At 42.1% G+C, this 72,089-nt stretch overlaps 2 protein-coding genes across 2 annotated transcripts; one reads left to right on the top strand and one right to left on the bottom strand.

The window, feature by feature from the left end:
- Positions 1-14,319: 14,319 nt before the first annotated feature.
- Positions 14,320-34,352, top strand: LOC124016522 (apoptosis-stimulating of p53 protein 2-like). The gene is given in 5 exon segments (XM_046332098.1): positions 14,320-14,435; positions 26,130-26,296; positions 31,812-31,947; positions 31,949-32,009; positions 33,253-34,352. Coding segments are annotated over 5 exon segments (408 nt in total). The 5' UTR covers positions 14,320-14,433; the 3' UTR covers positions 33,295-34,352.
- A 5,141-nt stretch (positions 34,353-39,493) lies between these two features.
- On the bottom strand, positions 39,494-50,809 carry LOC124015888 (GTP-binding protein 2-like). Its single transcript, XM_046331370.1, has 12 exons — positions 50,190-50,809; positions 49,684-49,710; positions 49,327-49,511; positions 49,030-49,141; positions 48,531-48,728; positions 46,500-46,674; positions 45,887-46,106; positions 44,755-44,890; positions 44,330-44,388; positions 43,697-43,868; positions 41,446-41,610; positions 39,494-40,412 (listed from the first exon to the last, which is right to left on the bottom strand). Exons 1-12 carry the CDS (start codon positions 50,403-50,405, stop codon positions 40,212-40,214), a joined length of 1,866 nt encoding a protein of 621 aa, XP_046187326.1. The 5' UTR covers positions 50,406-50,809; the 3' UTR covers positions 39,494-40,211.
- Between the last annotated feature and the right edge of the window lie 21,280 nt (positions 50,810-72,089).

Below are 72,089 nucleotides of genomic sequence, written 5' to 3'. Positions count from 1 at the left end.
TAAAATCAATTTAGCCTCAAATAAATAATGAAACGTGTTCAAATTGGTTTAAATAATGCAAAAACAAAGGTGTTGGAGAAGAATATATGTGCCATGTATGAAAGCTAACGTTTAAGTTCCTTGCTCAGAACATGGGAACAGATGAAAGCTGGTGGTTCCTTTTAACATGATTCTTCAATATTCCCAGGTAAGAAGTTTTAGGTTGTAGTTATTATTGGAATTATAGGACTATTTCTCTCTATACGATTTGTATTTCATATACCTTTGACTATTGGATGTTTTTATAGGCACTATAGTATTGCCAGTTTAACAGTATAGCTTCCATCCCTCTCCTCGCCGCTACCTGGGCTCGAACCAGGAACACATCGACAACAGCCACACTCGAAGCATCATTACCCATCACTCCACAAAAGCCGCGGCCCTTGCAGAGCAAGGGGAACAAATACTCCAAGTCTCAGAGCGAGTGACGTTTGAAACACTATTAGCGTGCACCCCGCTAACTAGCCAGCCATTTCACATCAGTTACACCAGCCTAATCTCGGGAGTTGATACACTTGAAGTCATAAACAGCTCAATGCTTTAAGCACAGCAAAGAGCTGCTGGCAAAACGCATAAAAGTGCTGTTTGAATGAATGCTTACGAGCCTGCTGGTGCCTACCGTCGCTCAGTCAGACTGCTCTATCAAATCATAGACCTAGTTATAACATAATAACACAGAAATACGAGCCTTAGGTCATTAATATGGTTGAATCCGGAAACTATAATTTCGAAAACAAAACGTTTATTCTTTCTGTGAAATACGGAAACGTTCCGTATTTTATCGAATGGTGGCATCCCTAAGTCTAAATATTGCTGTTACATTGTACAACCTTCAATATTATGTCATAATTACGTAAAATTCTGCCAAATTAGTTCGCAACGAGCCAGGCGGCCCAAACTTGCATATACCCTGACTCTGCGTGCAATGAACGCAAGTGAAGTGACACAATTTCACCTGGTTAATATTGCCTACTAACCTGTCTTTTAGCTAAATATGCAGGTTTAAAAATATATACTTCTGTGGATTGATTTTAAGAAAGGCATTGAGGTTTGTGGTTAAGTACACGTTGGAGCAACGACAGTCCTTTTTCGCGAATGCGCACCGCATCGATTATATGCAACGCAGGACACGCTAGATAAACTAGTAATATCTTTAACCATGTGTAGTTATAACTAGTGATTATGATTGATTGATTGTGTTTTATAAGATAAGTTTAATGCTAGCTAGCAACTTACCTTGGCTTCTTATTGCATTCGCGTAACAGGCAGGCTCCTCGTAAGGCAGGTGGTTAGAGTGTTGGACTAGTTAACCATAAGGTTGCAAGATTGAATCCCTGAGCTGACAAGGTAAAAAATGTGTCGTTCTGCCCCTGAACAAGGCAGCTAGGCCGTCATTGAAAATAATAATGTGTTCTTAACTGACTTGCCTCGTTAAATAAAGTTGTGGGGGGGGGGAATCGGCATCCAAAAATACAGATTTCTGATTGTTATGAAAACTTGAAATCGGCCCTAATTAATCGGCCATTCCGATTAATCGGTCGACCTCTAATTTCTATAGTCAATTTTAGATTAATATTATGCTTTTTCAGCCCTTCCTGAACCTGAGACCAGAAACTGGCTACTTGAGGGCAATATCAAAACAAGTGGTCTATTGATTCTGTATCCTCACAACAAAATCTGCAGAGCTGCCCCAAATATTCAATTTTGTTGGTGGCAAGAATTCTGTACCAACATCGTAGCTGAAAAGCACGAAGTCTTGAATATTGCGTTGTTTTATGTATCAACTCATATACCCTGTACCATGGAATCAGTACATCAAAAATCTCTTCCCAGCTATTTTGCTATCTGTATGGCACAGCTGTCAACGTCCTGGTACTCAAATGAAACTGGTATACTTTCCTATTTATGCTATTTTTATTCCTCTGTCAGTTTGATGATTTAAATTGGGCAGACAGATAAGTTCACTGCCTCCTTAATTTTTGGGGTGTAATCAATTGGTGTGATTCAGCAGACCTTCTCATACAATTATGATAACTCCATGAAAGACCATTCCAATTTACAATATAATTTAAAAACAAAATACCACTTTCAGACATGTTTTCCATAAATGTAGGTATTTTATCAACCAGCACAATTGAGTTCAACCATAATATTTGTTGTGATATTTGTTCTGTCTTTTCAGGGGGGTGAAATTGTAACCAGCTGCAGTGCTTGTTTGACAAATATACAGTGGGGCAAAAAAGTATTTAGTCAGCCACCAATTGTGCAAGTTCACCCACTTAAAAATATGAGAGAGGCCTGTAATTTTCATCATAGGTACACTTCAACTATGACAGACAGAATTAGAAAAAAAAATCAGAAAATCACATTGTAGGATTTTTTTATAAATTTATTTGCAAATTATGGTGGAAAATAAGTATTTGGTCACCTACGAACAAGCTAGATTTCTGGCTCTCACAGACCTGTAACTTCTTATTTAAGAGGCTCCTCTGTCCTCCACTCGTTACCTGTGTTAATGGCACCTGTTTGAACTTGTTATCAGTATAAAAGACACCTGTCCACAACCTCAAACAGTCACACTCCAAACCCCACTATGGCCAAGACCAAAGAGCTGTCAAAGGACACCAGAAACAAAATTGTAGACCTGCACCAGGCTGGGAAGACTGAATCTGCAATAGGTAAGCAGCTTGGTTTGAAGAAATCGACTTTGGGAGCAATTATTAGGAAATGGAAGACATACAAGACCACTGATAATCTCCCTCGATCTGGGGCTCCACGCAAGATCTCACCCCGTGGGGTCAAAATGATCACAAGAACGGTGAGCAAAAATCCCAGAACCACACGGGGGGACCTAGTGAATGACCTGCAGAGAGCTGGGACCAAAGTAACAAAGCCTACCGTCAGCAAGGGCATTGAAGAAACGTGGCTGGGTCTTTCAGCATGACAATGATCCCAAACACACCGCCCGGGCAACGAAGGAGTGGCTTCGTAAGAAGCGTTTCAAGGTCCTGGAGTGGCCTAGCCAGTCTCCAGATCTCAACCCCATAGAAAATCTTTGGAGGGAGTTGAAAGTCTGTGTTGCCCAGCAACAGCCCCAAAACATCACTGCTCTAGAGGAGATCTGCATGGAGTAATTGGCCAAAATACAAGCAACAGTGTGTGAAAACCTTGTGAGGACTTACAGAAAACATTTGACCTCTGTTATTGCCAACAAAGTGTATATAACAAAGTATTGAGATAAACTTTTGTTATTGACCAATACTTATTTTCCACCATAATTTGCAAATAAATTAATTTAAGAATCCTACGATGTGATTTTCTGGATTTTTTTCCCCTAATTTTGTCTGTCATAATCGAAGTGTACCTATGATGAAAATTACAGGCCTCTCTCATCTTTTTAAGTGGGAGATCTTGCACAATTGGTGGCTGACTAAATACTTTTTTGCCCCACTGTATATACTCTGAAAAAGTTCATTATCAATTCATCGAAAATGAGACATGGCAATCTGCAAAAAGGCCTTTTTTAAACAATGGTTGACCTTTTCATAGTAATCTACTTGAGAACAATATAGGGTTCAAGTAAAACTTTTGTGTAAGTGAAGCTTTTCGAGAGCAGTTTAGTGCTTTTATATTTAATAATCTCAACCCACCCAGTTCATATTCATTACATAGATATGCACGCTTTATCCTGTCTGGTCGAGATGGGGATGGCAGGGAAACACGTTGACAGAACTCCCTCCAAAACTGTGACGTGAAGCTTGGTGACTCTGTTTAGCATCTCAGATAAAGTGAAAAATTCTTTGCTCATATGATTTGAAAACTAATCATCAGGAGCTTGCAGCGCCAAAAGTGAGTAAATTGAGATATAACTAATGAGTTAATCAGTGTAATTTTTCCATAAATAGACAGCTATTTACTTGTCCATGGTTGCAGGACCTTGTCTATTTTTACTAAGTTTTCTATTGAAATTCACTGTGGAGAGCTCATTTATATATTTTGTGATATGAATACCAAGTAAATCTACTTCACAGTCTGCCCATTCTATACAGTTGAAGTCGGAAGTTTACATAAACTTAGGTTGGAGTCATTAAAACTCGTTTTTCAACCACTCCACAAATTTATTGTTAAACTATAGTTTTGGAAAGTTGGTTAGGACATCTACGTTGTGCATGACACATGTCATTTTTACATACACTAAGTTAACTGTCCCTTTAAACAGCTTGGAAAATTCCTGAAAATGTCATGGCTTTTAAGCTTCTGATAGGCTAATTGACATCAATTGGGTCAAAAAAGTAGTGATCCTAACTGACCTAAAACAGGGAATTTTTACTAGGATTAAATGTCAGGAATTGTGAAAAACTGAGTTTATATGTATTTGGCTAAGGTGTATGTAAACTTCTGACTTCAACTGTAGGTAAACTGCAGGGTAATGTAAAAGTAGTCTTTTTTTAACATCCGATACATAGGATTGTACACTTATCATAATTAGGTTTTAGCCCAGAAAAGTTATCTAAGTCTTCAATGAGACATTGCAGGTTTCTAGCTTGCGGACTTAATATAAAACATGAGTCATCTGCATACATGGACACCTTCGTTTTTAAGCCTTGAATTTCTAATCCTCTAAATATTTTACACCTAGGGTTGCTATACACTACGTTTACCCATTTCATAAGAGACTCGCCTAAATTGAAAAAATCCAGGCATTTATAAATACAATCCAGTCTTACTTTATCAAAGGCCTTTTCAAAAATCCACTATAGATACCAAGCCTGGCTTCTTCGATGTTTCATGTTCTATTATTTCTAGTAGTTGTCGTATATTATCTCCAATGTTTCATCCTTTTAAAAGCCTGTCTGATCAGGATAAACAATACCTGGTAAAAACCTTTTTAATTCTGAGTGCTATGCATTTCGCATCACAACATTAAAGTGTGAGAGGCCTCCAGTTTTTTTAGATGGACTGGGTCTTTGTATTTTATTATTATTATTATCTGGGTCTTGTTTTAATAATAGTGAAATCAAACCTGTCTCCTATCAATACTATTTTAACCTTTGATATTAGAGAGAAAGAGACAAGAACGTAGTCAAGACGACTATCTTGATTTAAGTCTCCAAATATCCAATATTTCTAATGTGTCCATCATATTTGTGATTTCCTTAAGGGCACTGTGATGATAGTTTGTAGAGTGATTTCCTTTACGGTCCATTAATGTACTTTACACTGTGTTATAGTCTCCCATCATAATGATTTGATCGTTTGTTGTCTGTAAGTTCAAGTGTGGATCATCCTGATTTGGACCATATAGATTAATGAGCCAAATCTGTTTTTCATCCACTTTCATATTCAAAAGGAGCCACCTTCCATTCCTGATTATTTACAAATTCAGATCGACATTTTTGTTAATTAATATCATCACACATTTTGAGTTCCTTTGTCCTTGACAAATTATTTCGCCCCCCGTTCCTTTTTCCATGCAACTTCATCTAAGGATGTAGAGTGAGTTTCCTGTAAACAATATATGTTATATTGCTTTTCTTTTATCCACGTAAAGACTGATCTTCTTTCTTTATAATCTGCTAAGCAGTTACAATTCAAACTGGCTATACTTATTTCACCCCTTACCATAACTAGATACTATTCTCAGTCTAAATGTTCCATAATTAGTGCTTGTAAAGTTACTGCCATTTGAGGTATTATGAGATTTAAAATGTCTGATGTTTAGAATTGAAGAAACAGGTTCTAGCTATATATATATTTTATTCCCTTGCCTTTGAGCCAATGCCACAGATGTTAGAAAATGAAGTCAAGATATTATGTGTGTAGTAGATCTGAGTAGGTTGATGTGTGATATTGGATGTGATTTAGTGAGAATGTATATGATGTCTGGATAAGAGTAAGCCTATAATGTGTGATGTCTAAATAAATAATAACCCAGCCAATTTGCATGGTTGAATGTCTGTGTGTAACATGGAATGAGTATAGCCTTGTAATCCAAATCATATCACCATCATTGTTGAATCTTTACATTAAACATCATTTACATAGAACAACACATCCCAGCATTTCCATAGCAATGGATGATTATGAGAGACCTTGCATTACTATAGAGATAGCTTCACTACAGTACAAATGTATCCCGAACAATATGTTATTATTCCCCAATGTCCCTGTTCTGATATCTTCCCATTGCTTGTTGTTGTGCAAACAGGCCAAGTTAGTCTAAATATATATGATAGTGATTAAGATTCCCTAATGTCAAGAAACCCATTAGCCTATTAAGTGTGCCCCGAGAAATGCCTCGGAGACTACGTAAACGTGCATTTACAAGAAGTGGCAGCATGATTGAGTGAATCAAAATGCCAGGGACATGCTAAGCAGTAATGAGAAACAAAAGTCTGCCACAGCAGGTGCGTAGGTACGGGTGGGCTAAGGCCCACCCAATCAGATTGAGCTCGACTAGTTGTTCCCACCGGAACATTATTTGTCTTTTTACCTAAGCACAGTACTTGACTTGGGCAGGAGCTCACCATAACTGAGTTCTTGCTCCTCCTGTAGAATATTAGCTCCAAAGTAATTAGGAGTTCCTGCACCTAAATATAACTGGTACCGGCACCCAAAATGAGTACTGGCACCTATTTCAGTCCAAGTCAAGCCCTGGCCTAAATATGCATACACAATCAGATTTCATAGCAAGCATTACACCCCAACCCGAGCCCTCTGTTCTACCACATCTGGTCTCTTCGCCCTCCCACTCCCAACAGGAGGGCAATTCCTGCTCAGCCCAGTCCAAACTCTTCTCTGTCCTGGAACCCCAATGGCAATGGTGAAAAGAGTACCCAATTATCATACTTGAGTAAAAGTTAAGATACCTTAATAGAAAATGACTAAAGTAAAAGTGAATGTCACCCAGTAAAATACTACTTGAGTAAAAGTCTAAAATGATTTGGTAAGTAAGTATCAAAAGTAAAAGTATAAATCATTTCAAATTCCTTATATTAAGCAAATCAGACAGCACCATTTAAAACAAATGGATAGCCAGGGGCACGCTCCAACACTTTTACAAATGAAGCATGTGTTTAGTGAATCTGTCAGATCAGGGGCAGTAGGGATGATCAGGGATGTTCTCAAAATAAGTGTGTGAATTGGACCATTTTCCTGGCCTGCTAAGCATTCAAAATGTAACAAGTACTTTTGGGTGTCAGGGAAAACAGAGTAAAATTAGTATTTTCTTTAGGAATGTAGTGAAGAAAAAGTAGTCAATAGTATAAATAGTTAAGTAAAGTTTAGATACCCAAAAATAATTACTTAAGTAGTACTTTCAAGTACTTTACACCCCTGTCCAATGGTGGAACCACCTTCCCCCTGAAGCCATCTTCCGAAATCACCTGAAACCCAACATCTTGCACTTAACCCCCCTTCTAGTCTCAGTCTATTAATTATAGGCCTATGGTTTATTATGTGTAGGTTTATGTGAGCCGTATGTTAAAGCTAGAATATGTTACTTTTTGGGCGACCCGACCTATTATACTTTTAGCAACCAGGAAATGAGGGAGTGATTTCTGCATAGTGCATCTTTAAATGCAAGAGTCATGGATTTACGTACCCCTAAAAGACTATTTGATCTGTAATGTGAAATAACATGTTAGCTGGTTGGTTGTGTGCAATTGATTACAGTAGGGTAGGCTTTTATCATTTACAGTGCATTTGGAAAGTATACAGACCCCTTGACTTTTTCCAAACTTTATTACATTAGCCTTATTCTGAAATTGATTAAATGTTTTTTTTTCCCCTCAATCTACACACAATACCCCATAATGACAAAGCAAAAACATGTTTAGAAATGTTGCACTTTTATTACAAATAAAAAACTGAAATATCACATTTACATAGTAAGTATTCAGATCCTTTACTCTGTACTTTGTTGAAACACCTTTGGTAGCGATTACAGCCTCGAGTCTTCTTGGGTATAATGCTACAATCTTGGCACACCTGTATTTGGGGAGTTTCTCCCATTCTTCTTTGCAGATCCTCTCAAGCTCTGTCAGGTTGGATGGGGAGCATCGCTGCACATATATTTTCAGGTCTCTCCAGAGATGTTCGGGATTAAGTCTGTGCTCTGGCTGGGCCGCTGAACGACATTCAGAGACTTGTCCTGAAGCCATTCATGCGTTGTCTTGGCTGTGTGCTTAGGCTCGTTGTCATGTTGGAAGTTGAACCGGCGACCCCAGTCTGAGCGCTCTGGAGCAGGTGTTCATCAAGTATCTCACTGTACTTTGCTCCGTTCATCTTTCCCTTGATTCTGACTAGTCTCCCAGTCCCTGTCACTGGAAAACATCTCCACAGCATAATGCTGCCACCAACATGCTTCACCGTAGGGATGGTGCCAGGTTTCCTCCAAATGTGATGCTTGGCATTCAGGCCAAATAGTTCAATCTTGGTTTCATCAGACCAGAGAATCTTGTTTCTCGTGGTCTGAGAGTCCCACATCTGACATTTGGTTGTCATGTGCCATTTATTGAAGAGTGGCTTCCGTCTGGCCACTCTACCATAAAGACCTGCTTGGTGTTGTGCTGCAGAGATGGTTGTCCTTCTGCAAGGTTCTCCCATCTCTACATCTCAAAGTGACCATCAGGTTCTTGGTAACCCCCCTGACCAAGGTCCTTCTCCCCGATTGCTCAGTTTGGCTGGGCAGCCAGCTCTAGGAAGATTCTTGGTGGTTCCAAAGCTCTTCCATTTGAGAATGATGCAGAATTTCTTTGGTACCCTTCCCCAGATCTGTGCCTCGTCACAATCCTGTCTCGGAGCTCTACGGACAATTCCTTCGACCACATGGCTTGGTTTTTGCTCTGACATGCACTGTAAACTGTGGGATCTTATATAGACAGGTGTGTGCCTTTCCAAATCATGTCCAATCAATTTAATTTACCACAGGTTTACTCCAATCAAGTTGTACAAACATTCCAAGGATGATCAATGGAAACAGTATGCACTTGAGCTCAATTTCGAATCTCATAGCAAAGGATCTGAATACATCTGTAAATGAAGTATATACGGTTTCTTATTTTTAATACATTTGCAAAAATTGTTTTTAACCTTTTATTTAACTAGGCAAGTCAGTTAAGACTTTGGCCTACCCTGGCCAAACCCTCCCCTAACCCGGACGATGCTGGGCCAATTGTGCGCCGTCCTATGGGACTCCCAATCACAGCCGGTTGTCGTACAGCCCAGGATTGAACGAGGGTCTGTAGTGACGCCTCTAGCACTGAGATGCAGTGCCCTAGACCACTGTGCCACTCAGGAGCCATTATGGGTTATTGTGTGTTGATTGAGGGAAAAAAATAATTTGCTACATTTTAGAATAAGGCTGCAACGTTTAAAAAAATCTGGAAAAAGTGAAGGAGTCTAAATACTTTTCCGAAAGCACTGTAAAGTGCCCAAATTATGGCCGACCTACATTTTTCCTTGACCTAAAATCAACCGATTTCAGCCTATCCCACTGTGCTACAGTAATACTTAAATGTCAAATGTCAGTTGGGCAAGTAGCCTGTAGCCTTGTGCTTGATGGACCTGGGAGTTGTGAGCTATTCCTGGCAAATTGAAATATGGCGGACAACGAGGTTCTGTTCCAGTATCCGAGGTCCACCACTTGCATTCATTTTGCGCAAATAGCCTACAGTTATCAGCTCGGAAACCATACATTCTAAAATACACCGTGGATAGTTAAATGAGGCTGATCGAAATTAGCAGCGTGTATGGCATTGTGAGGTAATCTACACAATTTCCACGATAGGCAAAGGCATTATAATGTATATTGAAAAAATATATAAACACATCATGTAAAGCGTTGGTCCCATGTTTCATGAGCTGAATTTTTATTTCTGGAATTTACCAAACGCACAAAAAGCTTATCTCTCCAATTTTGTACACAAATGTGTTTACATCCCTATTTGTGAGCATTTCTCCTTTGCCAAGAAAATCCATCCACCTGACAGGTGTGGAATATGAAGAAGCTGATTAAACAGCATAATCATTACACAGGTGCACCTTGTGCTGGGGACAATAAAAGGCCGCTCTAAGCTGTGCAGTTTTGTGACACAACACATTGCCACCGATGTCTCAAGTTTTGAGGGAGCATGCAATTGGTAAGACTGCAGGAATGTGTGAGAGAAAAATTAAGTATTTACCTTTTTTGTTTAATATTAATATTTAACTATTAATATGCTTAACATCGGTAAATACATTTATTTAATGCCAATGCTGTGCTTCTGAGAAAGGATGGTTAATCTCTTCCACATTCACTCCCCGCAGCTGGTCTAGGCGTGTAGTCAAGTACATGGGATAGAAATACACTTGAAGAACAGATAGACCTGTACTGTTTTCAATCATCTTTGCTTCTGAGAAACCTGGTCACACGACTTAAGACAAAGAGCCTCTGAGAGTGACCACAGTTCTTCAGTCCATCCTGTTATTTTACTATCGTCCAAGGGCACAGCTGTGGGGAGATAGAAGAGATAGAAGTCTAGCTTGGTAGAGGAAGGAGTAAACGGAACTGCCGTTATCACTTGTTTGTCCGCTATTACCTCACACACCCGATACACCTGGCCACAAGAAGAAAACAAGGTCGTTTATGATGCCCTGATCTGCCGGGGAGGAGTGGAACCAACCATGACCAAGAAATGTTGGGGTTTCTATATAAACCCCTTGCGTTTCTGTATTATTTGAGCACTCAATCTATTCACCATATATGTGTGTGTTGCATGGACCTGCTCCCTTGTTAACAAGAATCTCCTGATTCTTTAGAACTTCCACGACAAATGTCGACTGGAGCTGTTGCTAGAGAATTCAATGTTGATTTCTCTACCATAAGTCACCTCCAACGTTGTTTTAGAGAATTTGTCAGTACGTCCAACCGGCCTCACAACCACAGACTACATGTAACCACGCCAGCCCAGGACCTCCACATCCGGCTTCTTCTTCTTCTTTTTTGGGGGCGGCAGGTAGCCTAGTGGTTAGAGTGTTGGACCAGTAACTGAAAGGTAAAAATCTGCCGTTCTGCCCCTGAATAAAGGCAGTTAACCCACTGTTCCTAGGCCGTCATTGTAAATAAGAATTTGTTCTTAACTGACTTGCCTCGTAAAATACAGGATAAATAAATAAATAAAAAAGAATATTCCCCTGCGGGATCGTCTGAGAACAGCCACCCAGACAGCTGATGAAACTGTGGGTTTGCACAACAGAAGAATTTCTGCACAAACTGTCAGAAACTGTCTCAGGGAAGCTCATCTGTGTGCTCGTCGTCCTCACCATTGTCTTGACCTGACTGCAGTACAGCGTCGTAACTGACTTCAGAGGGTACATTCTCACCTTCGATGGCCACTGACACACTGGAGAAGTGTGCTCTTCAGGGATGAATCTCAGTTTCAACTGTACCGGGCAGATGGCAGATAGTTTGGCGTTGTGTGGGCGAGCGTTTTGCTGATGTCAATGTTGTGAACAGAGTGCCTCATGGTGGCGGTAGGGTTATGGTATGGGTAGGCATAAGCTACGGACAACAGACACAATTGCATTTTATTGATGGCAATTTGAATGCACAGAGATACTGTGAGGAGATCCTGAGGCCCATTGTCGTGCCATTCATCCGCTGCCATTACCTCGTGTTTTAACATGATCATGCACGGCCTCATGTTGCAAGGATCTGTACACAATTCCTGGAAGCTGAAAATGTCCCGGTTCTTCGGCAATAGTTTGGCGAAGGACATTTCCTGTTTCCGCATGACAATGTCTCTGTGCACAAAGTGAGGTCCATACAGAAATGGTTTAGTGCAGTCAGAATCTAGGAAACTCAGAAATGTTCAACTTGCTAAATTTGTAGCTATATAAGTGCTGTGTTCATCCAGTTAGCAAGTCAAACATTTCAGAATTTCCTTGTTCCGACTAGCACTTGAAAGCCGCATGACATTAAGCGGGAGGAGAGATACGACCCTATAAAGTAGCACAGTGTGAGTCATAATATCCATAAAAGTCACCTTGTCGGAGAGAGATTTCCATGGTTATCAAAACGTCACGCCAGGGTAAGCCTACACGAAACACAGCACTTATTTTAAGTGTTACTAAAATCCCCTATGGGAAAAATGGATGGTGGAAAAACGATTGGAACCATTTCCGTTGGACTGCTAGCTTTTATGGGTGTTATAACACCTCCACTGTGGGGCTCTATGCTGATGATAATGTTTGTAACCTCTAACATATACATTCCCACTATGCATATAGAATAGAAAACAACGTGAATTATATTATGCTTACTGTATTAAAGCAACCATTCAGACCAGATTTACAGGTTGAACTTCCCTAAACTACATTACATTGTACCTGGATTTCGATGCTACTGTGGACATCCCGCTTTTCAACACATTGTCAGGGGGGCGGTAGAAGACACATCCCAAAACGGTGAAACAAGGAGGAGTTTATTGATGCCAGGGGGGATTAAGCTGCGTTCACAACCAAGTGGCAAGGTGGTATTTAACATATGATTGGAAAAATCCATTTGAACCGGCCCTCCAACTGGTAATTACTGGGAAACTCGTCTATCATCTCTAATGGGTGGGTGGATGCTTATGACGCTTTCACATGCTAGTCGGAACTAGGAAACTCTGAAATTCCCGACTTCCTAGCTGGTTGTAGTTATACACCTGCTGCTTTCAATGAATCAGCATGTCGGAAATGACATTGTTTCCTAGTTCCGACTAGCATCTGAACGCGACATAAGCACTCACTTCTCTCAACTCAACTCTGATGTCATTGACAAAGGAAAAGGACCTCTATAACCAACCTGGACTCAGGGGTAGACTTAACATAGTAAATGTAAATCCGGGACACTCCCAATTAGTATGTGTTACATTTAGTATGTTAAGTATTAATTTGTGGATGTCCATCATTCAGTTCGTATGATCTCTTACAAATTACAATTCGTATATGTTACAAATGTGCAAAATGTATGATATGTTACGAATTCCAATTTGTTGTTGCTAACATTAGCTAGGTGGCTGGGTGGCTAATGCTAACATCAGCTAGGTGGCTAACATTAGCTAGGCTAGAGGTTAAGGTTATGAGTTAGGTTGAAGAGTTAGGGGAAGGGTTAGCTAACATGCTAAGTAGCTTAAAAAGTTGTAAGTAGTTGCAAAGTTGCTAATTAGTTAAAATGCTAAAGTTATCCGTGATGAGATTTGAACAAGCAACCATTGGGTTGCGAGACTTTCAGGGTATACGCCCAGACAAAACAAGCAATGTAGAGAATCATTTTAACATCTAAACCACTGTGAAATATATTTTCAATAACCCAAAATATTGTATTTTCAGCTTTTTGAAGCTGGTGTACAAAACTGAAAGTAAGAGAGCAAAGACTAAACTCAAGAACGGGAAGCATCAAAATAGCGTACATAGAACAGATCTACCTCTTCTTAGACTTGCTTTCAATGAGAATGAAAAATCTGTAACTCACATTAGCAGGACATGTACTCAGAGCATGTGCTGACCAACTGGCAAGTGTCTTCACTGGCATTTTCAACCTGTCCCTGAACCAGTCTGTAATACCTACATGTTTCAAGCAAACCACCATAGTTCACCATAGTCTCTGTGCCCAAGAACACCAAGGTAACCTGGCCAAATGACTACTGACCCGTAGCACACGTCTGTAGCCATGAAGTGCTTTGAAAGGATGGTCATGGCTCACATCAACACCATCATCACAGAGCCCTAGACCCACTCCAATTTGCATACCGCCCCAACAGATCCACAGACGACGCAATCTCTATTCCACTCCACACTGCCCTTTCCCACTTGGACAAAAGGAACACCTACGTGAGAAGGCTGTTAATTAACTACAGCTCAGTGTTCAACACCATAGTGCCCTCAGAGCTCATCACTAAGCTAAGGACCCTGAGACTAAACACCTCCCTTTGCAACTGAATCCTGGACTTCCTGACGGGCCGCCCCCAGGTGGTAAGGGTAGGCAACAACACATCTGCCATGATGATCCTCAACACTGGGGCCCCTCAGGGGTGCGTTCTTAATCCCCTCCTGTACTCCCTGTTCACCCACGACTGCGTACCACAACAGTGGGCCTGATCACTGACAACGATGAGACGAAATGCAGTTAACCCACTGTTCCTAGGCCGTCATTGAAAATAAGAATTTGTTCTTAACTGACTTGCCTAGTTAAATAAAGGTAAAATTTAAAAAATGACCTGATTACCACCTTCCCACTTGGTTAGGAACGCAGCATTATTATATTCGCAGAACGCCTCACTGCTTCAGGGTTGGGTTGCCGACGTTTGTTAATTCAACCGATACCTTTCCTAGTGGGCAAGTACACTTCTAGATACACATCGTCTAAAAATGTAAGTAGATAGAGATAAAGATGGATTGAAAATTGGATTTAACAAAGGACGTACAATTGGCTATTTCTGCCGTTCTATTAGTCATGGTTGCACATTTGCACATTGTTGGGCCAAATAACCATGTCGATCAGGTGGTCACCGGACTAATCATAAGAAATAATTTCAAGATTATAGATCGTTGTCATTGAGAAGGGCCTTGTTACAGTTCCATTGCAACAGGTCTCCAGTAAAGACAACATCAATAATTGTGGAACGGGAGAATGTCAAATTAGAGAGGCGCTCGTGCGTATAATAGACGGGCGAAAGAAAAGGGAATAAACTAGATCTGATGTCACTGCTCTGTTGGATTATCGAATACGTGAGGGATTTAATATCCTCGAATCGAAGATAGCAGTAGCCAACGTTGCATGTGATACGTTGCCAATATGATGCCGGTGAGTTATTGTAACAGACTACATGTTCCTTTTATGTTCGTGTTATGATTGAGATTTCGATTAGACAAGACAGAATTGTTTAGCATGTGATCTTACTCCTTGGGCTATGTTGAATCTCGTCCCTCAGCCATACCAACCATCCATATTTCTGTTATATTGAGACAAAGGAAGGATTACCACACAAAATCTGAACATGTTTTTAGGACACTGACAGTCAACGTAACGAATAGCAGGTTCTGTAAATACTATTTTTGTCATTTAGCAGATTTATAGGAGCAATTACGGTTAAGTACTGGTAACCTTGACAAATTTTTGACCTAGTCAAATCGGGATTTAAATCAGCGACGTTTCGGTTACTGGCCCGAGTGTTGTATACAACATTAGGGTGATTAACAATAGTGGAATCGGCGGTTTGCATTCAAAATAAAAGTCCCCAATTGAAACTGATGCAAACAGATAAACATTGTGGAATCATGACACCATTGTACTAGATACTGCTAAACAAGGTTGGAGTGTTGTTTTCATTCAACAAAAGACAATAACTAATTAATCTGACACAAAGTAAAAATCAGTTGAAATTGCACTGTGGATGTATAGACTTCAGAATTGCAATGGAGCCATACATATATTGCAATGTACAGCCTTACCTATGGATCTTGGGTTCATTAAAATTGGGGTATCAGCCTAGTAGTCAGTGACACCCACAGAACTGTAAAGAGTTTTCACAAATATTAGCTGTCGTAGTTTATTGCGGGACTCTGAAACCACTGAAATTAGCAACATATTAAAGGAAAGGTTACCCCCTTTTTGAATGTTATATTGTTTTTGTGCATCTCTGGGTGATGTTCTGTTCATTCAATGGGTTATTTCATGTTTTCATGTGCATCTGAGTTATTGGCAATCAAGCATGCAGAAATCCTTCTGGTATCATTTAGCACAGTGATAATCGCTCTCACTACACTGGAAGTTTAATAGGAATAAGAGTTTTAGATCAAAATGTCTATCATACATGCTAGATTTCAATACTGGCCGATGTCATAACTCGAGAGTATGTCTCCTCTCGACTGTGTCATTGATAATCTTTTTGTGATATTCGTACCTCGAGAAATGTGTAATTTAATGGAGGGTCTAGCTCATTTTTCCTGTTGTCTGCCTCTAAAGTCCAGGGTGTATTGCATGGTGCAGTTGACCAAAATATGGATTCCAATGACTGAAGGAACGTATAACGCCCCACGCAGCAGACTGTCGACCAATCGCGTTCACGTTGTCATGATGCTTCACGCGGTTTCTAAGCTAATCGTCACGCAATCCAGATAGTACGTAAAGTTATGAATCCAAAACTATACGATACTACAGATAGATACACAGATTATCTAACATCTCGTAAAAGATGTGTAATGTTGTACTTCTTGTTGACGAAGTTCGTGCTAATGTTGGGTTTTTTGAGCTACCGGCCAATAGACTCATTCACTCCTTGACTGAGAGCACTCCTTGTCCCAGAATCGCCCAGTATTCACCCCACGGCCCATTGACGTAGCATGGGCAACGTTTCCCATCACATAGTATATCTGCCGTTGCGAATGTCAGACTCCGCTCCCTGAGGCACATCGATCTGCAGGTTGAGATTGTAGACTTCTAAATTGATAGCTGTAAAATTTCCTAAACAAAATGCACGTACTATCTACGTTACATGCTGATATTTCTTTGGTATTATTGAGTGTAGCTATGTTTGCTAGTTAGTTAGCCAGCCAGCCCATGGAGAGTATTGCATTGTGGATTGTGTAATTGACTTGAGATGCAACATATCTCCACAACGATTTTCATTATTGCTACCAACCTTTGTTATAATGCCAAAAGGAAACATTTGTTCACCAAAAAATATTATTCTCACATATTTGTTTTTTTTAACACTGTAAATTCAAGAAATGAGTGGTTTTGGGTGGAATTTTCCTTTTAAACTCACCAGTCAACCTACTGTATGTGTATTGAGCATGTACAGCCTTACCTATGGATCATGGGTCCATAAAATGGGGATTCAGCCTACTCCGTGACACCCACAGATTACAATTCTAAAGAGTTTGCACAAATATTAGTGCCGTAGTTCTTATTGTGGGACTTTATTTTCACGAGTTTCATCTGTTTGCATTAGTTTCAATGGCAGACTTTTTTTTATTTTTAAGGTGACCTGCCGATTCCGCTATTGTTGCTCAAATCAAATCAAATTGTATTTGTCACATACACATGGTTAGCAGATGTTAATGCGAGTGTAGCGAAATGCTTGTGCTTCTAGTTCCGACAATGCAGTAATAACCAACAAGTAATCTAACTAACAATTCCAAAACTACTGTCTTATACACAGTGTAAGGGGATAAAGAATATGTACATAAGGATATATGAATGAGTGATGGTACAGGGCAGCATACAGTAGATGGTATCGAGTACAGTATATACATATGAGATGAGTATGTAGACAAAGTAAACAAAGTGGCATAGTTAAAGTGGCTAGTGATACATGTATTACATAAGGATGCAGTCGATGATATAGAGTACAGTATATATGTATGCATATGAGATGAATAATGTAGGGTAAGTAACATTATATAAGGTAGCATTGTTTAAAGTGGCTAGTGATATATTTACATCATTTCCCATCAATTCCCATTATTAAAGTGGCTGGAGTTGGGTCAGTGTCAATGTCAGTGTGTTGGCAGCAGCCACTCAATGTTAGTGGTGGCTGTTTAACAGTCTGATGGCCTTGAGATAGAAGCTGTTTTTCAGTCTCTCGGTCCCAGCTTTGATGCACCTGTACTGACCTCGCCTTCTGGATGATAGCGGGGTGAACAGGCAGTGGCTCGGGTGGTTGATGTCCTTGATGATCTTTATGGCCTTCCTGTAACATTGGGTGGTGTAGGTGTCCTGGAGGGCAGGTAGTTTGCCCCCGGTGATGCGTTGTGCAGACCTCACTACCCTCTGGATGGCCTTACGGTTGAGGGCGGAGCAGTTGCTGTACCAGGCGGTGATACAGCCCGCCAGGATGCTCTCGATTGTGCATCTGTAGAAGTTTGTGAGTGCTTTTGGTGACAAGCCGAATTTCTTCAGCCTCCTGAGGTTCAAGAGGCGCTGCTGCGCCTTCTTCACGACGCTGTCTGTGTGAGTGGACCAATTCAGTTTGTCTGTGATGTGTATGCCGAGGAACTTAAAACTTGCTACCGTCTCCACCACTGTTCCATCGATGTGGGTATGGGGGTGTTCCCTCTGCTGTTTCCTGAAGTCCACAATCATCTCCTTAGTTTTGTTGATGTTGAGTGTGAGGTTATTTTCCTGACACGACACTCCGAGGGCCCTCACCTCCTCCCTGTAGGCCGTCTCGTCGTTGTTGGTAATCAAGCCTACCACTGTTGTCGACCGCAAACTTGATGATTGAGTTGGAGGCGTGCGTGGCCACGCAGTCGTGGGTGAACAGGGAGTACAGGAGAGGGCTCAGAACGCACCCTTTTGGGGCCCCCGTGTTGAGGATCAGCGGGTAGGAGATGTTGTTGCCTACCCTCACCACCTGGGGGCGGCCCGTCAGGAAGTCCAGTACCCAGTTGCACAGGGCGGGGTCGAGACCCAGGGTCTCGAGCTTGATGACGAGCTTGGAGGGTACTATGGTGTTGAATGCCGAGCTGTAGTCGATGAACAGCATTTTCACATAGGTATTCCTCTTGTCCAGATGGGTTAGGGCAGTGTGCAGTGTGGTTGAGATTGCATCGTCTGTGGACCTATTTGGGCGGTAAGCAAATTGGAGTGGGTCTAGGGTGTCAGGTAGGGTGGAGGTGATATGGTCCTTGACTAGTCTCTCAAAGCACTTCATGATGACGGAGGTGAGTGCTACGGGGCGGTAGTCGTTTAGCTCAGTTACCTTAGCTTTCTTGGGAACAGGAACAATGGTGGCCCTCTTGAAGCATGTGGGAACAGCAGACTGGTATAGGGATTGATTGAATATGTCCGTAAACACACCGGCCAGCTGGTCTGCGCATGCTCTGAGGGCGCGGCTGGGGATGTCGTCTGGGCCTGCAGCCTTGCGAGGGTTAACACGTTTAAATGTCTTACTCACCTCGGCTGCAGTGAAGGAGAGACCGCATGTTTTTGTTGCAGGCCGTGTCAGTGGCACTGTATTGTCCTCAAAGTGGGCAAAGAAGTTATTTAGTCTGCCTGGGAGCAAGACATCCTGGTCCGTGACTGGGCTGGGTTTCTTCTTGTAGTCCGTGATTGACTGTAGACCCTGCCACATGCCTCTTGTGTCTGAGCCGTTGAATTGAGATTCTACTTTGTCTCTGTACTGACGCTTAGCTTGTTTGATAGCCTTGCGGAGGGAATAGCTGCACTGTTTGTATTCAGTCATGTTACCAGACACCTTGCCCTGATTAAAAGCAGTGGTTCGCGCTTTCAGTTTCACGCGAATGCTGCCATCAATCCACGGTTTCTGGTTAGGGAATGTTTTTATCGTTGCTATGGGAACGACATACTAATGCTAATGTGCTTCAGAAAGTCCATGTTTCTCTGAATGTCTAGCTAGCAGGTTTTGCTTTCCTTAAATCATATCTCATGACTACCGTAATTTCCGGACTATAAGCCGCTACTTTATTCCCACACTTTGAACCTCGTGGTTTATGCAATGACACGGCTAATTTATGGATTTTTCCCACTTTCACAAGATTCATGCCGCCAAAAAACTGAGCACCGTCACATAATGTGATGTAAATCGAGCGCGCTCAAACTTCCCATCATTCTGATTACGGTAGTAATTTTGTCACCCTCATCATGGCAAAGACACGGAGAAATGCATATGATGCAGCTTGAAGGCGATACATCTGGCTGTTGGAAAAGGAAATAGAGCTGCTGCATGGGAGCTTGGCCTTAGTGAGTCGATGATAAGACGTTGGAAACCGCAGCGTGAGGAACTGACTCAGTGCAGAAAGACAACAAAAGCTTTCAGAGGGAAGAAAAGCAGATGGCCCAAAGTATTTGCAGCCACTCGACATCAGTGTAAATCGTGCATTTAAGGTGGCGCTCCTTGTTCAGTGGGAGGCTTGGATGACAAGTGGGGAGAAATCCTTCACCAAAACGGGTCGCAGGCGAAGAGCATCTTTTGGTCTAGTCTGCCAGTGGGTCCTGACAGCGTGGAGGATTGTCAAAAAATCCACTATCATCAACGGATTTCGAAAGGCTGGACTGCTGCGTGTTGAAGGGGCAGCATGAGCTCAGCGGGGTATTTGCCTCCGGATGAAAGTGACTAGAGCGACAATAAAAACGATCCAACATCGGATGAAGCAATTCTGAGGCTATTCAACACCGACACAGAAGGAGATGACTTCAGTGGTTTCAGTGCACAGGAGGAGGAAGATGGTGACCAATGGCTTTCTTGGTAGGCTACTGTTTTAATTTTTGTTACAAGCTGTGTTCCGTTAAAGCCTATTTATTTTGTTACAAGCCGTGTTTCGTTTAAAGGCTGTGTAAAGTTAATTTGTTTCAATGTACCGGTAGGCACCTGCGGCTTATAGACATGTGCGGCTTATTTATGTTCAAAATACATATTTTTTTATAATTCAGTGGGTGCGGTTTATATTCAGGTGCGCTTAATAGTCCAGCAATTACGGGAATGACATTTCAGAAATTAAAGAATGGTTTAAAATCATGCTGCATGCATATGAGGTTAACTGCCAATTAGGCTACTACACCATATTTTGCAAGAAAAGCTTCAATGGACCACACACAAGTAAAATCTCAATTTAAAGGTTTGTGGTTGTCTAACACAATCCAAGTGTACGCTATTCTGTCCATACACAACATTGTTGGATGACATGGTGATAATGTTTTTGACAATTGCCTTTTTGTGTGTAAATCAAATGAGTGTCAAATTGATTGATTATGATCTCATAAAAAAACATCAGCCTTCCGAGTGGTGCAGCGGTCTAAGGCACAGCATCGCAGTGCTTGAGGCGTTACTACAGCCCCGGGTTCGATCTCAGGCTGTGTCACAGCCGGCTGTGACCGGGAGACCCATGAGCCGGCGCACAGTTGGCCCAGCATTGTCCGAGTTAGGGGAGGGTTTGGCCGGCCAGGATTTCCTTGTCCCATCGCGCTCTAGCGACTCCTTGTGGCAGGCCAGGTGCCTGCAAGCTGACGACGGTCGCCAGTTGGACGATGTTTCCTCCAACAAATTGGTGCGGCCGAGCCACAGTGCTTCTTGACACACAGCTCGCTTAACATGGAAGTGTTAAGTGAGCTGTGTGTCAAGAAGCACTGTGGCTCGGCAGGGTTGTGTTTTGGAGGACGCATGGCTCTTGACCTTTGCATCTCCCGAGTCCGTAGGGGAGTTGCATCGATGGGACAAGAATGCGATTACCAATTGGGGAGAAAAAATGTACAACATTTTTTATAAAAAAATAAAAAACAGTTTGTGCCTAGTGGGAATAGCCTATTTCACTTATGGAAAGTCATATTTCATCATTGGCTGTGATTGGGAGTCCCAAAGGGGGGCGCACAATCGTCCGGGTTTGGCCAGTGTAGGCCTTCATTGTAAATAAGAATTTGTTCTTAACTGACTTACCTAGTTAAATAAAGGTTAGATAATAAATAAATAAATAAATATTATATATATATATATATATATATATATATATATATATATATATATATGTATATATGCTTTGGTGATTACGTTTGCAATGGCAAAATCGGGAACAACCTCCAGAATCTTAATCGGTCAGATTTCCTTGTGTTTCCAAGTGAGGATGACTGTCCTTATAGACCTTGGACATGGTAGAGTACATGGTTACTGTGTTCACCCTAGTATACCGTAGTATACCCTAGTGGTGTGAATTGGAGCCAACATGTCATCCACAACAACATCTAAACATTTCCCTTTTCTTCTTTAAACCAGTTCTTTAAAACAAATCTTGACTAATGAGTGGATGACATATCTTGACAACAACAGTTGAACCCAGTGAAGAAGAAGATAGTTGCCTTATCAGTTGTGTCATTTTGCTAGTTGAACACGGGTTGGAAAGTAGACACAAAACAAGAATTCTAACTATTATTTGAAGAACAATGATCCTGCATTGTTAAACTGTAATGATGGTGAGAGAGATATAACTCTGCATGCCTGCCTGTTCCTCTTGGGAGCCCTATGGTGTTGGCCCAACATCTTGTATTTCTTTATATATGTCGATCCTGGGAGATTATTGTTAGCCCTGGTAGAATTCATAAACGAGGTGCTAAGGCGAAATCTATTTCAGGCTGTTCCGTCACTTGGTTATGTGAACTGAGACTTGATTTTTACTCAACTTGCAAGGACATCTCATCTATAAGTGCGGTATCAGCCAAGGTTGGCACCAAAAAGTGACACCAGTTATTTGGGGGACACATTTTGTGGAAACAACACAATTATTTAGCAGGGTCAGGGGTGATACAGGTAGTAAATAACAGATTAGTTGATAGGCTCCACCGAACTCTGTTATCTGGTTCCAAATGTCATTGATTACCGTTGTTAAACTCATCCCACCTCTGAGGTTACGGAGGGCCTTTACAACTGTTCCCAGTAACAGTAAGGACCAGTAAGCAAGCACACAGACAGACATACACAATCTTCTTGCTGCTACATTTACGCTATTCATAAATCCATTAGGCGATTAGTCAAAAGTACTGCTCCGTGGCTGTCGGTGGAGATTTCCCATGACATTTCCCATTGTCCCGAATGCCATATGAAAATGTGAACTTTTCAGTGACTGGGTTGTGTTCGTTTTTCACCCAGTACTGTCTTTTTTCAGCTCCCAGAGTAATGCTCAGCACAGTGGGGGTTGGGAACGGGGGAGGGTTGCTACTGCTACGCTGATTCAATAGTAAAGTCACTTGAGCCTGGCCATATGGCCCTGGGTCCAGGCCGCAGCTTAAAAACATTGGGAGCTGACCAGCGGTAACGGCATGCAAACCTATCCCAATCTGCCAACATTTATTAAAGAGCCACACAACCACAAGTCAAGAGTTGGTTTTCCATACACCATCAGAGAGAGTGAAGTGCACCAGTCCCTCCTGCAGCAAAGCACTCCCACAACATGATGCTGCCACCCCTGTGCTTCACAATTGGGATGGTGTTCTTCGGCTTGCAAGCATTTCCCTTTTTCCTCATAACATAACGATGGTCATTATGGCCAAACAGTTCTATTTTTGTTTCATCAGACCAGAGGACATTTCTCCAAAAAGTACCATCTTTGTCCCCATGTGCGGTTGCAAAATGGCTTTTTTTTATGGTGGTTTTGGAGCAGTGGCATCTTCCTTGCTGAGCGGCCTTTCAGGTTATGCCGATATAGGACTCGTTTTACTGTGGATATTGATACTTTTGTACCTGTTTCCTCCATTATCCTCACAAGATCCTTTGCTGTTGTTCTGGGATTGATTTGCACTTTTCGCACCAAAGTATGTTCATCTCTAGGAGACAGAACGCGTCTTCTTCCTGAGCGATATGACGGCTGCATGGTCCCATGGTGTTAATACTTGCGTACTATTGTTTGTACCAGATAAACGTGGTACCTTCAAGCATTTGGAAATTGCTCCCAAGGATGAACCAGACTTGTGGAGGTCTACAATTTTTTTCTGAGGTCTTGGCTGATTTCTTTAGATTGTCCCATGATGTCAAGCAAAGAGGCACTGAGTTTGAAGGCCTTGAAATACATCCACAGGTACACCTCCAATTGACTCAAATTATGTCAATTAACTTGTAAATCGACTACACCAAGCTGTTTAAAGGCACAGTCAACTTAGTGTATGTAAACTTCTGACCCACTGGAATTGTAATGCAGTAAATTATAAGTGAAATAATCTGTCTGTAAACAATTGTTGAAAAAATGACTCGTGTCATACACAAAGTAGATGTCCTAACCGACTTGCCAAAACTATAGTTTGTTAACAAGAAATTTGTGGAGTGGTTGAGAAACGAGTTTTAACGACTCCAACCTAAGTGTATGTAAACTTCCGACTTCAACTGTATACAACATATACGCCCACCAGAGGATCTGTCTTTGAAGGGTGTAAAATCCACTTGCCAGTGTGGCTGTTGCGGTGACCATATTACCTCCACACCGGCAGTCATGAGTCATGACCCCAGTAAAATTCCATGTAACCGTTGAGTCAAGGTAATCTCCTTTTATGCACTCTGGACATGCGTTGGTTGTACCCAACTCGCCTGGTACTCAGCGCTCTATTGTCCCTCTAGTATAACCACTCGGACATAAATGCAATTGAAAATCACATCAAACATTTATCAGAACAGTGTTTTTCAAACTCACCACACTGATTGATCAATTTGAAGAAAGAAGTTCAACAACAGCTTGAAACTCACTGGAAAACATGGTCATTGTGGATGTTGTTTCAAAGCCTAACGCAACAAAATGGACAGCGCTTTCTGAGGTGCTGATTTTTTCAAAACCCCAATATGCAAATTAGAGCTTATGTGGGCCTGTATATGAAATGCGTGTTCTTATAAGCCCAGACTTTTCTATATGTAATCCAGTGTGAAAGCAGGGTTTTGATGGTTGCCACTGAAGAGGATACTGCTACTACATTTATTTTCAGCTGCTCATATTAAGCACATGCTCCACTATAAATCTGGAGTAGCCTACCAGTCCGCCATGGCAGGAAAGCGGCCTCCATTCATTATTCAAGAGCAGATGTTTTTTGCCCCTGTTCCTGGCCATTTGATAAGGGGCAATTCATTCTAAATCGATACTAATTTTACATAAAGTAAAATATATATTTTGATTTGTTTAACACTGTTTTGGTTACTACATGATTCCATATGTGTTATTTGATAGTTTTGATGACTTCACTATTATTATACAATGTAGAAAATAGTACAAATACATATACATATGTATTTTGTTAAAGCATCTTTGGCAACGATTACAGCCTCGAGTCTTCTTGGGTATGAAAGCATGGCACACCTGTATTTGGGGATTTTCTCCTATTCATCTTTGCAGATCCTCTCAAGCTCTGTTATTTTTCAGATCTCTCCAGACATGTTCGATTGGGTTCAAGTCTGGGCTGGGCCACTCAAAGACATTCAGAGACTTGTCCAGAAGCCACTCCAGCGTTGTCTTGGCTGTGTGCTTAGGGTCGTTGACCTGTTGAAAGGTGAACCTTCACCCCGGTCTGAGGTCCTGAGTTCACTGGAGCAGGTTTTCAACAAGGATCTCTCTGTATTTTGCTCCATTCATCTTTCCCTCGATCCTGGCTAGTCTCCTATTCCCTGGTCTGAATACTTATGTAAATGTGATATTTCATTTTTTTTTATTTTATAAATTGGCAACAATTTCTAAAAACACTTTTCGCTTTGTCATTATTGCGTGTAGATTGCTGAGGGGAAAAATAATATTTAATCAATTTTAGAATAAGGCTGTAACATAAAAAAATGTGGAAATAGTCAAGGGGTCTGAATACTTTCCGACGGCACACTAAGTTCAATTCTATTCTTATTACTAAAAAACCATGTAATACTGTATAAAATAATAGCACAGGAATTATAAACATATCTTGTTTGCTAAATGAACTAGCCTACAGCCTATGGCGCATAGCCAAATAATGTACCTAGGTCAAATCAGTCTGTTCTTCTGAAATATATTTTCTTCATAATCATAATGTTTTAGACCTGCCTAAAATAAATAATGGATTTATTGTGATAGTGTATATTAAATATATTTCTTATATTAAATATATTTCTTAGACTTAACAACAACAAAAAATGTAGATGTTCCAAAGGCGCACATCAGCGGGTTGTATGCGGCTGTATGCTTGGAGCCCGGCCACACCGAGATTGTCAAGTTCCTGGTGCAGTTTGGCGTGAACGCCAACACTGCCGACAGCGATGGCTGGTGATCCATTGTCACTTTACAGTGGCCATTGTCACTTTAGTTGCCGTTGTCCCTTTACAGTAACTTTATAGTGATTGTTGTCACTTTACAGTAGCTTTATAAAAGCTGTTGTCACCCCCATCAACCAGTAGCACGTCACATCCAATGTTTTCATGTGAATGATGTTATCCAGTCACCCACTATTATAAGAGTTAGTTTTTTTTATCTCTCCCCTCCTTCTCTCCCTCACCCCTCCTCTTATCTCCTCCAACTCTCCCACTTTGTTCCCTCTTATCTCCTTCTCCCTCTTACCTCCTCTCTACCTCCTTCCATCCCTACCTCACTCTACCTCTCCGTGTCTGTCTCTCTCCCAGGACTCCACTGCACTGTGCGGCCTCCTGTAACAATGTGCAGGTGTGTAAGTTCCTGGTGGAGTCCGGGGCTGCTGTGTTAGCCACCACCTACAGTGACATGCAGACAGCGGCAGACAAGTGCGAGGTGATGGAGGAGGGCTACGCACAGTGCTCCCTGTTCCTCTACGGTGAGACCGCTAGTGTAATCTGACTGGAGACCAAGCACAAACATTATTTGCTCAAAACAATCAGTGTCTACTCTTTTTTCCCGTTTTGCACTCGACCCCTCCACTGGTTTACAAAATGTAGCTACCCTCATCTACTCTAACATTCTGCCCTCCATTGTTATGCAGGTGAATGAGGACCCAAAAGCGACTTGGCGAAAACAGAGTCTTTATTCCAGTAAAGGAAATATGCAATACTCCTAGACAAATCGGAGCGGTAAACAAAGCATAAAAAACAATTCCACTCGTAATGACGAGGACAGACTGGAGACTCGACCATAAACTGTAGGTTGCCTCGGGAAGGCACTGACCGTAGCAGACTCAGACACCTGCTCACCACGCAGCATCTGAGGGAAACACGACACGACAGGGCGAGACAAAGACACAGCACGGTGAACAATATACAAGGATCCGACAGGACAGAAACGGAAAACAAGGGAAGAAATAGGGACTCTAATCAGAGGACAAGATAGGGAACAGGTGTGGAAAGATTAGATGATTGATTAGGGAATAGGAACAGCTGGGAGCAGGAACGGAACGATAGAGAGAAGAGAGAGAGGGAGGGAGAGAGAAAAAGGGAACGAACCTAAAAAGACCAGCAGGGGAAAACGAACAGAAGGGAAAGCAAAATGACAAGTCAATATAAGACAAAACATGACAGTACCCCCACTCACCGAGCGCCTCCTGGCGCACTCGAGGAGGAATCCTGGCGGCAACGGAGGAAATCATCAATCAGCGAACGGTCCAGCACGTCCCGAGACGGGACCCAACTCCTCTCCTCAGGACCGTAACCCTCCCAATCCACTAAGTATTGGTGACCCCGTCCCCGAGAACGCATGTCCATGATCTTACGTACCTTGTAAATAGGTGCGCTCTCGACAAGGACGGGAGGGGGGGAGGGAAGACGAACGGGGGTGCGAAGAAAGGGCTTGACACAGGAGACATGGAAGACAGGATGGACGCGACGAAGATGTCGCGGAAGAAGCAGTCGCACAGCGACAGGATTGACGACCTGGGAGACACGGAACGGACCAATGAACCGCGGAGTCAACTTACGAGAAGCTGTCGTAAGAGGAAGGTTGCGAGTGGAAAGCCACACTCTCTGGCCGCAACAATACCTAGGACTCTTAATCCTACGTTTATTGGTGGCTCTCACAGTCTGTGCCCTGTAACGGCAAAGTGCAGACCTCACCCTCCTCCAGGTGCGCTCACAACGTTGGACAAACGCTTGAGCGGAGGGAACGCTGGACTCGGCAAGCTGGGATGAGAACAGAGGAGGCTGGTAACCCAGACTACTCTGAAACGGAGATAACCCGGTAGCAGACGAAGGAAGCGAGTTGTGAGCGTATTCTGCCCAGGGGAGCTGTTCTGCCCAAGACGCAGGGTTTCTGAAAGAAAGGCTGCGTAGTATGCGACCAATCGTCTGATTGGCCCTCTCTGCTTGACCGTTAGACTGGGGATGAAACCCGGAAGAGAGACTGACGGACGCACCAATCAAACGACAGAACTCCCTCCAAAACTGTGACGTGAATTGCGGGCCTCTGTCTGAAACGGCGTCTAACGGGAGGCCATGAATTCTGAACACATTCTCGATGATGATTTGTGCCGTCTCCTTAGCGGAAGGAAGTTTAGCGAGGGGAATGAAATGTGCCGCCTTAGAGAACCTATCGACAACCGTAAGAATCACAGTCTTCCCCGCAGACAAAGGCAGACCGGTAATGAAGTCTAGGGCGATGTGAGACCATGGTCGAGAAGGAATGGGAAGCGGTCTGAGACGACCGGCAGGAGGAGAGTTACCTGACTTAGTCTGCGCGCAGTCCGAACAAGCAGCCACGAAACGGCGCGTGTCACGCTCCTGAGTAGGCCACCAAAAGCGCTGGCGAATAGAAGCAAGAGTACCTCAAACGCCGGGATGACCAGCTAACTTGGCAGAGTGAGCCCACTGAAGAACAGCCAGACGAGTAGAAACAGGAACGAAAAGAAGGTTACTAGGACAAGCGCGCGGCGACGCAGTGTGCGTGAGTGCTTGCTTAACCTGTCTTTCAATTCCCCAGACTGTCAACCCGACAACACGCCCATAAGGAAGAATCCCCTCGGGATCAGTAGAAGCCACAGAAGAACTAAAAGACGGGATAAGGCATCAGGCTTGGTGTTCTTACTACCCGGACGGTAAGAAATCACAAACTCGAAACGAGCGAAAAACAACGCCCAACGAGCTTGACGAGCATTAAGTCGTTTGGCAGAACGGATGTACTCAAGGTTCTTATGGTCTGTCCAAACGACAAAAGGAACGGTCGCCCCCTCCAACCACTGTCGCCATTCGCCTAGGGCTAAGCGGATGGCGAGCAGTTCGCGGTTACCCACATCATAGTTGCGTTCAGATGGCGACAGGCGATGAGAAAAATAAGCGCAAGGATGAACCTTATCGTCAGACTGGAAGCGCTGGGATAGAATGGCTCCCACGCCTACCTCTGAAGCGTCAACCTCGACAATGAATTGTCTAGTGACGTCAGGAGTAACGAGGATAGGAGCGGACGTAAAACGTTCTTTTAGAAGATCAAAAGCTCCCTGGGCGGAACCGGACCACTTAAAACACGTCTTGACAGAAGTAAGAGCTGTGAGAGGGGCAGCAACTTGACCGAAATTACGAATGAAACGCCGATAGAAATTAGCGAAACCTAGAAAGCGCTGCAACTCGACACGTGACCTTGGAACGGGCCACTCACTGACAGCTTGGACCTTAGCGGAATCCATCTGAATGCCTTCAGCGGAAATAACAGAACCGAGAAAAGTAACGGAGGAGACATGAAAAGAGCACTTCTCAGCCTTCACGTAGAGACAATTCTCTAAAAGGCGCTGGAGTACACGTCGAACGTGCTGAACATGAATCTCGAGTGACGGTGAAAAAATCAGGATATCATCAAGGTAGACAAAAACAAAGATGTTCAGCATGTCTCTCAGAACATCATTAACTAATGCCTGAAAAACAGCTGGCGCATTGGCGAGACCAAACGGCAGAACCCGGTACTCAAAATGCCCTAACGGAGTGTTAAACGCCGTTTTCCACTCGTCCCCCTCTCTGATGCGCACGAGATGGTAAGCGTTACGAAGGTCCAACTTAGTAAAGCACCTGGCTCCCTGCAGAATCTCGAAGGCTGATGACATAAGGGGAAGCGGATAACGATTCTTAACCGTTATGTCATTCAGCCCTCGATAATCCACGCAGGGGCGCAGAGTACCGTCCTTCTTCTTAACAAAAAAACCCCCGCCCCGGCCGGAGAGGAAGAAGGCACTACGGTACCGGCGTCAAGAGACACAGACAAATAATCCTCGAGAGCCTTACGTTCGGGAGCCGACAGAGAGTATAGTCTACCCCGAGGAGGAGTGGTCCCCGGAAGGAGATCAATACTACAATCATACGACCGGTGAGGAGGAAGGGAGTTGGCTCGGGACCGACTGAAGACCGTGCGCAGATCATGATATTCCTCCGGCACTCCTGTCAAATCGCCAGGTTCCTCCTGAGAAGTGGGGACAGAAGAAACGGGAGGGATAGCAGACATTAAACACTTCACATGACAAGAAACGTTCCAGGATAGGATAGAATTACTAGACCAATTAATAGAAGGATTATGACATACTAGCCAGGGATGACCCAAAACAACAGGTGTAAAAGGTGAACGAAAAATCAAAAAAGAAATAGTTTCACTGTGGTTACCAGATACTGTGAGGGTTAAAGGTAGTGTCTCATATCTGATACTGGGAAGATGACTACCATCTAAGGCGAACATGGGCGTAGGCTTGTCTAACTGTCTGAAAGGAATGTCATGTTTCCGAGCCCATGCTTCGTCCATAAAACAACCCTCAGCCCCAGAGTCTATCAAGGCACTGCATGTAGCACCCGAACCGGTCCAGCGTAGATGGACTGACATAGTAGTACAGGATCTAGATGGAGAGACCTGAGTAGTAGCGCTCACCAGTAGCCCTCCGCTTACTGATGAGCTCTGGCTTTTACTGGACATGAATTGACAAAATGTCCAGCAAGTCCGCAATAGAGGCACAGGCGGTTGGTGATCCTCCGTTCCCTCTCCTTAGTCGAGATGCGAATACCTCCCAGCTGCATGGGCTCAGTCTCTGAGCCAGAGGAGGGAGATGGTTGCGTTCTATGCGGATGGCGAGAGCAATCAAAGAGTCCACACTGGTAGGAACCTCCCGGGAGAGGATCTCATCTTTAACCACTGCGTGGAGTCCCTCCAGAAAACGAGCGAGCAGCGCCGGCTCGTTCCAGTCACTAGAGGCAGCAAGAGTGCGAAACTCTATAGAGTAATCCGTTATGGATCGATCACCTTGGCATAGGGAAGCCAGGGCCCTAGAAGCCTCCCTACCAAAAACTGAACGGTCAAAAACCCGAATCATCTCCTCTTTAAAGTTCTGGTAATTGTTAGAACAATCAGCCCTTGCCTCCCAGATAGCTGTGCCCCACTCTCGAGCCCGGCCAGTAAGGAGTGATATGACGTAAGCAACCCGAGCTCTCTCTCTAGAGTATGTGTTGGGTTGGAGAGAGAACACAATATCACACTGGGTGAGAAAGGAGCGGCACTCCGTGGGCTGCCTGGAGTAACAAGGTGGGTTATTAACCCTAGGTTCCGGAGGCTCGGCAGACCAGGAAGTAACAGGTGGCACGAGACGAAGACTCTGGAACTGTCCAGAGAGGTCGGAAACCTGAGCGGCCAGGTTCTCCACGGCATGACGAGCAGCAGACAATTCCTGCTCGTGTCTGCCGAGCATGGCTCCTTGGATCTCGACGGCAGTGTTACGAGCGTCTGTAGTCGCTGGGTCCATTCTTTGGTCGGATCCTTCTGTTATGCAGGTGAATGAGGACCCAAAAGCGACTTGGCAAAAACAGAGTCTTTATTCCAGTAAAGGAAATATGCAATACTCCTAGACAAATCGGAACGGTAAACAAAGCATAAAAAACAATTCCACTCGTAATGACGAGGACAGACTGGAGACTCGACCATAAACTGTAGGTTGCCTCGGGAAGGCACTGACCGTAGCAGACTCAGACACCTGCTCACCACGCAGCATCTGAGGGAAACACGACACGACAGGGCGAGACAAAGACACAGCACGGTGAACAATATACAAGGATCCGACAGGACAGAAACAGAAAACAAGGGAAGAAATAGGGACTCTAATCAGAGGACAAGATAGGGAACAGGTGTGGAAAGATTAGATGATTGATTAGGGGAATAGGAACAGCTGGGAGCAGGAACGGAACGATAGAGAGAAGAGAGAGAGGGAGGGAGAGAGAAAAAAGGGAACGAACCTAAAAAGACCAGCAGGGGGAAAACGAACAGAAGGGAAAGCAAAATGACAAGACAATATAAGACAAAACATGACATCCATAACACGTTTTAGCGGAAATTGAATCTTAACGTCTTGTTCCTGACGAGTTGGGTGTGACTTTGTGTTGATGCAGGTGTACGGGAGAAGATGGGCATCATGAACCGTGGGGTGGTGTACGCCCTGTGGGACTACGACGCTGAGGACGATGACGAGCTGGACTTCCTGGAAGGCGACTGCATGACGGTGCTGCGGTGCAAGGACAAGGACGAGAGAGTGGTGGTGGGGCCGCTGCGGAGGCCGAGAGGGCTACATTCCAAGAAACCTGCTAGGGGTGAGCAGGAGAGAGAGTAGAGACACTAGCCTGGCCACACATATGCTCTACCCCTAGATCCTAAGCCCTAAGCACTCCTGTAGATCTGAAATGATTGGATAGGTGTAAGAAATGTGGCAAAAATCATAGGCAGAGTGAAGAGCAGTCAATTTGGAATCCAGCAAATTGTCTGTGGGCTGCAGCTCCATATTGTATTCAGAGCAGTGGTTAAGTATAAGAAAAGTGGACATACACATATCCAGTAGTTTTGACCAAGGGCCATTTCCACAAAGCGTCTAAGAGGAGGAATGCTGATCTAGGATCTGTCCATATACCGTAAAATTTCCATTATAACAGGGTGAGCTCTGCATATAAAGCAAATAATCGACCAGTTGCTTAAAGTGATACATTTTGGCAAATTAAATGTGAAAAGGTCTACTCTGAGATGTTGTGAATACTGGCCCCGGTGCTGGAGGTTGGAAGAACATGTTCAGTGAAAAGCAAGTGCGCAACGTTCACTGGGGACCCCTGTACAAAACGAGGCAACGGTGTACTTTATGACCATGCGGACGCCTCCGAGCGGTCGGGTAGGCTGCTTGGAGTGTTTATCCAACTGAAGAAAAATGTATAAGAATAATTATGTCACCCCCTCTTCTAAAACCAAAACTGTGCCCCTGGTGAAAAGGGCAACTTGCAATCTATTTGGGAAGAAATTGCCCTTGGGGGTCTACTTCTCCGATTAGAAGACTCGGGAAAACATTTACATTTTACATTTAAGTCATTCAGCAGACGCTCTTATCCAGAGCGACTTTGTGTATTTATCATTCTAGTTTGTCCCTTTAGGGCACCTGTAACACCCCCCTGCTTACCTACGTTGGAAAGCTGGGAATGTTTTGTCCTGTGAAACGCATTAAACAATGCCCATGTTAGTTTCTACTCCTGTCTAATGTTCTGTCCTTATATTAGTTGTATTAGTAATACATTGTGCTATGCAACGCTAACATTTCTTAGTCACACGTGCCTTGTAAAGACCTACCAGCTCTAAGCGTAACCTCCTTGACAAAAACTTGTCTGCCAGTTCACATATGGAGATCATCCCAGATCTGGCAATGATTAATAGATTTCTTTAACTAGTGGGGGAAATCCTGTCACTTAAGAATATTATGTAATAATGCTGAATCTAAATTGAGACATCTAAATGAGAATCTCAGCCCCGTTTACCATAGTTATATGATCTTTAAAATGGTATTTTCTTATTTTTTAGCTGTATCTGAGGATCAAGCCACGGCAGAGGAGCTTGGCTTAAATTATATCAGCTCACGTTCCACCCTACTCGCTGAAAACTACTCCGACTCGAAGTTCACGAAGAAGTTACTTTTTGAAAGGCGAATGAAGAACCTAAAAGTCCAGTGCTTACATTTCACACTTCTGGTCTTTTGGATGTTAAAGTCAAGCATTCCACTTCAAGCTTTTGGACCTGTCTGTGAAAGACCCATATCATGCTAAAGGGTTTTCAACCTATGTATGGATAATATTCACATGGTCATGCTGTTTCCTTTTCACTGCAGGAATGTATACACCGCGCAACACCGCGCAACATTTGTAATGGAGACTTCTGAACAGTGTTTTTTTTTTTTTTGTAGACGTGTGATTTTCTGAGCAGAATCCATTTTGTAAGGGTTTGTAACTGTGGCAGTTGGAAATGTAAAGCTTTTTCTACGTCATGGCAAGCTTATATCCACACAAGATACAGTATATGAAAACTTTGGTTGTGTATTTGATTATTTTCCTTTATCTTCCGTTATCACAAACAATCTTGCTGTGGGTATACAGTGCCTTCAGAAAGTATTCATACCACTTGACTTATTCCACATTTTGTGTTACAGCCTGAATTCAAAATGGATTAAATTGGTTTATTTTCTCACCAATCTACACACACTAGCCCATAATGACAAACTGAAAACATGGTTTAGAAATGTTTGCAAATGGATTGAAAATGAAATACAGATATCTAATTAATAAGTATTCACACCCCTGAGTCATTACATGTTACATTACATGTCTTTCTGGATTAATCTCTCTCTAAGAGCTTTACACACCTGGGTTGTACAATATTTGCACATTATAATTTTAAAAAAATCTTCAAGCACTGTCAAGTTGGTTGATCATTGTTAGACAGCCATTATCAATTCTTGCCATAGATTTTGAATCCGATTTAAGTCAACTGTTACTAGGCCACTCGGGGACATTCAATATCATCTTGGTAAGCAACCCCAGTGTATATTTGGCCTTGTATTTTAGGTTATTGTCATGTTGAAAGGTGAATTTGTCTCCCAGCATCTGTTGGAAAGTAGACTCAACCAGGGTTTCCTCTAGGATTTTACCTGTACTTAGCTCTATTCTGTTTTATTTTATCCCAAAAAAACTCCCTAGTCTTTGCCGGTGACAAGCATGCCCATAACATGATGCAGCCACCACCATGCTTGAAAATATGAAGAGTGGTACTCAGTGATATGTTGTGTTGCATTTCCCTCAAACCTAACAATATTCAGGACATAAAGTTAATTTGTTTGCCACAATTTTTTGCAGTTTTAGTTTAGTGCCTTATTGCAAACAGGATGCATGTTTTGGAATATTTCTTTCTGTACAGGCTTTCTTTTTTTCACTCTGTCATTTAGGTTAGTATTGTGAAGTAACTAATGTTGTTGAACCATCCTCAGTTTCTCCTATCACAGCCATTAAACTCGAACTGTTTTAAAGTCACCGTTGACCTCATGGTGAAGTCTCTGAGCAGTTTCCTTCCTCTCCGTCAACTGAGTTAGGAAGGACGCCTGAACCTTTTGTAGTGACTGGATGTATTGATACACCATCCAAAGTGCAATAACTTAACCATGCGCAAAGGGACATTCAATGTATGTTACCAAGATCATGGGCATTCTTTGTGAGGCATTGGAAATCCTCCCTGGTCTTTGTGGTTGAATCTGTGTTTAAATTCACTGCTCGACTGAGGTACCTTGCAGATGATTGTATTTTTGGGGTACAGAGATGAGAGTCATTCAAAAATCATGTTAAACACTATTGCACATAGTGAGTCCATGCATCTAATGTGACTTGTTAAGCAAAAAAAGGGGTTGAATACTTACTGACTCAAGACATTTCAGCTTTTAATTTTTAATTCATTTGTGTCTAGACCCGTGACACAATCTGCTTTAATCCATTTTAAATTCAAGCTGTAACACAACAATGTGGAAAAAGGTTGAGGGGTGTGAACACTTTCTAAAGACACTGTAGTTCCACCTAGATTTGAAGCTATGTAATGTTGTTACTTTCAGTTTTCCTATCAATGGTTCTTTTCCAATGTTTTTGTAGAACATTTTGTGTGTGTGTGTTTAAGTACTGTATGTAGCCTGGCATGCTGTGCTAATAATGTTGAATGCACAAGCTTCAACGGCATTGCTCAACATCACCTCCTCATTCCAAACCTTCATATCTTAAAGAGATGCTCAACGTTGTTCGTGGAAAGGTATCGTCCTGTAGGTTTTTGCGCCAACCATAATCTAGCCCATCCTATTTATAACAATTAGGTGGTTGATAAGCTGAATTGGGTCAGTTTACAACTGCGGTTGGAGCGAAAAACGTACAAGAGGGTAGCTCTCCAGGAACAAGGTTGGGCAGCCCTGCACATGGACCAGACAGAATTTTACCAGCATTTTTTTGGGTTATACATAACTTTCATGATTAAGCCATTATAAATACGTTTTAATCCTTTATAAATGATTTGAAATACCTCATTTCAATGTAAATGATGAAATAGTCATATGAATAGTATATAGACCCTTAACTATATATACATGTTTAGCCTATTCATGAAAGCCATTATAAGTGTAAACACATTTTATTAATGGCATTGAGTAATTTAAACCAGTGACATTTCAAAGACTTTGCTCTCAGCTAAACTGCAAAATTCACATGAAATGTGTTCTGTGAACAATCGGTGTTGACCATCAAGCCAAATAAGTTCAGCTTTTAAAAAGTCAATACAAATAGGCAACAAGATTGTCTTTTGATGTTTCTATGGATGTCATGATAAAACATGTTTAATATTTACACAACCTTGATGCAATACATACACATACTGCAAACTTGCCACTTGTCTCAAACGAATAGAAGCTAATAATACTTGTAATATATAATCTAAAAGAAAAGTGCTCTGCATGCTTTCTGTACTAAATGTGTATATTTCCTCTGACAGTAAACATTTAAGATACTGTAAAGATCAGCTGATACTTGAATAAACAGCATACATCTGGTCACCAAGACCTCAATATGCATCAACACCATGATAAATTGAATCCAGTGTTTCACTACTGCACACCTTAAAGCTCTCCCGGACTAGATTCGGTAACATCTGGCATACACACAAACATGCAGAAGCTATAAAAAAAAAAATACAAAGTGCAAAATCGACAACTCCCACTACAATTTTAGTGCTTCAATATGGTATTTAGAAGTTCAGGTACAGTACATTCAATGCTTTAGTTATAATTGCACACAACCCCGTGAAGGATAAGGGATAAAGTCAAGAGTTCAAGAAATATTTGTAATTTAGGAGTCCATTTTGTCTGACAAGATTTTCACAAGTCCCTATTAAGCATGCAGATTCCACATGGGTATCTAGCTGCACGAAGCTCCCTTGTACACAGATGAGCCTGAAGCTATGACACAGTATAAATAGTTTAAACCTGTGTAGGTTACCCATTGCTAACCTGTAGCATTGGGTTCAATTGGGTTAACATTATAACAGGGTTTCAAAAGCGGTGTCGCTACCATGAGAAAAAAGCTGTGTCGCAGGACCACCACTGGTCAACTCCCCTGCTTTGCTCATGCTTTTGAAAGCAATGCTAACTGATACAACCTGTTTACACTAGCATTGCTACATGCTAGCCATTCTGGATGTTGGTAAATAACAAGCTAACAAACTTAAAAACGACAACGCCTTAGGTCAGGGTTTCCCAAACTCAGGTCCTGGGGCCGCCCCTGGGTACACGCTTTGTTTTTTGCCCTAACACTACACAGCTGATTCAAATGATCAAAGCTTGAAGGTGAGTTGGTATCATTGCTATGCAGACGACACACAATTAATCTTCTCCTTTCCCCCTTCTGATGACCAGGTGGCGAATCGCATCTCTGCATGTCTGGCAGACATATCAGTGTGGATGACGGATCACCACCTCAAGCTGAACCTCGGCAAGACGGAGCTGCTCTTCCTCCCGGGGAAGGACTGCCCGTTCCATGATCTCGCCATCACGGTTGACAACTCCATTGTGTCCTCCTCCCAGAGCGCCAAGAACCTTGACGTGATCCTGGACAACACCCTGTCGTTCTCAACTAACATCAAGGCGGTGGCCCGTTCCTGTAGGTTCATGCTCTACAACATCCGCAGAGTACGACCCTGCCTCACACAGGAAGCGGCGCAGGTCCTAATCCAGGCACTTGTCATCTCCCGTCTGGATTACTGCAACTCGCTGTTGGCTGGGCTCCCTGCCTGTGCCATTAAACCCCTTCAACTCATCCAGAACGCCGCAGCCCGTCTGGTGTTCAACCTTCCCAAGTTCTCTCACGTCACCCCGCTCCTCCGTTCTCTCCACTGGCTTCCAGTTGAAGCTCGCATCCGCTACAAGACCATGGTGCTTGCCTACGGAGCTGTGAGGGGAACGGCACCTCAGTACCTCCAGGCTCTGATCAGGCCCTACACCCAAACAAGGGCACTGCGTTCATCCACCTCTGGCCTGCTCGCCTCCCTACCACTGAGGAAGTACAGCTCCCGCTCAGCCCAGTCAAAACTGCTCGCTGCCCTGGCCCCCCAATGGTGGAACAAACTCCCTCACGACGCCAGGACAGCGGAGTCAATCACCACCTTCCGGAGACACCTGAAACCCCACCTCTTTAAGGAATACCTAGGATAGGTTAAGTAATCCCTCTCACCCCAACCCCCCCTAAGTTTTAGATGCACTATTGTTAAGTGACTGTCCCACTGGATGTCATAAGGTGAATGCACCAATTTGTAAGTCGCTCTGGATAAGAGCGTCTGCTAAAGGACTTAAATGTAAATGTAATGTATTGCTAGGGCCATTGTCGCAACCCCTATTACCAGCCTGTTCAACCTCTCTTTCATATCGTCTGAGATCCCCAAGGATTGGGAAAGCTGCTGCAGTCATCCCCCTCTTCAAAGGGGGAGAGACACCCTGGACCCAAACTGTTACAGACCTATATCCATTCTGCCCTGCCTATCTAAGGTCTTCGAAAGCCAAGTCAACAAACAGGTCACTGACCATCTCGAATCCCACCGTACCTTCTCCGCTATGCAATCTGGTTTCCGAGCCGGTCACGGGTGCACCTCAGCCACACTCAAGGTACTGAACGACATCATAACCGCCATCGATAAAAGACAGTACTGTGCAGCCGTCTTCATCGACCTTGCCAAGGCTTTCGACTCTGTCAATCACCAGATTCTTATCGGCAGACTCAGTAGCCTCGGTTTTTCGGATGACTGCCTTGCCTGGTTCACCAATTACTTTGCAGACAGAGTTCAGTGTGTCAAATCGGAGGGCATGCTGTCCGGTCCTCTGGCAGTCTCTATGGGGGTGCCACAGGGTTCAATTCTCGGGCCGACTCTTTTCTCTGTATATATCAATGATGTAGGTCTTGCTGCGGGCAATTCCCTGATCCACCTCTACGCAGACGACACCATTCTATATACTTTCGGCCCGTCATTGGACACTGTGCTATCTAACCTCCAAACGAGCCTCAATGCCATACAACACTCCTTCCGTGGCCTCCAACTGCTCTTAAACGCTAGTAAAACCAAATGCATGCTTTTCAACCAATCGCTGCCTGCACCCGCATGCCCGACTAGCATCACCACACTGGATGGTTCCGACCTTGAATATGTGGACACCTATAAGTACCTAGGTGTCTGGCTAGACTGCAAACTCTCCTTCCAGACCCATATCAAACATCTCCAATCGAAAATCAAATCAAGAGTCGGCTTTCTATTCCGCAACAAAGCCTCCTTCACTCACGCTGCCAAGCTTACCCTAGTCAAACTGACTATCCTACCGATCCTCGACTTCGGCGATGTCATCTACAAAATCGCTTCCAACACTCTACTCAGCAAACTGGATGCAGTTTATCACAGCGCCATCCGTTTTGTCACTAAAGCACCTTATACTACCCACCACTGCGACTTGTATGCTCTAGTTGGCTGGCCCTCGCTACATATTCGTCGCCAGACCCACTGGCTCCAGGTCATCTACAAGGCCATACTAGGTAAAGCTCCGCCTTATCTCAGTTCACTGGTCACGATGGCAACACCCATCCGTAGCACACGCTCCAGCAGGTGTATCTCACCGATCATCCCTAAAGCCAACACCTCATTCGACCGCCTTTCGTTCCAGTACTCTGCTGCCTGTGACTGGAACGAATTGCAAAAATCGCTGAAGTTGGAGACTTTTATCTCCCTCACCAACTTCAAACATCAGCTATCTGAGCAGCTAACCTCTCAACTAGCCTACCTGGTTAAATAAAGGTGAAATAAAATAAAATAAAATAGGGCAAAAATCAAAACTTGCACCAAGGGGAGTGGGGCCCAGGACCGAGTTTGGGAAATCCTGCCTTAGGTAAGTCGACAATGACCTAATACTTTTAAAAAGCCAACTATCCCTTTAAACCTCCAACGGATGGGTATGCTGAGTACGTTCCACATTGTCCAGTATAGTAAAACAGGGAGAGCAGGCATTTGATCTATTGTATCTGTTATGAAATGACCAAGAGAGGGAAGGGAATGGTTCCTTCAAGCAACCCACAGCAGATTAGATGAAAGCTTAGCCTGCCTTCGACGAGGTCACCAGACTTTGATTTAAGATACCGACCTTTGCCTCTACCCACACTCATCAAAGCATTCGTTCCAGAATCCACCACTGAGAAATATCAAGTGTTTCAATAGGGCTTCACATCTCTACATGGCACGAAGGGCAGATGTGGAAAGTACAGTACAGACACACTTAGATACACACAAATGGGGATTAAAATACTAGTGTGTGGTTCAATACAATCTACTGGGATGACGTCCGGCGCCGGCAGTTCACACAAACTTACTGAGAGAGGGGGATACATGTTTAGGAGAGCTTATCATTTCTTCTCCTTCCCCCTTTCTCCTCCTCTCTATTTCTCTATCTCCCTCTGGTTCTGGTTCTGGTCATGGATCTGGTTCTGGTCATGTGAGTCAGGCAGGAGGCTGGTGACATGGCCGATGCCCTTGGTCACGCCCTCCCTGAAGAGCAGCTTGGCGCCCATGCGGAGGTACTCGGGGTGTTTAATGAAGCGAAAGCAGACCACAGCCCTCTCTCCTGTGCGCAGCTCCTCCTGGTGGTGAAAACAGGGAAGGGGACACAAAACGGTTCGTGTTGACGCATAAATCGGCAGGGCCACAATCAGTAGGCAGACGTTGTGGAACGTTGCAGATAGCAATGTCATGGATAGAGCTGACCTGATTCCTCTTTCTCTACATGACAGAGAGGCATGTTTGTTCTATATAATAACATTTCTATATGAACATTGCACAAAGTTGTGTCCTACTGAACGCGGCCCATATTGAGGCAGTGTATACTTAAGCAATAAGGCCCTTGGGGGTGTGGTATATGGCCAGTAAATCAAGGGCTGTTCTTGGGCACGACGCAACACAGTGTCTCCTGACCCCTCCTGTCTCAGCCTCCAGTATTTATGCAGCAGTAGTTTAGGGTCAGTTTGTTATATCTGGAGTACTTCTCCTGGCCTATCAGGTGTCCTGTGTGAATTTAAGTATGCTCTCTCTAAATCTCTCTTTCTCTCTCGGAGGACCTGAGCCCTAGGACCATGCCTCAGGACTACCTGGCATGATGACTCCTTGCTGTCCCCAGTCCACCTGGCCGTGCTGCTGCTCCAGTTTCAACTGTTCTGCCTGTGATTATTATTATTTGACCATGCTGGTCATTTATGAACATTTGAACATCTTGGCCATGTTCTGTTATCATCTCCACCCGGCACAGCCAGAAGAGGACTGGCCACCCCACATAGCCTGGTTCCTCTCAAGGTTTCTTCCTAGGTTTTGGCCTTTTTAGGGAGTTTTTCCTAGCCACCGTGCTTCTACACCTGCATTGCTTGCTGTTTGGGGTTTTAGGCTGGGTTTCTGTATCAGCTGATGTACGAAGGGCTATATAAATACATTTGATTTGATACAGCCCTTAGCTTTGGTATATTGGCCATATACCACAAACCCCTGAGGTGCCTTACTGTTATTATAAATAGGTTACCGAGGTAATTAGAACAGTAAACAAGTAGTTTGGTCTGATATACCAGGGCTTTCAGTCAATCAGCATTCAGGACTCTAACTACCCAGTTTATAATTATTATTACTAACTTTTCCATGCAGGCACTCCACGGTAGCCGTCTGTCTTACGTTCCCCACGTGCACAGTCACTTGGAAGCCCCGACGGAATGTTTTGGCGTGGAAGAGAAGGACGATGGCCGCCTCAAACTGCCAGCAGATGGTGGGGTTCATCTTCGGGCTGACCATCACCATACCCTATTCAACACACACGCACCAATAAGTACTTTGGGAGATGGGAAAGGAACAACCATTGTGGGACTGGTTTTATAACAACAGTATAATACATTTTGACTGCATATGATTTGTGAGTTGTTTGTGCATGTACAGTTGAAGTCTGAAATTTACATACACTTAGTTTGGAGTCATTAAAACTTGTTTTTCAACCACTCCACAAATTTCTTGTTTACAAACTATAGTTTTGGCAAGTCGGTTAGTACATCTACTTTGTGCATGACACAAGTAATTTTTTCAACAATTGTTTACAGACAGATTATTTCACTTCAAATTCACTGCATCACAATTCCAGTGGGTCAGAAGTTTACATACAAGTTTACAAATCGACTGTGCCTTAAAACAGCTTGGAAAATTCCAGAAAATGATGTCATGGCTTTAGAAGCTTCTGATAGGCTAATTGACATCATTTGAGTCAATTGGAGGTGTACCTGTGGATGTATTTCAAGGCCTACCTACAAACTCAGTGCCTCTTTGCATGACATCATGGGAAAATCTAAAGAAATCATCCAAAACCTCAAATCGGAGACCTCCACAAGTCTAGTTCATCCTTGGGAGCAATTACCAAATGCCCGAAGGTACCACGTTCATCTGTACAAACAACAGTATGCAAGTATAAACACCATGGGACCACGCAGCTGTCATACCACTCAGGAAGGAGATGCGTTCTGTCTCATAGAGATGAACATACTTTGATGCGAAAAGTGCAAATCAATCCCAAAACAACAGCAAAGGATCTTGTGAAGATAATGGAGGAAACAGATACAAAAGTATCAATATCCACAGTAAAACGAGTCCTATATCGACATAACCTGAAAGGCCGCTCAGCAAGGAATAAGTTACTGCTCCAAAACCGTCATAAAAAAGCCACACTATGGTTTGCAACTGCACATGGGGACAAAGATTTTCTCTGGTCTGATGAAACAAAAATAGAACTGTTTGGCCAAAATTAGCATCGTTATATTGGGAGGAAAATGGGTGAGGCTTGCAAGCCGGAGAACACCATCCTAACAGTGAAGCACAGGGGTGGCAGCATCATGTTGTGGGGGTGCTGTGCTGCAGGAGGGACTGGTTCACTTGCATCATGAGTCAGGAAAATTATGTGAATATATTGAAGCAACATCTCAAGGCATCAGTCAGGAAGTTAAAGCTTGGTCTTCCAAATGGACAATGACCCCAAGTATACTTCCAAAGTTGTGGCAAAATAGCTTAAGGACAACAAAATCAAGGTATTAGAGTGGCCATCACAAAGCCCTGACCTCAATCCCATACAAAATTTGTGGGCAGAACTGAAAAAGCATGTGCGAGCAAAGAGGCCTACAAACCTGACTCAGTTACACCAGCTCTGTCAGGAGAAATGGGCCAAAATTCACCCAACCCTATTGTGGGAAGCTTGTGGAAGGCTACCTGAAATGTTTGACCCAAGTTAAACCATTTAAAGGCAATGCTACCAAAAACCAATTGAGTGTATGTAAACTTCTGACCCACTGGGAATGTGATGAAAGAAACAAAAGCTGAAATAAATAATTCTCTCTACTATAATTCTGACATTTCACATTCTTAAAATGAAGTGGTGATCCTAACTGACCTAAGACAGAGAATTTTTACTAGGATTAAATTGTGAAAAACTGAGTTTAAATGTATTATATTGTGTTATGAGTGTTCAAGGACAAAAATAGTTTTTTTCACTGATAGCTATCAATTTTAGAATTACTTTATTTCTAGAAGAGATTTATATTTCCCATGAGGGAACTTCTTGTCTGGAGTGCTTCAAAAAAAACACAAAAAAAACATAGTTGGCTACACAGACCTCCTACCTATACTTGAGGTTTCACATGTAACACACAAAACATAGGACAGATGAGAGTATCATAACCATGAGCAGTTTGTGCAGTCATCCTGTTTCCAATTGTGACCCTGCAATGTTCAGTCATATTAAGGGATGTGATTGGCAGAACATAGAAAATGGGGAGGAAAGTACAGTATCTTATAGATAAATATCATGAGAATTCACATGCAGTGCGGTTGTGTTGTGGCTGAACCCTCTGACCTTGCGGAGCAGCGAGCGGTCAAAGTTGCCGAGGGCCAGTGTGGCGGCTTGGCCGGCTCTCAGCACCCTGCATGCCGAGCGGTTCCTATGGATGCTGCCCACCTTCAGCCTCAGGAAACGGCCCTCGTCTGTAGGGCCAACCACCAGCCTCTCCCCCTCGCGACACACCCCACTGTCCGCGGGTCAACGGGAGGAAAAACATTATGATATGTCAAAGTGGGAACTCTCCGGGGGAAATTATTTTTAGCAGCAATTCAGGGTTACACAGTTTGCAGTACATTGACTTCTATTGTTTTTTGATTTGCTAAAAGCTTAACTGAGCAAATCCTCTGGTATGATCTTAAAAAAAAGCTCAACAAAGTCACCTATAGATGTGAACATGACGCCCGAAAAATTATAACATCGGTAACATGACTTAAATGGGATTTGTGCCACAAATGCTAAAACATTAGCACTTGAAAACAGTGCTAGGGAAACTAAACTAAAGCAGGATTGCTGTCAGACCTTGTCCATAGACAGCTTACAGGGTAAGGAGACCAATATGTAATTTTGTAATTTGGGTGAACAATCAGTGCTAAATAAATCCATTATCATTCCATTCATGAGTATCAACATGACATATGGCCAACTGACCTGTAGAGAGTTCCTCCCACCACTGTCCCCACATCTGGCACGGTATAGATCTCATCTACCTATATTCACAAGCAGAGGAATGAGGAGGTATATTTTGCTAGCATTGATACAGAATATTGGGCGTGAATATGAATGTGTGAAAGTGCATGTTCACATCTCGTATGTGTGCAATGCACGTGTGGGTGAATGTTTTGTTATGTGTGTGCATGTATGCGTTTGGATGGGTGTGGTGTGTTTGTAAAGAGTGTGTGTAAGTGTGTGATATATTTGTTGTTTCTGCACAAACGTGTGTATGTGTATTATTGTGTTAGTTGTGAGTGTGCATGGACACACACAGTGTCCATGCACACACATAATTCACACAATAATTGTATACGTTAATGTGTCTGGGTGTGTGTGTGTGTGTGCATACGCAGGTGTAGTACCTGGAACTCAGTGAGTTGCTGCATGAGCTCCTCCTGCTCCTTGCTGTTGCTGAGAGGAGGCAGGATGTTGAAGAAGACCTTAAGCAGGGCCAGACTCTCTCCAGACACGCTGGACAGGGTGAAGATGGGCGTGATGCTACGGCACAAAGAGACAACGTGAGGGACACACCAGGGTTGAACACTCAAGCACAGACTATACACGTAGCGAAAGTGGGCATGAGGTGACTTTTACGACCAGAATATAACCTATGCATAACGTCAAAAAAGTTGTCGTAATTGTGTCATTTTGTGTAAAGAAATTGGCTTGGGTGATCGTAACGTCATTCTCTGGATGTCAACTGGTTTTCTGGTTGAGGAGACATCCGATACATCAAATCATAAAGATGTCATATTTTGGATGTTATTTGGTCAGATAACCAAATAACAACCAGATAGACCTATTTTTATATGGTTGCTCAAAAGTCTAAAAAAAAACTTCTCACCTGGTTATCTGACTTCCATAAAATTAGTTACACCTGGGAAATTGTTATTATGATGTCCCATGCCAAATTCTGCCCACTAAGTTAGTTTGTCCCTTGATATTTAAATGAGACTTAGGTCAAATAACTAGGGCTGGGAATTGACAGGGACCTCACGATACAATACTATCATGATACTTTGGCGCTGATACGATATGTTTTGCAATTCTCACAATTCTATATGTATTGCGATTCGATACAGCAATTTTATTGTGATTCGATGTTCCAAACATATTGCTCACCATATATCTGCTGTAGAGGGACAAGCGAGAGCCATGAGAAAACAAGTTTTGATCAGTCATGGAAATCAAAGTGTAGAAAAAAAAAATTGGCTCCCTATTTAAAAAGATGGAGAACAAGCTATGAAGGAAACATACTGGAGTTTTGGTGCAGCTATCGCAAAAATAATATTGCGATATTGTCAAAACGATACAATATAAATATAAAAATATGTAACTGTATTGATTTTTTCCCCCACCAATACAAACAACGTTGCCGCTTGCTAAGTCAATTCCTTTCTAGTCACCCTGAACTAAAGGCCTATGTGGTGTATATTGGGTTGTGAATCTCAATTCCAGTTTCCTTCTAGGTCTTTTCTCCTTTTCAGCAGATACCTGGAGGACTGAGCGAACTGCTGGGCGGCTGTGACGGCGTCGTCTGGGCTGGCCACCACCATCGGCACTTTGTTACAGCCGGGAAGCTTGAGGACATGCTCCAGCTGGCGTACTGTGCGCTCCACTGTTCCTTTGGCACACAAGTCCACCTTGCTGACCACGATAAAGATGGGCACCTTTAGTGCCATGGCCAGGCCCAGGTGCTCGCGGGTGGTGCCAGCTAAGAGGGAGAAAATATTATCTGGTTGGGTCAGTGGTAGGGTCATAAAACTCCCAGTAATTTACCAAAGTAACCAGACTTCAGAAATGTTGGTAATTTACTGATTATTTTGGAAAATCTAAGGAAACTTTGGTAATTTATACTTGAGTAAAAATGGTGTCCATTAATTTCTTGTCAATAGACCATGTGGTTCAGGAGGAGATTAATGGAAAAACATCTAATCAACAATGACCTCATTTGCAATTAACGCCCACTTTGTAACCCTAGTCAGTGGTCACATAAGTAGTTAAACGCACATCACTTTTCATAGCTTGCTGGACCAAACAAATCTTGTAGAAGTTAACAAGGCCCGCACAAACTACACAGTTATTATAGTTATATGATCGGGCTTACCTATGCCTGTGTTGGCGCTGACCACCAGCATGGCGAAGTCTGGGCAGTAGCTGGTGAGGCCAAAAATGGTGGTTTTCAGGTACTTGTGGTGGCCGGCCAGGTCAATGAAGGTGATCATCTTAGAAGAGCTCTCGCAAATCTCCTCGGCTGTACGGGAGTCACTGTAGTTCACCACCTTCAAAAGCCACATGAGAGGAAGTTCAATTAATTTGTGTGTTGTTACACTGTTTTTATGGGTTAGGCCAGGCAAAGTTGAATTACTCCGCCTCACTTTTCTCCACACCAAAAAAATAAATAAATTCAGATGTGTTATTCTTTGTCCAATATATGCGGCTATTTGTTTATAATGCACTGTCCGCTCTCCCTTGAGGCTTTCCTAAGTTGATGCCCAACAGACCAAACAGCCTCAAATCACGCGCTCGGGTCATGTTCGAGCCTCGGATTGGACAGTGAAACACACACGCTCGCACCTGCAGGCGATGTGCAGATGTTTCATTTCTGGCCAGAGATCAGGGCATTCATCAGTAAAGACGCAGTGCAAGCCAATAGTATTTTGGACAACCAAATTTAAGTCAAAATGATTGATGAAATCAAAGTTTGTCAGCTGTATGGTGATTTGAAATTCATAACTACTGGTATTACCAGTAGCAGTAGGCCAACCGATAACACCACAACGGAATGCATTTGAAGTGATGACCCGCCGCCGAGGACAACTAGCATGTCCAGCAAAGTACATCGCCAGTGGCACACACACATTTCGTGCAGATCAGCAGGTGGGGGCTTTTTGTGGCAGCCAGATGAGACGATCGAAGGAGGATGCGGTGAGAAAAGTTACTGGGCTCGAATTTAGTCACGCTTGCTCTATATAGATTGATGCTTCTAATTGTGCATGTTATAAACCAATTTTTTCTTTTTTGATGATTAAAGCTGGATGGCTGGATTTATGTATTTTTTTCCCAATGCTACATTAATTTGGCAGACCTAACTTGTTTGGCCTAATCATATTTGTATGAATATTCTGTTAATGTCAAGGCTAGAGATGCATTCAGGTAATGAACTCATTATTATGCATCAACATTTTAATTTGATTACAATGATTTATTGTCAATCATTCTTGAATTTGTTAGGCTATACAATTAAGTAGATAAAAACATTCATATATTATTTTATTTTTTGAATATGATAGAATATTGCATTCCATTATACATCCTATGTGAATAATGTTCATTAATGTTAATATGTGTATTAATAATAATAATAATCTGAAAATCAGTGTCACGACTCCTGCCGAAGTTGGCTCCCCCGCCTGTTCGGGCGGCGCTCAGCGGTTTTCGTCACCGGCCTACTAGCCGCCACTGTTCCCTTTTCCCTTTTCTGTTAGTTTTGTCTTATGAGTTGCACCTGTTTCTGATTTGTGTTTCTTGATTTGTTTCCCCATTTAAGATTGTGGAACCCGCCCTTTGTTGTGCGGGATTATTTTTGTGTTTACGTTTGTGTCATAAGTGTTGTTGTGCTCCAGACCGTGTTTACCCTGTGTTTGGGTTGGTCAGCGTTTGCGCCCGGTGTTTTGGGCATTACCATTTTCGGTGCCGGAATAAAGTGCATTTTCCCCCTGGAACTCTCTGCACCTGATTCCTACCTACACACCTAGTCAGCCATGACAATTAGTCTGAAATTGAATATTTTGCCTATTGTCCATGTCCGTATAGCCTAGGACAATGTGGTAAAGTACTGTTATTCCTTATCCACCTAATGATAATATTTTTTTTTAAATAAAAAAAATGTTGCTCGCTCACCTCACTTTTCTAGGGGGAAAATCCGTTAAACAGTGAATCAATTTTGTCTGGCCTTAGTAACAAATGGAAGATGTTCAAAACATTTGTGTGCTGTTACACAGTTTATTGTGTTATTACTTTTTTGTCTGTGTTTTTGAGGAATACATTTTTTTACGTCCTTGCTCAAAGGAGGGGAAACTCATGCATGTTTATCCTTCCTTCTGTATCTTGTCACCTATAAGACGCAGTTACCCACCTCCCCTTTGCTATTGAAGCCCAAAATCTCAAAGCTGATGCTTGATGTCCTGCCTGTTTGGATCTCATGAAGGTGTCTGAAGAGGTTGAGGCGTGCCCGGCCTCGCCCGTTGTCCAGCTCGCCTTGAGTCAGCACGCCCAACAGCGTGGACTTCCCTGAGTCCACGTTTCCCAGTACCGCCACACGCAGGTCCAAGAACTGCTCTCATACACACACAAGAGACACAGCAGTGAAATTACAGCAGATCGGCGTGGCAGAAATCCTTCATTGTATGTACAGCTTACCATTGACCATTTATATAATTGAGTGCAAAACAAGTCACTCTTCTTTCGCATTTTAATGCTTAATTGATAGACAGAAAATAAAGAATGGGAGATAGGTGAGAAGGAGACAGTGAGAAGTGATTTGAACCACAGACTCCGGGGAGCGTTGCATATGTGCAAGGAGCCAGGAGTGTTAGAACTGTCCCTTAAATAAGACAAGGTGCTGTTTATCCCACCTGTTGGTCGTCTGGAACTTTTCGGACAAGAACCTCTGAGATTTTCCGGCAGTTTCTGTCTGAGTCGTAATCCACCTCTCTTTCCCGTAGAAGTGTGATGTCAGCACCAACCCTGACGAGGCAAAGATATCACATTTATCACCTGTTAAATACAGTAACAATGGCAAACTGTCAAATTAGACATTTATAAACTAGTTTCTTAAAGAATCAATGGGTATAATTGAAATGACCATTAAGCAGAAGAAAATACCCCAGATTGTGCCTTTGGTGACATTTGCATATGAGGTAGTGACATACTTCTCTGCCATCCTCCGTAGGGTCTTCAGTGAGGCTCTCATGTCTCCCTCTGACAGTCCGACAAGCAGACCATTGTCTTCCACCCCAATCTGATACACTGCCTCGCCCCGTCCCTCTTGAAGACGCCATTTTAGCTGGGTGGCCAGGTGTTCAAATCGGTATTGTGTGGGGTTCACCAACTTCAGCTGCAGTGAAGTTAGAGCACGGGACAGCACTTCACCACCAAGAAGTGTCCAACAAGTGAACCACGTGTTTGAGAGAGTGCATGCATATACATGGATGTGTTTTGACTTTTGATTACTAGCTACAGGTGAAAGGGAAGATGGCATGCAAAAATAAAGAAATGTATACTAGTACCTTATATTCAATGTTTCCTTCTTCCGCCTGAGAGAAACAGAGGGAAGGACATGTTTTGAAAAGGTGTGTCTATACTGTATTTTGACAGACAAGCACACACCCCTGTTGACTAATGTACTTCTGAATAAAAACTACCCACACCACAGCAAGCTATCACTAGAGTATTTTACATCTACAACAACATGGAGCTGTCAAGCTGCTCTCTTGCAGCTCGTCGACACAACATTGTAATGTGAGAACGCCAGCTGTTGTTGTTGTCAACAAACAAACACATATGCCCATCCCCTGCTTATAACAACGTCATGTATGGCCAAAAAGTTTTCTTACCATGGAAAAAGCTCAGACGACAGCATCTGCCAGAAGCTAGCTAAAATAATGTCCGAATTTGTAAAAAGCTAGGCTCTGGCTAGCCTAGCATTGGATAATATCGCTAGCTAGCCGACTAACATGAACTTGATAGCAAGCTGCAGCTAGCTACATACAGTAGCTAACGTTAGTCAAGTTACCTCCGGTGGTAAATATGGTGGTGTTTTGTTGGTCTTCGTCTTTTTACTCCTCCGTCTCTTTCTTCTTTTCCCCTTTTTTGAACGCGTTTTTTTGGACGTCATCCTTCTCCCGTTACCTGAACTGGGTCCTTGCAAATTTGATCTAACGTTAGGCAAATTTGATCTAACGTTAGCGGTTGTACCAACACCGGTCCCGCCTGATATTTGCGCATCCATCACGAGAATGAACTAGCTAACGCTAACCCACGCTGTAAGAATATAACGGACTTAAAGTTGTACGCCTGAAAATGAATAAATACACATACATATGGGCTCAGTATGGGTAGCTAACGCAATCGGTCCAACTGAGGCTGGCCTTCTCTCCATCACTTGCCTTCTGCTAGCTAGCCCATACTCAGGGCTCCCCAACTGGCGGCCCGCGTCCCGATTTATATTATATTATTTATATTACCATTTTTTTATATTAACGAATTTAAATGTTTTTCATTGTTGGACATACAATACTAAAAACACCAGTAAATCAGCTCCAGTTGATTTAATTTGCCAGCAGTATACCACCCTGCATCCCACTGCTGGCTTGCTTCTGAAGCTAAGCAGGGTTGGTCCTGGTCAGTGATTGGGGACACTGCCCTGTGTAGGGTGCCGTCTTTCAAATGGAACGTTAAACTGGTGTCCTGACTCTGAGGTCATTAAAGATGCCTTGGCACTTATTGTAAGAGTAGGGATGTTAACCCCGTTTTCCCGGCTAAATTCCCAAGCTGTCCCTCATACCATCACGGTCACCTAATCATCCCCAGTTTACAATTGGCTCATTCCTCTCTCCTGTAACTATTCCCAGGTCGTTGTTGTAAATGAGAACGTGTTCTCAGTCAATTCACCTGGTAACAAAAAAAAGTGGAATTATGTTCCCAAATTACCACACATAATAGAGAGCCTTGATCACAAGCAAGGTTTGAAATTATTCTATTTTTTTGTCAAATATTATATCTGTTGGGGCTTCTTGCGGTCAATTTGCAGTCTACAAATTATTTTTAATTATGTTTTGGCCACCAAACTTCAACAAAAAAACGTCCCGCGGCTGAATCTCGCTGATGATCCCTGCGGATCTGTAAAAAGAGGATGACGCTCCTGTCTGGAGCGAGGCTCCACCACCAGCATCCGTTTGAGGGGGGCTCAGGATGGTGGCATGAGAAGGGGTGAAATTTCTAGCGGAGGAACAATTTTAGGGTTTTCTCACAGTTTATAGTTTTAGGCTGCAGGTGCAATTCGTTTTTTAAATATCTTTTATATCTAGCCATACACTGTAGCTATTTTGAATAATGTTGTAATTAATCATACCATTGAATATTATATGTTTGACGATTTCCAACGAACAAGCTAGCTATCGAAAAGTTTCAGCGTGTTTAGTTAAGTTAGCCTGCTAACGTCTTCATAGCTAGTAGCATGTAATCAGGATATGACCAAACTGTTGCTGAGATAATGGATGTTGAAACTTCCAAGGAGAAAAGAGGCATTGTTGAAACTTGTAAAAAAGGGGGTGAATGTGATTCATACCCGAATACCCCAACCAAGGAGCAACTTCCAAAGAAGCTGAGAAGTGAACCATCACTGAGCCAGCTACAGGACAGCATCGTCCGCATCCTCACGGCTAACATCAAAGGGAGCGCAGATGATATCATGATGTAAAAGAACACTACAAGCATCGTTAACCTGAAGAAATCGATTGATTTCAATGCTGAGGAAGTAAAAACTCTGAAGCAGCAGAACGCAACATTGAACATTCAGGTTGCAAAGCAGGAGAAGAAACTCACTGAAATGGAGCCAAAAGTAAACGAGAATGACCGGTATGGTCGGAGATGGAATCTTCGAATTTATGGAATAGCAGAAAAAATCTGACGAGAACATCAAAGCATGAGTGAAGGACATTTGCAGGGCAATAGTCCCGGAGGAGGAGCGAAATGTTGTTGCAGGTTCTCTGGATTTAGTGCACCGCCTGGGTAGGCTGAGAGATGGGGAAAACAACCAGACACCACGACCAATGATCATGAGATTCATCTCCAGGACAGCGAGGGATATGACATGGAAAAGTGCAAAGAAAAATGACTATTTAAAGAAAAACAACCACCTGAGGTTCAAGGGGGATCTGACAGCATTTGACAAAGAAGCTCGGAATCGTCTGTGGCGGATGATTGAGAGAGCAAGGAAGGAAGGGAAACGTGCATACTTTGCGGGAGCCAAGGCTTTTGTTAATGGAAGGGAAATTCACGCTGACGCCTAGTTTGTTGACTGCTGGATTTATCAAGTGAGTTGTGCAGGACTGAGTTATATTTGCATCTGAGTAAACTTTATATTTCTTGAGGAAAGAGCATTGTTTGTGTGAGCCAAGCTTTTTATATATATATATTTTATGGCAGGGAAATTCCCACTGACACTCAATGTTAGATTGATGGCTATTCGTTTTATGGCACAATGTTATTTGCATGTTATATATATAATTTAGGTCAACTACTTGCAAAGGACTGTTTTTATTTGCAACTAGTAAGAACTTTCCTTTTTGTGAGAACCCGCTTCACGTGAACGTATACAAGTTTAATATTCTTCATATAGTCACTGTGATAGTAAATGTCCATTTCTGTTTTTTCCATTAATGCCAGGGGAATCCGTAATATTTTGAAAAGGAAATCTTTATTTTTGTATTGTAAGGGTAAGAGTGCCGACTTTTATTTCATTCAAGAAACTCATGCCTGTTCCACAGATACTGCGTTTTTGGGGGAATGATATTTGGTTTTCGTTTGGTACTAATCGGTCAGCAGGTGTCGCTATTTTAAAAGGCTACTTGAAAGGGTCATATATTGAGTCGTGAAGCCGGTAATACAGGGAGATGGATTGTACTATTGGTGGAATTCAACCACATTCAATTCATTGTTGTAAATACGTATGCTTCCAATAATACGTCAAGTAAACTGATTTTATTTAGATACATTGAGAGGAAAATAAGTCAAATTATGTCTAAATTTCCATTGGCCAAAGTAATATGGGGTGGAGATTTTAATACAGTATTACAAGATAATCTAGACATATGGCCTCCTAAGGATATAAATTATGTTTGTGAGATAAGGAATATATGTCTAAGGTTAGGTGTTCTAGATATTTGGAGACATAAGAACCCAGATAAGATTATGTTTACATGGGAGTACCAAAGATTTATCTCTACAATCCCGTATTGATTTCTGGCTGATATCTGAAGATATGGCTGACAAGGTTGATACAATCTCGATTGAACCATCAATTTGAACAGACCACAAAGGGATCTCAATAAAGATAAATATGCTTGGTTTGTCAACAAAAATGTTAGTAAAGGTTACTGAAAAACGAACAAGACTTTACTAGAGAATAAAGTATTTAAGAAGGAAGTAGCAGAAATTATTGATAAATACTGGAATTGTGCCTGTGTTATGAATACGTTTGGAAGTTACTGGGAGCTAATGAAATTTGATATAAGGCTTTTGGCTATTTCAACGGGGAAAGAAATTGCTAATGCCAAGAGAGAGAAAGAATATGACATCATAAAGGGAATAATGGATTATACAAAAAAAACTGAACTAACAAATCAGGAGTTACTGGAGCTATCATCATTGCAAATGCAGTTAGACTGTATCTACGAGGAAAAGGTCCGGGGAGCATTTGTAAGATCGAGATGAAAATGGATGGAAGAGGGAGAGAAAAATACTAAATATATTTTTTAATTTAGAAAAAAGGGCAGACGAAAAGACTTCCATATGTAAATTAATGATTAATAATACTTCCAATGAAAATCCAAAAGAAATCTCAGCATGTTGCCCAGTTTCATCAGAATCTGTATACATTAGCCCAGTCAACTTCCAACTTCCTGTAGCAAACATTGCTAAGAAGATAGATAATGATTTCAAGGATTTTTGTGATGATGAGTTATCTGAAATTGAGATTTAAAAAACTGTATTAAAAGCCTTAAGGACAATAGGTCCACTGGAAATGATGGTTTAAAAGGCATGTTTTATAAAGCATTCAATGATAAATTGATTCCGTTCATTCTTGCTATGTTCCAAGAATCAATAGAAAAAGGGGAGTTACCAGCTTCCTTAAAGCAAAGTGCAATTACTTTGATTCCCAAACCTAATAAGGATAGTCTTTATATAGAAAACTGGAGACCCATTAGCCTGTTGAATAATGATGTGAAATTATTTGCCCTTGTATTGAAACAAGGCTTGCAGCATATAATTGATGAAGAATAATCTGGTTTTATGCATGGTCGACACTTTAGTAATAACATCAGGTTGATCTTAGATATGATTGACTATAATGACCTCATCCTTGATGATAGCTTTCTTGTTTGTTGATTTTTATAAAGCTTTTGACACAGTAGAACATGAGTTTATGTTCAAAGCAATTCGTTTTTTGGAGTTTGGTGAATTTGTTTGGGAAAGCAGTCCAAACTTTGTATAGTGACTGTAAAATTAGCTCACGGGACTTCCCAAAGATTTGATATTGGCTGTGGCATTCGGCAGGGCTGCCCAATTAGTCCATTTTTATTTTTATTGGTTACTCAAATGATGGCTTTTCATATCAAGAAAGGGAATTTTCAAGGTGTTTCAGCACTTGGCAATGAATTTAAACTATGTCAACTGGCTGATGATACCACCATATTGTTGAGAGACAGGAATGAGGTTTCTAAAGCAGTTTCCTGTATTGAAGACTTTTTCTTTCTTTCGGGTTTGAAAATTAATATCAATAAGTCAGTCTTATTTCCACTCAAGTATTGAATTTTACAGGAAGTTTAGGATAAGATGACTTATCTTGGAATTGTTATATGCAAGAATGAAAAACAAAGGAGTGAATTAAACTTTAACCCCATTATTGAGAAAGCAAAGAAGAAATTGAACCTCTGGCTGCTGAGAGATATTTTGTTATACGGTCGGGTGTTATTGTCCAAAGCTGAAGGGTTATCCAGATCGGTTTATGTCTTGTTATCACTTGAATTATCCCTTAAAATTGTAAAGGACTTAGATAAGGTTCTTCATAATTTTATTTGGAGGAACAAGCCTCACTATCTACGGAAAGATATTCTCACTAATACCCAGGAACAAGGAGGTCTTGAGGTTTTAGATTTCAATACTCTAAATAATAATTGTAAAATAAATTGGATTCTGAAGTAGAACCAGAAGAGTATTTGGAATGTCTTCCCTAAGTATTTATTTGACTCTGTTGGTGGTTTAGAATTTTTGCTTCGATGTACTTTTGATGTTGATAAAATCACAGTAAAATTGTCCAAATTCCATAAGCAGGCAATTTTAGCTTGGATGTTAGCTTGTAAACACAATTTTTCCCCTCACAGATACTGTCTATGGAAAAACAAAGATATATGATTTTATAACTGGTTTGAGAATAAAATTATTTTGGTGGGTCAGTTACTGAATGAGGATGGATATCTACTCTCACATGGGGAATTTCTGGATAAGTTTAAAATTCCAATAACCCCGAACGAATATGCAATTGTCTTTGATGCGATTCCAAGGGGGGTTATATCTCTTTTAAATTCATCTGTGGTTATTGTGGTTGATGTAAGTAACATAGATTTACATGAAAATATATTCATTGGCAATATTAACATCAAAGATAAATGTAGTAATAAATAGATTAAGAATATTGTTTATGATACTGCAATTCCCTCGAGCAAGATTATTTTGGTCAAATATCAATGGGGGACAGCACAGAAAATTGCTAACAAATATTGTATCAGTAACAAGGTAAAGGAAGTTTAATTTAAAATGTTACATATAATTGATTGACTATAAATGGGATTTCTGTGGAATGGAGGAGATCATTTTGCATTTGTTATTTGCCTGTATTTAGAGGAAATTTTAGGGATTGACAAACAGAATTTTGTTACAAAAAAATAGGACCGGTTGTACTATTTAATGGTTTTAAAATAAGGATTTATTTCAGAAATTCTGACATTGATAAAGATGTAGTATTTTTAATTCAACTGCTAATAATATTAGGTACATTTCATATTCACAAATATAAATGGTCTACTTCAAAACCTAACTTTTTTCACTTTATAAATGAATTTAAACAATATGGCACTACTTTAACTAAAATGAAAAACAAAAAGGCAATTACAACTTGTTGTATTATTAATTAATATGATTTGTTTGTTTAGGATTTCTGGCAATGTAAATAGTTTGTATGTATGCTTGTTTGCGTGTGACTATTCCTCTTTTGTTTGTTGATATTTGTTAATACCAGAGCCACAAAGTCGAAATTAGCTGTAATGGTAAAAAACGTAGTTGTTTTTTTAACAAAAAGTGTTTTTTGGTATTAATTTAAGGTTATGCATATGGTTAGCAGTGTGGTTAAGGTTAGGTTTAAAATACAATTTTAAAAAGATAAATTGCACAAATAGGCGGAGTTTATGACTGTGTGGCTGTGGTAACTAGTGAATACCGGGAGAAAGGACCTCACCAATCGCTTCCTGACCATGGGGGCAGGTCAGATATACTTTTGAGGAGATAGGAAACTCCATTGAAATCGAATTAACCTTTTACATTTTTTTATTAACAACAAATCAATACATGAAGTACATGTGGGAACACAAGTATATATAAATACTATTCAAAGGACAATTGGACTAGGGGGTATTGCTAGGGGGTACAATATCACATTACACAAGGACCTTAGGGGACATAAATACACTTATTATTCTAACAGCTTTTTTGTTTGTAGGGTATTTAATTGTCTTAAAATATATTTCAATTAATTTTTGTAAGGTATGAAAATGTGGTGTTTTGTTTGTAAATGTACATTTGTGAATATGAAATTTGGCCAAAAGAATAATGAAATTAATTACATAAAAATATTCAGCTTATTTCAAATCAAATCAAATCAAATGTTATTTGTCACATACACATGGTTAGCAGATGTTAAAATGCGAGTGTAGCGAAATGCTTGTGCTTCTAGTTCCGACAATGCAGTGATAACCAACAAGTAATCTAACTAACAATTCCAAAACTACTGTCTTATACACAGTGTAAGGGGATAAGGAACATGTACATAAGGATATATGAATGAGTGATGGTACAGAGCAGCATACAGTAGATGGTATCGAGTACAGTATATACATATGAGATGAGTGTGTAGACAAAGTAAACAAAGTGGCATAGTTAAAGTGGCTAGTGATACATGTGTTACATAAGGATGCAGTCGATGATGTAGAGTACAGTATATACATATGCATATGAGATGAATAATGTAGGGTAAGTAACATTATATAAGGTAGCATTGTTTAAAGTGGCTAGTGATATATTTACATCATTTCCCATCAATTCCCATTATTAAAATGGCTGGAGTTGGGTCAGTGTCAATGACAGTGTGTTGGCAGCAGCCACTCAATGTTAGTGGTGGCTGTTTAACAGTCTGATGGCCTTGAGATAGAAGCTGTTTTTCAGTCTCTCGGTCCCAGCTTTGATGCACCTGTACTGACCTCGCCTTCTGGATGATAGCGGGGTGAACAGGCAGTGGTTCGGGTGGTTGATGTCCTTGATGATCTTTATGGCCTTCCTGTAACAACGGGTGGTGTAGGTGTCCTGGAGGGCAGGTAGTTTGCCCCCGGTGATGCGTTGTGCAGTCCTCACTACCCTCTGGAGAGGCTTACGGTTGAGGGTGGAGCAGTTGCCGTACCAGGCGGTGATACAGCCCACCAGGATGCTCTCAATTGTGCATCTGTAGAAGTTTGTGAGTGCTTTTGGTGACAAGCCGAATTTCTTCAGCCTCCTGAGGTTGAATAGGCGCTGCTGCGCCTTCTTCACGACGCTGTCAGTGTGAGTGGACCAATTCAGTTTGTCTGTGATGTGTATGCCGAGGAACTTAAAACTAGCTACCCTCTCCACTACTGTTCCATCGATGTGGATAGGGGGGTGTTCCCTCTGCTGTTTCCTGAAGTCCACAATCATCTCCTTAGTTTTGTTGACGTTGAGTGTGAGGTTATTTTCCTGACACCACACTCCGAGGGCCCTCACCTCCTCCCTGTAGGCCGTCTCGTCGTTGTTGGTAATCAAGCCTACCACTGTTGTGTCGTCCGCAAACTTGATGATTGAGTTGGAGGCGTGCGTGGCCACGCAGTCGTGGGTGAACAGGGAGTACAGGAGAGGGCTCAGAACGCAGATGTTGTTGCCTACCCTCACCACCTGGGGGCAGCCCGTCAGGAAGTCCAGTACCCAGTTGCACAGGGCGGGGTCGAGACCCAGGGTCTCGAGCTTGATGACGAGCTTGGAGGGTACTATGGTGTTGAATGCCGAGCTGTAGTCGATGAACAGCATTCTCACATAGGTATCCTCTTGTCCAGGTGGGTTAGGGCAGTGTGCAGTGTGGTTGAGATTGCATCGTCTGTGGACCTATTTGGGCGGTAAGCAAATTGGAGTGGGTCTAGGGTGTCAGGTAGGGTGGAGGTGATATGGTCCTTGACTAGTCTCTCAAAGCACTTCATGATGACGGAAGTGAGTGCTACGGGGCGGTAGTGGTTTAGCTCAGTTACCTTAGCTTTCTTGGGAACAGGAACAATGGTGGCCCTCTTGAAGCATGTGGGAACAGCAGACTGGTATAGGGATTGATTGAATATGTCCGTAAACACACCGGCCAGCTGGTCTGCGCATGCTCTGAGGGCGCGGCTGGGGATGCCGTCTGGGCCTGCAGCCTTGCCAGGGTTAACACGTTTAAATGTCTTACTCACCTCGGCTGCAGTGAAGGAGAGACCGCATGTTTCCGTTGCAGGCCGTGTCAGTGGCACTGTGTTGTCCTCAAAGCGGGCAAAAAAGTTATTTAGTCTGCCTGGGAGCAAGACATCCTGGTCCGTGACTGGGCTGGATTTCATCTTGTAGTCCGTGATTGACTGTAGACCCTGCCACATGCCTCTTGTGTCTGAGCCATTGAATTGAGATTCCACTTTGTCTCTGTACTGACGCTTAGCTTGTTTAATAGCCTTGCGGAGGGAATAGCTGCACTGTTTGTATTCAGTCATGTTGCCAGACACCTTGCCCTGATTAAAAGCAGTGGTTCGCGCTTTCAGTTTCACGCGAATGCTGCCATCAATCCACGGTTTCTGGTTAGGGAATGTTTTTATCGTTGCTATGGGAACGACATCTTCGACGCACGTTCTAATGAACTCGCACACCGAATCAGCATATTCGTCAATATTTCCATCTGATGCAATACGAAACATGTCCCAGTCCACGTGATGGAAGCAGTCTTGGAGTGTAGAGTCAGCTTGGTCTGACCAGCGTTGGACAGACCTCAGCGTGGGAGCCTCTTGTTTTAATTTCTGCCTGTAGGCAGGGATCAGCAAAATGGAGTCGTGGTCAGACTCTATAATCTCTTCAACTTTGATGGGTTCATCACACTGTTTAGATTCTATATCACTGATAGAGTGAACATTATTCAGTGAGTTAAAAAACATATCTGTGGATTCCTGACAGTACGTAGAGCTATACAATTTTCTGTAAAAATGTCTACAGTATTTAGCGATTAATTTTTGGTAATCTGTAATAACACCATCAATGTTTAACTTATGGATAGTGTTATTTGTAGAGTGAAATTTCTCAAGTCTAATGAAATAGGATGAATTCTGTTCTCCCTCCTCAACCCATTTTTTCCTAGATCTAATAAAGGCTCCTTCTGCTTTTAATCTATATATATTATCCAGTTTATTTAGTAACTCAATCAGTTCAATCTTCTCCTCCCCCGAAAGGCCGGCTGGGGACCTCTGAGAAAGGGAAGTTATCTTAATGATCACCTTTTCCTCCTCAGCTCTTCTGGTCTTAGCAAGATTACTACCATATTTTCTAAAGTATTTGGACACCTCAAACGTAAAGAGCTCCCAGTTGTTGCAATAAAATTTTTCTTCACAAGCCTTTTCCCAAAAGTGAAAGCAGATTTTTTTTACCTCAAACTTAACTATATCATTATTGAGCTTCCAGTAGGATGCTCTACCAAGGTTAGTATCATGGGTAAATATTTTGATATCAATGTAAATGGCCCTATGGTCTGTGAGGGGAGTAGTACAAATATTTGTAGTAACACATTCACTATCAATACATTTGGATATAAGCCAAAAATCTATTCTGGATTGTATGATCTTGTTTTGTTACTCCAAGTAAATGATCTGTCAGCTGGAAACATCTCTCTCCATATATCAGTAAGATCAAACTTTTCCATAAAAAGTATTAAAGCCTAATTCTGATTGGTTCGCCTACCTGGGGGCCATCTATCAGTTGAATTATCTATGGTAATGTTAAAGTCCCCTGCTATCAATAATAAGGAATTTGGAAATTTAGATATGTATCTCTATAGATTCAAGCAACTCATCATTCTCATGTTTGGTGTTGTACCCGTAGAAGTTTACAGTAATGAGCGTAATGTCATTGTAACTGATCATTCTCATGTTTGGTGTTGTACCTGTAGAAGTTTACAGTAATGAGCGCAATGTCATTGTAACTGATCACAAGACAAATAAAGTGACCAAAGGGGTCACATTCAGAGTGTAGAATATTACCACCAAAGGTGTTTTTTATTGTAGTGACACCAGCGGAGTGTTCAGATCCATGGGAAAGCCAAATGTCGTTGCCCCACTGTGGCCTCCAGAAGTTGGCATGAGCCGAAATAGAGTGACTCTTGAAAAAAGCAAAAATCTTTTAGAAATTGTTTAGCAAATAAAAATAAGGCCTTGCGCTTCACATTGTTTCGTAACCCCCTAGCATTGAGAGAAACTATAGACAAAGACAAAACAACAAAAATTATATTAAAGTATAAACTGTACAGTCATGGCCAAAAGTTCTGAGAATGACACAAATATGAATTTTCACAAAGTCTGCTGCCTCAGTTTGTATGATGGTAATTTGCATATACTCCAGAATGTTATGAAGAGTGATCAGATGAATTGAAATTAATTGCAAGGTCCCTCTTTGCCATGCAAATTAACTGAATCCCCCAAAAACATTTCCACTGAATTTCAGCCCTGCCACAAAAGGTCTAGCTGACATCAGGTCAGTGATTCTCTCGTTAACACAGGTGTGAGTGTTGAAGAGGACAAGGCTGGAGATCACTCTGTCATGCTGATTGACTTCGAATAACATACTGGACGCTTCCAAAGGAGGGTGGTGCTTGGAATCATTGTTCTTCCTCTGTCAACCACGGTTACCTGCAAGGAAACATGTGCCGTCATCATTGCTTTGCACAAAAAGGGCTTCACAGGCCATATTGCTGCCAGTAAGATTGCACCTAAATCAACCTAAATTATCGGATCATCAAGAACTTCAAGGAGAGCGGTTCAATTGTTGTGAAGAAGGCTTCAGGGTACCCACGAAAGTCCAGCAAGCACCAGGACCGTCTCCTAAAGATGATTCAGCTGCGGGATCGGGGCACCACCAGTACAAAGCTTGCTCAGGATTGGCGGCAGGCAGGTGTGAGTGCATCTGCACGCACATTGAGGCAAAGACTTTTGGAGGATGGCCTGGTGTCAAGAAGGGCAGCAAAGAAGCTACTTCTCTCCAGGAAAAACATCAGGAACAGACTGATATTCTGCAAAAGGTACAGGGATTGGACTGCTGAGGACTGGGGTAAAGTCATTTTCTCTGATGAATCCTCTTTCCGATTGTTTGGGGCATCCGGAAAAAAGCTTGTCCGGAGAAGACAAGGTGAGCGCTACCATCAGTCCTGTGTCATGCCAACAGTAAAGAATCCTGAGACCATTCATTTGTGGGTTTGCTTCTCAGCCAAGGGAGTGGGCTCACTCACAATTTTGCCTAAGAACACAGCAATGAATAAAGAATGGTACCAACACATCCTCCGAGAGCAACTTTTCCCAACCATCCAGGAACAGTTTGGTGATGAACAATCCCCTTTCCAGCATGATGGAGCACCTTGCCATAAGGAAAAAGTGATAAGTGGCTCGGGGAACAAAACATTGATATTTTGGGTCCATGGTCAGGAAACTCCCCAGACCTTAATCCCATTGAGAACTTTTGGTCAATCCTCAAGAGGCGGGTGGACAAACAAAACCCCACAAATTCTGACAAACTCCAAGCATTGCTTGTGCAAGAATGGGCTGCCATCAGTCAGGATGTGGCTCAGAAATTAATTGACAGCATACCAGGGTGGATTGCAGAGGTCTTGAAAAAGAAGGGTCAACACTACAAATATTGACTCTTTGCATCAATTCATGTAATTGTCAATAAAAGCCTTTGACACTTATGAAATGCTTGTAATTATACTTCACTATTACATAGTAACATCTGACAAAAATATCTAAAGACACTGAAGCAGCAAATTTTGTGGAAATTAATATTTGTGTCATTCTCAAAACTTTTGGCATTGACTGTAGTAGGATGAGTCAAAAACGTAGGATCAGTGAATGTAAGCGATAAGGAACTGAGATCTGCACCATTTAAGTCAACTTAATGTGAAAATAGATTATTCCATAAACTCTGAGCTAGATGTTATCCGGCTTTTGAGATTCAATTCAACAGAACATTATGTTCAAGGCCAAACCAAGGTTTTTTTTGGAGTAAGAGAGACTAAAGACCTTCATTAGTGTAATCAGGAACTATAAAATACAAAATAAATAAAACACAAAATAATAATTTAATTTAAAGGGTACCTACTATTTTAAGTGCATATGAAAACTGATAAAAAAATGTTGAATAAAAAAAGGTTTTACTTATATACATGTTCTTAAGACCTTTATCACTTTGAAATAAGTGTTAATAACTAAATAGAACAATAACCGTGTAAAGTCAGAGCAGACCTGTGTGCCCTTTAAAACAATATCTTAGTTACTGTATACATAAAAAATAAATACAACTTTCAGTCTTCTTCGTAAGATTGTAAAAAAAAAAAAGGCCTTCTGGTCATACAAGAACAAACGAATAAATTGAGGCACCTGAGTATTTGAAAAATAGTCACCTGATGCTTGTTATGTAACGTTAATCAATACAAGGAAAATGAGAATACCATGGCCGAAACCATCTATCTGTTCCTTCTGGTGAGATTTTTGGGCGGAGTATGGCTTTTTGAAATCGAATGAACTCTCATTGTGTACGTTGCCCGTGCCACATCAATGGGTCGTGCGGTGAATTCTGAGCGATTCAGGGATAAGAAGAGCTCTCCTCCAAGGAGTGAATGGAAGTCAATAGCGAGCTCAGAAACCCAACATTAGCATGAATTTCGTCATAAAGAAGTTCAACATTATGGATATTTTCCAAGATGTGAGATAATTAACTTACTATCTGTAATATTGTATAGCTTTGGAATCGTGACATTACGTATTTTCGAGGAAAATAGGCACTTTCCTCTGCTCATATCCTTACTTTATAGACCAGATGATAACGTGAACGCGATTGGTCGACAGTCTGTTGGGTGGGGTGTTTGCTCCTACCGTTTTGCTTCGGTACTGTAGTTTAACTGACGTCAGGCCCAGAAAGACTGTATTCCTATACTGCCAAACCACCTTTGTGCACAAAATATCCATTGAATTAATCAAATAATGAATTTATATTCATCCAATTGTAACAGTATAACTTTAGACCATCCCCTCACCCATACCCGGGCGCGAACCAGGGACCCTCTGCACACATCAACAACAGTCACCTTCGAAGCATCGTTACCCATCGCTCCACAAAAGCCGCGGCCCTTGCAGAGCAAGGGGAACCACTACTTCAAGGTCTCAGAGCAAGTGACGTCACCACCGCTAACTAGTGGTTACACAATGTCTGACATGTTGCGTTGCTCCATATGCGCACTGGGTGCTAGTGCGCGCAGGTGATGTTGGCACTGCCGGCCCGCTCATTAGGCAGCCAGCTATGGCGGTAGATTGACGCCGGCGCCATTTTCTGAGCTAAACTGACAAAGATGCTCCTCCAACAACAACACAAAAACCTCACTTTAATGACAAATTCTCTCAACCAGTGGCATATGGACTTTTTTTAGGTGAGTGTTAATACCGCCCTTTGATAAGCAGTGTCCACTTTGTCAAAGGCTAGTCCATTCCCGGTGCTGTTGGAGAGACGCATTTCTGCAGCGCTCCACCAACGTCCGGCTAAAAAATATTGCTAACATAAACATGTAGCAGATATACTCTTTGTATGTGCTACATCCTATATGACCTTTTTTGTAGCCTATAGGCTGAAGGTAACATGTATGACAATGTATTGAGACGGTCACCTTTACATCATGCGGGTTTCTACGATCAAATAGCCTCACTTAAATGGCACTCAATCCAATAAATAAGGGACTGTCATATTAACAAAAAACTAAAAACAGGACAGGTAAAAGTAAAAGCTAATCATAGCGAAGAAAAAAAAATATTATGCATTTCCGTGGTGTAAACACATTGAAAATAGGCTCATGATAACTCCTGATGGATTTGGGTAGCTGATATTCAGAGGTTAAATAGCCACACTGATTATTCACAGGAATCAGGACTAATAAAGCCAATGCAATGGCCTGTTTTATAAAGGGTGGGCCTTGGAGGCTACACTCCAGTAAGCATGAGCCGACTTCTTTTGGATGTATTTTTTTGTGTGTTTTACAAACGGTAGGCTTACAACATAGATAGGCATTCAAAAAATAGACATCTATAAATTACTTATTTTCAACTTTCATTCAGAACCAACAATTTGCCTAATTTCAACATCCGGGGGTCTCGCCTATGGTAGCAGAATGGCAAGGATCGGCCCTGGGTGTTTGTCTGTGTAAACCGGATGTAACTTGGATATAGACAGTCCATGAATCTGCTTACACTAACGTGAGTAGATCACCAACGACAGTCGGTCGTCTTGGATGCAGTCTCCAGTTATTTATACCTCAGTGTGTGGACCCAGCACAGGAAGTCAGGTGGGAAGAGCCTCCTGCAAATTGACCTGGGTCACACATATGATGGCACACAATGGAAACATTTATAGAACTTTGCAACGGAAAACGAAAATTGGTGTTTCTTATGGGATCAGTCCCTTTTCTTGCATTTGGTGCCAAATGAACACAACCCTCCTCGATAGCAATGGTCACCTGAGCCAGGCGCTGCACAAATTCATTAATTCATTTTGGTATTAAGCAAGAGTTAATACCCAGCTCTTAATAAATAGTTGAGTTTGGCGCAGCAGTCTAAGGCACTGCATCTCAGTGCTAGAGGCGTCACTACCGACCAAGGTTTGAATCCAGGCTGTATCACAACCAGCCGTGATTGGGAGTCCCATAGGGTGGCGCACAATTGGCCCAGCGTCGTCCGGGTTTGGCCGGTGTAGCCGTCATTGTAAATAAAATACAATTTACATTACATTTACATTTAAGTCATTTAGCAGACACTCTTATCCAGAGCGACTTACAAATTGGTGCATTCACCTTATGACATCCAGTGGAACAGTCACTTTACAATAGTGCATCTGAATCTTAAAGGGGGGGGTGAGAAGGATTACTTATCCTATCCTAGGTATTCCTTAAAGAGGTGGGGTTTCAGGTGTCTCCGGAAGGTGGTAATTGACTCCGCTGTCCTGGCGTCGTGAGGGAGTTTGTTCCACCATTGGGGGGCCAGAGCAGCGAACAGTTTTGACTGGGCTGAGCGGGAACTGTACTTCCTCAGTGGTATATATTTATATATTACAGTTAAATCAATTGTGTAACATTTTTAACCACAAAACAGTAATATTTGGTTGTGTGCAAGTTATAATACAGAATATTTTTCCACAGGCATCATGGCCATGATATATTGGAAAATCTGGCCACGGACAGCGCATTGAAGTGTGCCCCTGGCTATCCGCAATACAAAAAAACATGAAGATTGTGCCGTCTGGTTTGATAAATATAAGCAATTTGAAATGATTTATACTTTTACTCTTGATACTTAAGTATATTTAAAACCAAATACTTTTAGACTTTTACTCAAGTAGCATTTTACTTGGTGACTTTCACTTTTACTTGAGTCATTTTCTATTAAGGTATCTTTACTTTTACTCAAGAATGACAACTGGGTACTTTTTTTCAACACTGCACCTATCAGGTGTGTGACAATAAAACATATTTTTTTACCTTCTCTCCAGATGAATGGGCGAAGTAGGGCTACATCAAATGAGCATTTTCCAAACTTTACTATTGCAATACCCTTTTCACTTCCAAAAGCCTGAGCAAAAATCCACTCTCTCCTTGAGCCCATGCCCCAGACAGACAGAACAGCAACACCAACAGAGCTACAGCACCCCTCATTCTAAAACACCTCTACTGAAATTATGTAGACTTGGGCTCAGTACCCTTTTTTTATACATACACAACTTGGGGAACGACTGCATGAGAATTTAACACGTCTGTGACAGAAAGAACACTGAGAGAACATTACCAAAGATAGTTAATAGTTTCTCTGCCATTCTAAATGTAAACATTTATAGGCCTCCATCAAAGGCACTTTTTAAAACTGAAGTGAAATAAAGTATACCCATGTGTTCCTACTACTAAGTTTGACAAATTAAAAATGTATTAAATTAAGTAAAAAAACAACACCAAAACTCCCCTTTTAAAGTAATTTATTAAGCTCTTAATTAATCAGTAGAACTTGACCGTGGTGACCAAAGAACAGGTAAAACATACTAAAGGACTTCAAAGACTGTAAAATCTAAGTTTAAATGTCAAGCTCCAAATATTGTGTTTGTGTTGACAAAATGCTTTTAAGGAGTTGTAGATGTATGGTGATGCAACAGCGGGGTTAGTTCATTCCAGAATGCTTTGACAAACTTAAATTCCAAGTCCATGTCAATTACACTGGTCCACCAGAAGGTAGCTTGGAGTTGGAAAGGCAGAATGTGGGACCTCAAGCACGACAAAATGTTAGGTCATAGTCTGAAAAGAGAGAGACAGACAATCAGATACTTCAACATTTAAGGGCCAGTTTCCCTGGCCCGGATGAACCTATTCCTGGACCAAAAAGCATGCTCAAAGTAGAATCTCCCTGAAAATGCTTTTTAGTCCAGGACTAGGCATAATCTGGGTCCGGGAAACTGGCCAATACTGTGTATATCATAAGAGTTCAAGTAATCTTATTAATATACCGTACCTGTCAAAAGTTTGGACACACCTACTCATTCAAATGTTTTTCTTTATTTTTACGATTTTCTACATTGTAGAGTAATAGTGAAGAGATCAAAACTATGAAATAACACATGGAATCATGTAGTAAACAAAAAATGTTAAACAAATCTTAATGAGGTATACATTGGAATACATTTCAATTAACAGGTGTGCCTTGTTAAAAGTTAATTGTGGAATTTGAGACAATCAGTTGTGTCAAGGTAGGGGTGGTATACAGAAGATAGCCCTATTTGGTAAAATTCCAAGTCCATATTATGGCAAGAACAGCTCAAATAAGCAAACAGCCCATCATTACTTTAAGACGTGAAGGTCAGTCAATACGGAACATTTCAAGAGCTTTGAAAGTTTCTTCAAGCACAGTCGCAAAAACCATCAATCACTATGCTGAAACTAGCTCTAATGAGGATCGCCACAGGAAATGAAGACCCAGAGTTACCTCTGATGCAGAGGATACATTCATTAGAGTTAACTGCACCTCAGATTGCAGCCCAAATAAATGCTTCACAGAGTTCAAGTAACAGACACATCTCAACATCAATTGTTCAGAGGAGACTGCGTGAATCAGGCCTTCATGGTCAAATTGCTGCAAAGAAACCACTACTCTCTTGGTCCAAGAAACACAAGCAATGGACATGAGACTGGTGGAAATCTGTCCTTTGGTCTGAGTCCAAATTTGAGGCTTTTGGTTCCAACCACAGTGTCTTTGTGAGAAGCAGAGTAGGTGAATGAATGATCTACGCATGTGTGGTTCCCACCGTGAAGCATGGAGGAGGTGTGATGGTGTGGAGGTGCTTTGCTGGTGACACTGATTTATTTAGAATTCAAGGCACTTAACCAGCATGGCTACCACAGCATTCTTCAGCAATACACCATCCCATCTGGTTTGCGCTTAGTAGGACTATCCTTTGTTTTTCAACAGGACTATGACCCAAAACACACTTCCGGGCTGTGTAAGGGCTATTTGATCAAGGAGCGTGATGGAGTGTTGCATCAGATGACCTGTCCTCCACAATCAACCGACCTCAACCCAATTGAGATAGTTTGGGATGAGTTGGACCGCAGAGTGAAGGAAAAGCAACCAACAAGTGCTCAGCATAAGTGGGAACTCCTTCAAGACTGTTGGAAAAGCATTCCTCATGAAGCTGGTTGAGAGAATGAGAAGAATGTGTAAAGCTGTCATCAAGGCAAAGGAAGAATCTAAAATGTAAAATATATTTTGATTAGCTTAATTAACACATTTTTGGTTACTACATGATTTCATGTGTTATTTCATAGTTTTGATGTCTTCACTATTATTATACAGTGTAGAAAATAGTAAACAAAGAAAAACCCTTGAATGAATAGGTGTGTCCAAACTTTGACTGGTACTGTATACTGTAGGCTAACTATTTACTGTTATTTTTATCCAGGCGTCCGCATGTTCCCCCGTCCTCAGTGAAAGTTGTGCCCCTGTTTATATATTACCCTGAGATTCAGAGAATTCTGCAGGCTGCAATCAGCCAAGTTTACTTTGGCTTCGTTCTTACACAGTCTGTCCCACTTTTACAGTCACGGTGTGCTTCACCCGAACCGGAGGGCAAATCTAAAAGTGCCAAATCCGAGGACACAATTACAATTTCAGTTAAATTAGTTATGAAGTTTTTTTTTCAGTTCAGTTAGTTATGAAATATTTATAACTATTATAAAACAAATGATATTCTCCTGCAGGTACCTATAAAAGGTTCTTCCAATACTTTCTTCAGAACAGTGTACAAGTGTGCAGTCTACAGACCTGTGGTGTGGCACATAGAAGGTCGATTATCTTGTACGAAAGGCATATTTGCTCATGCAATTATGGAAGTCAATGGAAAAGTTGGCTGCCTCTGTGACATCAGAGCCATAGGAGTACTGTCTGGAATTGTCCTCTAACACACAACAGATCATGTGAGTGCTGCAAGAATTGTGCAAAAAAGCAGTCAACTCTGTACCATTCAAGTCTGTGGAAGCCAGAGAGCATATTTATACATATTTTACCATTAGAGATGTTCCATTTGGCATTTTTTAAGATACCATAAAAGCCAACTAAGCGTATTAGAGGTGTCAGGACTAGCTACCCTGCAGGTTTTGAAACAGCGCGTATTAAACAATAGAGCAGGTTTAGAACAGGTTTATCTTCAGTATATGAATAGCGTCTAAGTTCAGCATATTTTATTATAAAACGACATTGAAAAATGTGTGCAGTACATTGAGCATTATAATCCATAAAATACCCAGCTCAGATATCCCTGAATTATGGGACAGATTTGAATTTATTTTACTAGGCAAGTCAGTTAAGAACAAATTCTTATTTTCAATGACGGCCTAGGAACAGTGGGTTAACTGCCTTGTTCAGGGGCAGAATGACAGTTTTTTTACCTTGTCAGCTTGGGGATTCAATCTTGCAACCTTCCGGTTACTAGTCCAACGCTCTAACCACTAGGCTACCTTCCGCCCCAACACATGATTGCAGGAGGTAAGTTTGTTGTGTATATAAGGCCAGTCAAAACCTACAAACAAGCCGGCATATAGAATATTATACAGTATGTCCTTTATTTGATTCTTAATGTCATTGCTTGGTTTTACAGCTCTAATTGCTGTTGATAGATATACCATTCTTAACAATACATCATACAATGACATTCTAGACGATTCTGTGCTTCCAACTTTGTGGCAACAGTTTGGGGAAGGCCCTTTCCTGTTTCAGCATGACAATGCCCCCATGCACAAAGCCAGGTCAATACAGAAATGGTTTGTTGAGATTTGTGTGGAAGAACTTGACTGGCCTGCACAGAGCCCTGGCCTCAACCCCATCAAACACCGTTGTGCCTGCATCAACGTTCCAACACTTAGTGGAAAGCCTTCCCAGAAGAGTGGAGGCAGCTATATCAATAAATGGTGGACCAACTCCAAATCAATGCCCATGATTTTGGAATGAGATGTTCGAAGAGCAGGTGTCCACATACTTTTGGTCATGTAATGTACTATGGGGGAGTTGCACTCTCGCGACTTCAGTTGAAGGATATACAATCATGCTGGCAGTTCCGTCTTCCACAGATGATGTGTGAGGCTCGGATTCATTCCTTCAATTATTCCGCTATTCACCTCGGTGTGAAAAGGAACAATACACGCTACTAAAACAAATAATTGGAAAACGAGACTGTTTTACATTGCACCAACCTAAACTGTCCTGTAAGTTAGTGGTAGAGTGTGCTCACCCAGTGGACGTTGTGTACTGAAGTTTGTACTTTTCTCATAGTCCTTCTAATCATGAACAACTAGTTATTCTTCAATTTGCTGGTGCAATGAGTAGGATGGCTAAGAAAACGAACAAGACGACGATGGCTAACCCGAGTTCGGGGTCGAGATCATGCAGTTATAGCATTTCTCTGAAAGATACTCACTAGCTATGTGTAGTTTGTCTCGGCATGGAGCACGCTCAGGCGGCTCGAACCAGTCTGTGTGTGCAATGCCACGTACTGCGTACAAACTCCCTGGAAAGACGTGTAAGCATTCTTAAGGGAGCTTGTAATTACTGATGGCAACTTTCCTTTCCCGGATCCTCGGCGGAGTACGAAGCGGAGATGGATATGGTGGTGGGAGCAAATGTCTTGTCTGCCTGGGTATGCGGTGGCTGCCTGCGCCCAACCCTGCTCTTATGAGCTCTGTCACCGATTATGGTAGGCTACAGGAAAGAGTGAGGGTGGCCAGGTTCAGTGGGTACCCCCCGCCAACTGTGTCTGCCTCGGTCAAGCACAACTTGACTCTCTTCCCAGACGTGTTGATGAAGAATCCGACCTCGGTGATCAAGTCCTATGTGTACGTTTGAAACCGGACTAGCTAAACAAGCTCCGTATAGAGTGCTAGCCATGTTGGCTACTCAACGAGGCGAGTTAGCTATTACTAGCTATTTCTCCCCACAGTGTAGTTGCTGGGGTAGCTCTCTTGCTTAGTATACGTAGCGTTAAGTCGCTTGTATATTCTAAACGGACCGTGCTGTGGTCAAAAAGGCTAGCTAACCTAGTGTAGACTAAAAAGTATCCTGGCTAACGTTGGCTAGCATGCTTAACTTTCAGTAAGTGAAACTTACGAGCTTTCCCCCGGCGTTGTGGGTACTACATCAGCAATTGCTCCCTGTGCCTGTAAATGGGCCGGGCTTCGTACAGGCTATGCTGCTCCCTCTGTTACCCCGTGTTCCACAGTATTCACCGTTTAAGGTGTAACGTTATATCAATCTCCCCAGGGTGAGAGTAATAAGTTGGGTGTCTGTCCTTGAGGTGGCGTCCCTCCCCCATGGATGGCTCATTCCTGGGATTCTAGGCGCTTTGTCGCCAGTACCTATGACTGGTTGGTAGCGTAACCACGATAAAACATTTTCCCCTGGGACTATTTTTAATGATTCCGAGCCTCACGCTTATCTGTGGAAGGTGGGACTTCCAGCAGGCGCGGATTTCATTGGCCTTGTCAGGCATGATTGTATATCTTTCAACCGAAGTTACGAGAGTGTGACTCCCCATAGTATGTTGTACCTCGTTTCCCTCCTTCAGGGAACAGTAGTTATAGTCATAACGTTAAGTTATTGTGTACCATATAGGCCTACATTTGTTTACATTTTGTATGTTGTAGGACCAATACCAAGTGTAGCCTTTCATTCATTTGCATTCCACACAGACATTGTGTGAGAGGCTACTGTAAAAATAATATGAAAACGACACAGACAACTCCTCC

Source organism: Oncorhynchus gorbuscha, linkage group LG26, assembly GCF_021184085.1.
Source record: "Oncorhynchus gorbuscha isolate QuinsamMale2020 ecotype Even-year linkage group LG26, OgorEven_v1.0, whole genome shotgun sequence".
Lineage (NCBI taxonomy): Eukaryota > Metazoa > Chordata > Actinopteri > Salmoniformes > Salmonidae > Oncorhynchus > Oncorhynchus gorbuscha.
This window is presented reverse-complemented; position numbering and strand designations above follow the sequence as displayed.

Bases quoted from the DNA above. Each gene is read 5' to 3' on its own strand.
- LOC124015888 (XM_046331370.1), bottom strand. From the start codon at position 50,405: ATGGATGCGCAAATATCAGGCGGGACCGGTGTTGGTACAACCGCTAAC. The intron at 49,512-49,683 runs GTACTAGTATAC...ACTTCACTGCAG, and splicing joins AAGGAAACATTGAATATAAG to CTGAAGTTGGTGAACCCCAC. The intron at 49,142-49,326 runs GTATGTCACTAC...TTGCCTCGTCAG, and splicing joins CTACGGAGGATGGCAGAGAA to GGTTGGTGCTGACATCACAC.